This window comes from Xyrauchen texanus, chromosome 29 (assembly GCF_025860055.1).
Source record: "Xyrauchen texanus isolate HMW12.3.18 chromosome 29, RBS_HiC_50CHRs, whole genome shotgun sequence".
NCBI classification, from domain to species: Eukaryota; Metazoa; Chordata; class Actinopteri; order Cypriniformes; family Catostomidae; genus Xyrauchen; species Xyrauchen texanus.
In genome coordinates, this window is record NC_068304.1 from 31,246,759 (window position 1) to 31,318,847 (window position 72,089).

At 39.2% G+C, this 72,089-nt stretch overlaps 2 protein-coding genes and 1 pseudogene across 2 annotated transcripts; 1 reads left to right on the top strand and 2 right to left on the bottom strand.

Moving 5' to 3' along the window:
- Window positions 1-1,514: 1,514 nt before the first annotated feature.
- Window positions 1,515-15,547, bottom strand: LOC127623051 (HHIP-like protein 1). The gene is made up of 10 exons (XM_052097256.1): window positions 15,483-15,547; window positions 14,897-15,191; window positions 9,537-10,183; window positions 8,540-8,683; window positions 6,328-6,656; window positions 5,606-5,732; window positions 4,452-4,597; window positions 4,202-4,283; window positions 2,518-2,600; window positions 1,515-2,381 (listed from the first exon to the last, which is right to left on the bottom strand). The coding sequence occupies exons 1-10, from the start codon at window positions 15,545-15,547 to the stop codon at window positions 1,696-1,698; spliced, it is 2,604 nt and encodes an 867-aa protein (XP_051953216.1). The 3' UTR covers window positions 1,515-1,695.
- A 9,967-nt stretch (window positions 15,548-25,514) lies between these two features.
- On the top strand, window positions 25,515-28,103 carry LOC127623052 (uncharacterized; annotated as a pseudogene).
- A 1,248-nt stretch (window positions 28,104-29,351) lies between these two features.
- On the bottom strand, window positions 29,352-59,271 carry LOC127622916 (uncharacterized protein C14orf132-like). The gene is made up of 2 exons (XM_052097080.1): window positions 59,205-59,271; window positions 29,352-29,702 (listed from the first exon to the last, which is right to left on the bottom strand). Exons 1-2 carry the CDS (start codon window positions 59,229-59,231, stop codon window positions 29,484-29,486), a joined length of 246 nt encoding a protein of 81 aa, XP_051953040.1. The 5' UTR covers window positions 59,232-59,271; the 3' UTR covers window positions 29,352-29,483.
- Window positions 59,272-72,089: the final 12,818 nt, after the last annotated feature.

The window sequence follows — 72,089 nt, forward strand, 5'->3', positions numbered from 1 at the left end:
GCCTAAACAAGTGTGTGATGCGGCAGGTTGTCCTCTCTGCACACATTCATTGGACTTTTTTAGTTTGGTGTTCTGCACTCCGGGCTCTTATGCCCTTGAGTCGACATCTCAGCTCATACCTGAACAAGTTTGTGATGCGGCAGGCTGGTCCTCTCCGCTCACATTCATCAGTTTTTATGACAAGTTTGTGGTGCAATAGGGTTCTCTTCGCACACATTCATCAAACTTTATGGGTTAGATGCTTTGCTACTCTGGGCTCTTATGCCCTTGAGTCGACATCTCAGCTCATGCCTGAACAAGTTTGTGATGCGGCAGGCTGGTCCTCTCCGCTCACATTCATCAGTTTTTATGGCAAGTTTGTGTTGCGACAGGGTTCTCTTCGCACACATTCATCGAACTTTATGGGTTAGATGCTTTGCTACTCCGGGCTCTTATGCCCTTGAGTCGACATCTCAGCTCATGCCTGAACAAGTTTGTGATGCGGCAGGCTGGTCCTCTCCGCACACATTCATCAAAATTGAATGGTTTAGATGTTTATGCTACTCCGGGCTCTTATGCCCTTGAGTCGAAATCTGAAGCTCATGTCTGAGACCTCTCGCGTTTTTGTGAGTACACTGCACAACCGTAGGGGTCCGGACAGCCCCAAGTGCGGCGGCGTGGGTATTGCGTTCCCCGTACTGCTTAGCAGCGCAACATCATAGTGAAGCCTTTTGTAAAGGGAACGTCTCGGGTTACATGTGTAACCCTTGTTCCCTGAAAAAGGCGGAACGAGATGTTGCGCTGCTTTGCCGCACTGGGACGTCCCAGGACTGCTCTTCAAAAGAAGTATCTGACGACACCTGGTGACGTATCCATTTATAGCCTGGCCTCAGGTACATCTAATGATTACATCAGCCGAGGCTATAAATTCCGATCAATGTTCATTGACGTGTTCCACACATTATTCAGCTCGGCTCACAGCTAAAGCTGTTCCCCGTAGCGCTTAGCAGCGCAACATCTCGTTCCGCCTTTTTCAGGGAACAAGGGTTACACATGTAACCCGAGACGTTTTTAATTAGTATATATATATATATATATATATATATATATATATATATATATATATATATATATGTTGTTTTTTTGGTACTGGAGCTGTACAGTAAGTCTATACATGTACATCTATATATCTTAGCTTGAAATTCAATTTTTGTTCTCCACATTTCACAAAGAGAAAAGCCTCTGATTCTCTCCAGCTTGTTAGGATAGAGATGTCATTACTGGATAGGGCATAGTCAAGTTTTTCATAATCTTATAAAAGGGATAGTTCACCTCAAAATGAAAATCTGTAATCCTTTACTCACCCTCATGTTGTTTCAATCCCATATGAGTTTCTTTCCTCCATGAAACCCTAAAGGAGATTTTAGGCAAAATGTTAGTCTCAGTCACCATTCACTTTCATTGCATCTTTATTCTATACAATGAAAGTAAATGGTGACTGAGGCTGACATTCTGCCTAACATCTCCTTCTTTCTTCCACCAAAGAAATTAAGTCATATGGGTTTGGAACCACATTAGAGTGAATTATGATGACATAATTTCCCATTTTATTTAGCATGAACTAACCTTTTAAATGAGAATAAATTATTTTGCTTTCCTTTAAACAACAGTTGTAAGATGGAATGGGCTGTATAATAATAACCAGCAATAATAACATCAAATCATTCTCTTTAACACCATAGTGTTTTCATAATGGCCGCAAAACACCCCAACATCCTCTTCATGAGAACAGTTATTTTTCCCAATTTTGGCATGTTTGCAGTGTAGCAGAGTCCGTTCTGTCCCTTCACACTCCACATCGTCCAGTAAGATGCTAATCCCAATGCCTCCTGCACCAAGCTCTGATCTCTTAGCCACCCGGATGGCCAAAGGATATCCGAGCTGCTTGCAGACTACAGCTGCAGCCTTCATATTAAACAAGTCATCACACACTGTGCCCCATTCGCCACGCACAAAGATCTCCACTCGGCCACGGTCTTTTCGGCCATCAGCACTGACCAGCCTCACCGTTCCGGCACGAGACTTACCTTTCCGGTTTCCTTTCCCCCTGGGCTTGCCTCGGCCTCGTTTACCAGGCCTGCCTCTTTGGGTCTTTGCAGTGGGCTTGGGTGTAAGCATCCAGTATTCAGGCCTTGGAGTAGTCAAAGAGGGAGGCCTGGGCCTCGGGGTACTGTGAAGGGTACGTCGCTGTGGTGTAGATGCTCGGACTGTGGTCGCAGGAGGCACTCTGCAAGTTGTTTGTGGAACTCGAGGTCGGGGAGTCATGGTTGTACTGGATTTGGTTGGTTTTGACTTGGGCAGGGCAGTTGTTGGGGGTGCTGTTTTTTTGTTAATCACAAACTCTGTGAAAGGATGTCAAACAGATAAATTAGTATCCTAAAATTGAAGCAGAATATAAACACATTGACAAAGTAATTCTCAACAAAAGTAATAACTCATGCATTCAATAGGAATAAGGTGTATTCACTGTGTCTTTACCTTCCTTAGGGTTAAAATGAATCAGTTTGCCCTTTATGTTGATTGGAGTGGGCTTGTAGCTGCACTTGCCTGGAGGGGCCCTCCTAATTAGAAAATAAAATGATCAGCTCTTATTTCACAGGTGTTGAAATCATAAGTAAAAACACACCTTACACCCTACAGCATAACAGTAAACCATGTAAATTGCATTAAAAATGTCAGGCACATTCTCAAACCATTTTTAGCAACTCAACATTTGAAACCATCTAGACTTAAAGCAACACTTCTGTCATTATATCCTCACTCTCAGGTTGCTCCAAACTTGTAAGTTGTTATTTTGTCCATGAAATACAAAGAATCATTTTTTAGGAGGTTTTCTTAAAATGTCCCCGCATCTGTCAAACTCCAAAAAGGACACCAAAAATGTACCATTAAAACAGTCCATACAACTCAATGCTATATTCATTTTTATTTGTATTTATCTGAATGCAGCAGCAAACGATTTGATTTAACTTCAGTCACTTCCTCTCTCAAAGCTATTGTGTTATTTCAAAAGATTTGGAATATAAAGTTGTTTGGACTTTTATAGTGCTTTTATGCTGTTTTTGGCCTATCTTGGAGCTTGATGGATGTGGTCACTATGAACTCCTGTTGTATGAAAAAGTGCTGTGTGAAGCTTCTACAAAAATTCTCCTTTTGTATTTCATAGAACTTGACTGTTTTAAGAGACTGTGATGATGCATTTCCACCTCATTTAGCAGTGTAAATATAGCTTTATAACTTTATAGTCTAAATTTGCTCATGTAAATTTATAACGTTATATATTTTGTGTTATATTACACTAGCATAAAATAAAAAGTAGTTAACACTGTTGCTATGGGGTTTCTGCTACATCTGGTAAGGAAGTCACAGTAAATGTGGTTACTTTCTCTCTTTTGACTGCCATAATCCCCCATTCTCTATTTTTTCTCCACTTTTGGAAAGTTGTGGACACCAAATAGCAGAGTTTTTCTTTCGCTATTAGAGCAAATGGATTCGCAAATATAATATTTGCTGTGGTCTCACATCCATCGCTGAGGTTAAACATGCTACACTTCCACATTTTAAAACAAATAAAAAGCCATTTTACATTAGCACACTGCAATCTGCATTCCTGTCATATTTCAGACTGAAACTTTTCCTTTACCATCATACTGTATGTCAGTATACAAATCATAATGATTTATGATTTGTATACTGACTGTAATTACAGTGTTTTTTAAAGGGATACTTCACCCAAAAATGAAAATGTACTCACCCTCATGATATCCCTGGTGTGTGACTGGAAGCATGATGTAGCTATAAAATTACTTAAATATTTATATTTTTTTGCACCAAAAGTCTGTCACTTTAAAAGGCATACATTTTACAGCTGGAGTCGTATGAACGACGTTAATGCTGACTGTCTGTTCTTTTTGGAGCTTCAAATGTCGAATCACCATCTGCTTGCATTTTAAGGATCTACTAAGCGAAAATATTTTTAGAATTTTCTTCAAATGTGTTCTGGTGAAGAAAGAAAGTCACACACACCTGGGATATCATGAGGGTGAGTAAATGATGAGAGAATTTTCATTTTTGGGTGTAAAAAATGTGAGGCCCCACAGACCTGAATCATCTCTCTAGACTAAAGCCTGTAGCATTATAGTGTGTGATGTTGTATGTGTACCTTGATGGATCCACTATTTTATATATCACTCCAGCTCTGGCTGTTGCGCTGGCTGCTCCTGTTGCAAGGAAGTAGAGCTCTCCTATAACACAGGGTACAGTGATGATAGTGATCTCTGTAAGAATGTCACATTGAAGTATGTAGAGATATTTTGTTTTGATATATAGATGCGTCTAAAAATGTTTGAATATGAATGAAACACTGAAGAAAAAAAAGCATTCAAACACACTGAGCTATTCCTCAAAGTTACCTGCCTCATCTTCACCAAAAGATATTATATATTTATAGTAGCTGTTTATAAGTTTAGGGAAACTGCAAGTTTTGTCACTGCCCATACAAATCTCCTTATAGGTCCATTTTCCTGTGTCAGGGTTCTCCCTTAGTGACATCAGTCGCCTAGGATGCATAGGAAGGAAAGGTTATGTGATTGAATCGGTTCATAATATAAAGCTACTACAATAAATCACTAATTATGTGAAAGTAATTGTGTATTGATATTCTTGTTTATCATTTATTATATTCAGGGTTGGGTGGTTACTTTTGAAATGCATTCCACTACAGATTACAGAATACATGCTGTAAAATGTAATTTGTAACATATTTTGTTAGATTACTCAAGGCCAGTAACATATTCTAAATACTTTGGATTACTTCTTCAGCACTGGTAGATTTTATCACTTGTTTTGACTATAAATAAACTTATGAGAATTATATAAACTATAAAAACTATATAAACTCTTAAAAATATCTTTTGCATTGTTGTTTCTAAAACAAGATAAATCTAATTAATCTTGTATTAAAGATTTTTAGATATTTTTACTGGAAAACAATAAAAAAATTGTTATCAAGAATATGATTTTTGTCCTAATATCAAAGATCTTACTAGACAAAAGAAATTCTGATCCAACGAGAACTTTCTTTATAAAAAAATATGACCGTGCCTGGTAACGTGTGTATGTAAAATGGCTAGAAATTGCATTTTAACTTAACATAAATCTGACAATTTACACTTTAAATTCTGCTCCAAACTTACTTCAAACTTTTCTGTCTGATCGTATGAATGTAACACATCATAAGAAAGTGTTTCACCGCTGTTCAAATGCACTTTGGATCACATTTATATGTTTAAATGTTTTCCATCTGAAATGACTATATATTAAATGAAATAAATGAAAATAAAATGCAAAGTAATCTTTTCAGTAATGTATTCTAATGACCAATTATTGGTCCAATATAGGTAATTATTGTAAGTGTAGTGGAATACAGTTACTAATATTTTGTATTTTAAAACATGTAATCCTGTTACATGTATTCCATTACTCCCCAACCCTGATTATATTCCACTATAATGTGTGAGGTAAGAGTCTTTAATTTTTTTTAGCATAAAATAGAAAACAAACATACCCACTCATAAAATCCCCAAATATGTACAGACCATTAAGATTGGGCATCTGGCAGCCTCTGTAGATATAGCCGCCAGTTACAGACTTGCCAATTTTATGCGGATAAGCAAAAATTGGAGGAATATCATCTAAATAAAAAAGGAAAACAAGTCTGTTCAGGGAAAAGTTTGGATAAATGGATGAAGATACATTGGCCCCAAAAAGTATACCAAGTGTCAAGTGTAAAAAAAAAAATTTAAAAGTTTGTTAGGTTCCAAAGTATATGGTATATATATTCTTCTAAAAGTCTTTGTTCAGCAGATGAAAGAAAGGCATACACATCTGGGATGGCATAGGGGTGAGTAAATAATGAGATCATTTAAATTTTTGGGTTAACTATTGCTTTAATGTGATGAACTACACCTGTGGTAACTCTGCTTGGACAGAGCTTCAGCAGAAATGAAAATGACCTTTGGTCAGTTTGTTTAAAAGTAACTGCAAGCATTGATAAGAAAAGTGAAATACATTTTGTGAAAAGGTCATCATTTATCTATTTATTAGATATTTAGTTATTTCATTAAATGAAATCACCCAAATACTCCAAATACTTTTTTGAGCCACTGTATTTACCCTCAAATACCTCTCAAAAACCCAGCTAGAAACAAACCTAACAACAGTTGGGAGAGGAAGCAGTATAAAATAGTGGTTATCTCCAAAAAGGTCCAAATTGACAAGCATGCTTACTGAGTGAAGAGTTGGAGCATAGTTTGTTGTCGTAACAAGAGAACCCCTCTTTTGCCCTCCATCCAAAGTTCCCTCCTTTTTCGATGAGGTCCACTTCCTCATATTTATTCTGTCCAACATCCCCACAGAACATTCTCCCCTGTCCCTGGCCACTGATTGGGTCGCCTCTGTCGATGGAACATCTCCACATGTTCCTCACACCATAGGCATAGATTTCTGGCTTTGTGTCCTTCTCTCCTACAAAAGGATTGTCTGGTGGGATACTGTAGGGGGCACCATAGTCATTGTTGTCAACGTCAATTCGCAAAACCTTGCCAAGGAGAGTGGATCTGTTAAAATATAACAGTGTTTGTTTTGGCATTAAAGCTTTTTTAAACTTTTAAAAAAAGTTTTTTTTTAGCAAGAAACACATTTGATTTGAAAACCATGTAGAAGATATAAATAGCATTGGAATGGCATTAGAACATTTTGAATCATTTGACACTGAGACCATCGAGATAGGCTTCAGGAGACTATAGTTTGTGTCTTTCTTTCTTTCTTTCTTTCTTTCTTTCTCCACATGCTTTCTAGAGTCACGCTAGCCTTCTCATAGCCCACAATGCCCTATGTCAATATTTACATTGGCATGGGCTTGAACTATCTGTGAAGAGGCCCCATGCTCATTTTCACCCGTAAAAAGAATGGATGCTTAGTTCGATCTGTCCTTATAAAAAGAACCTCTACAAACAAATAACCAAACAAAACTTATTTCATTGTCTTTAATTATAAAAACTTCAGAAATAGTGTAGACCTAATATGTGCAAATAAATATTTCAACTATAAGCTATGAAATATAAAATATACTTAAACATACTTAATTCAATTAAATATATGATTAGTACAATGACTTTCTTCCCCATACATTACTGTCTATTATAATTAAAAACATACGATTCATTACATTTGTCAGTGTGAAGAAAAAGTGTAAATTCTGTCATCATTTACTCACCCCCATAATGTTCAAAACACTATGAATTTCTTTCTTCAGTGGAACACACAAAAGAATGTTAGGCAAAAAGTATGTTGGTGACTTATGCCAATATTCTGCTTAACATCCTTTTTTGTGTTCCACTGAAGAAATCAAGGCCTATGGGTTTGCAACATGAGAGTGAATAAACGATGGAACATTTTCGTTTTTGGGGGAACTCTCCCTCTAAAACTGAGCTTTCCAATCATGTCGGGGTAGAAAGCCATCAGTAACATCTTAATACTGTGATGAGTCTGGACCTCCGCATTCAACAAGGAGTCTCCATATTACAGCCGAGGGACAATCCAGCTAATTCTCTGTTAGTCACTGACTTCCAAGCCCACAGTCTGACTCCTGTGGGTACGACATGTCTCACTATAAAAATGAAAGGCTTGCTGTGCTGTTTGAGTGGCATTGTGCCATTTTTTAGGTTCACCAGGCACTGCAAAATCTGGGGAATAGAGGGTGGCAGAGCCAAGGCTAATATTTTGAGGCTGTGTCTGTCTGGCAGAATATACATTACTCCACTGGGGCAAATGTTTGCCAAACTGCCAGAGTCTAAATGCCAAAGTCACATTAGGCTATTATGCTTATGAAAATAAAAAGATATTTTACACTTTGGCATGCACCAGCGATCAACTGCCATTGAAACGAATGGGAATGCTCTCTCCTGGTATAATAGACCTCCTTGGCACCAGCTTCTACTAGATCTTAGTAGATCTTCATCTACAAGGCTAAACCTAATGTAAACACTAAATGGCTATTGTTATGATATGCTTAATACTTTTCAAAAAGCATATGCTCACTCTTTAAGGACAATATGAGTTGATGGTATCATTTTCTACCACTCAAAACATTGCCCTTTTCACACCATTTGCCTAAGGTATTTGACTAATGAGCTAAAGAGCCTAAATTTTTTAGCATCAGATCTTTTAACATGAGCATATTATGTTTATCCACAGACCATTGTCTTGAACAAAAACCAATTTTTTTGCCAGTCTCATGATTATTTTGTTCTCTGTGATTATGTTTCGATCTCTGGGTATGACCCTATCACTGAACCTTGTACTCATGCCACGATTCTGAAATTACACATAAATATTAGAAATGCCACATTGTATTCTGAGTACATTCATGTTCTCAGCAGCAACATGCTAATGCAAGTGTGTAATATAAAGGTTGATAAAAAGTTTAAGGATTATTTACTTGTTTTGGGAATTTCCAAACTTTCCAAAAGGGTCTCCTGCTTTGCCACCATCTCCTATGAATATGTACAGATAGTCATCTAACCCAAACAGTAGCTGACCTCCATTGTGGTTTGATGCAGGCTCGTGAACTTCTAAAAGTGTCCTGTGAACCAAAATTGGCAAAGATAGTATCTCTACATGTCAGAATCATTAATCTATAGAGAAAGTTCAATCTTACAAACAACTATTTGCAAATACATTTCTGAACAATTTTACATAAAGTTTGAAAATTCTAAATTCTCACTGTTAACATTTGAAAATGTTAGTTCTTAATATAATAAAGTTCATCCAGAAATGAAAATGATCTCATCATTTACCCTTATGACATCCCAAAAGTGTTTAACTTTCTTTCTTCTGTAGAACACAAATTATGATTTTTATAAAAATATTTCAGCTCTGTAATAGGTGTGGGTGAGAAACAGGTCATTTTTTGCTAGAAATATGTCACTAGAATGTTCTTGTTGCTAGAAATTCTACTCCTTGCCCAGGGGTGATATGTGTGAAGAATGTAAATCACCAAAAACACAAGTAAAAGAACGTGAAAGGAATTTAGAATAAAAAGTACTTAAATATTGATCTTATTCTCACCCACACCTATCATATCACTTCAGAAGATATCGATTTAACCACTGGAGTATTATGGATTACTTTTATTCTAACTTATCTGATTTTTGGAGCTTCAAATATTTGGCACCCATTCACTTGCATTGCATGGACCAAAAGACCAAAAAATAACTTTCATTTGATTTCAGTAATACACATCTGGAATGGCATACAAGTGTGTAAATGATGAGACAATTTTCATTTTTGGGTGAACTATTCCTTTAACTAGGATTACCAGCTGTCTCTAATTAGCATCCCATATTTTATTGGGACATATTGTCCACTATTTTATGGGCAACCCTCACATCACCCTAACCTACCCATTTTTATGACTAGCTGTCCTCTCTCCTCACCTTTCTGAGGAGTGATCTAGCATGTTCATATCTGCATCAGATAGGGTGAACTCACTGATCCGAATCTTCTCCTGCTTCTTCACAGACACAGAGTAGTAGACATAGGCCTTTTTTACCTCTGTGAAACGAGGGTGCAGGGCAATGCAGAGGAACCCTCGCTCATCCCCTGCCCAAGGTGATGTTAGAACAGCCTTGGTCAGATTCAGGAAAGGCCTGTCGATTCTAGAGCCATTCGGCAGGTAGGTCCACACATAACCCAGCTGCTCTGCGACAAAGAAACGGTGAGTGCCATCATTCGCATGAACCATCGCGACAGGATTGCGAAGACTATTCGCGACTTCTTCCAGGCATAAATGTATGCAGCCTTGTGGATCTGCCTGAACATCGCCCAGGTTTGCGTTGAGCTCATCGTTGGAGAGGACATTTGGGTAACAATACTCTGGATCCTTCAGCTCTAGATATTTGCAGAACTTAGTTTGGTCTTTCTCAATAGCATGCATTTCATTGATATTGGTCAGAAGACTGAGAGTATAACGGCAATGGAACCAATAATCACTACAGTAGTTGCCACAAAGACCTGGAAGCTCCCGCATTGGAGTGTTGGCATCTTCGGCATCATACAGGTGAGCTGAATATGGTGAGCATTCCTGAAACATGGAGAACAGAATGGAGATTTACTCAATATTGCCTTCAAGATAAGCAAAGAAAAAAAAAAGAAGTACAATGTGGTGGGACACCAGAAAGGAGACAAGTTGCCATTCTTTTTGAATGGATGTCAATGGAGGAAATTCTTCAGTACGGCTGCATAAGAAAGACAGTCATATGGGTATGGATGACATGAGAGTGTGCAAATGATAACAGAATTTTCATTTTTGGGTGAACTATTCCTGTACCTCAACTGTTGAGTTCCTGTAGCTCAATTGGTATAACATACCTCAAGCAATGCCATGGTCATGGGTTTGATGCCCAGGGTACACACACACACACATATTGATACAATGTACACTTTGAATGCAGTGTTGCAGTAGTTGCTTAGGAAAAAAGTTTACTTTTTTTAACAAAATTCCATTATTGATTAAGGCCATAAAAATACTACATCGATTCACTCGATTCACTACAGAAAGCCTACACAAATTATTTGTATTTTGAGCTGTCTGGTCAGATTTGACATGAGATCGCAGGCTTATGTCGTTAACACAGAAAAAAGCACCGGCTGTCACATGTTCCGGCTGGAAAAAATACAGTGCTCAGTTCAGTTATTATGTTATTATGTTATAATGCTGAACTGTTGCCCTCTGGCCGGCGCTACAGAGCACTACAGAGAAATACAGAGAAACATGAAAATAGAATGAATGACCTCAGCTCTGAATATCTCCCAGTCATGATCTCACACAGGCAATGTACGTGTAAGCTCAAATCATGAGATTCATCCAGGCAGATGTGTTCTTCCACAAATTGTTTGTAGTTTTACAATGTAGTTTTTTCATCCACAGATGTTGCTAGTCAGCACACAGTTCCATAGTGCAGCTTGTCATTGGAACAGTTTCTCAGACAGATCAAGATTATTTCAGGACTTTAAGTAAAAAATTAAGCTTTGTGAAGTAAAAGTAAAGTTACCCTTTAATATGAACACTGACTTGTTACTATAATCAATAAACCTCCACTTCACTTTCAAGTTAATACTATAATTGCTCAACTAGTCAATTCAGCTAAAGCATAATTCAGTTTGCTGTGTAAGCCTTTTTGTTTGTCTCCTCCCCATAGTCTGGCAAACGTGGCACTCTGCACGTCCTCTCAGTCGGGATCCCACGATTTAATTCAGCAGCGGGTGATGATTCGTTTGAGCTATAAATACAGTAGCTCGTGGATATATTGGACCAACCAAACCCTCAATAAGTCTTAGCCACAACACCCCACCCATTAGAGGACTGGGCTAACCTTGGCAAAATCTCTGCCAACTATGGATTTTAAATCATCTGAGATTACTATAATCGACCTAAAGTGATTTGGATCTAACATCTGGGGTGTCTGCTTGTAAAACATCACAGTTTTGGTAATATAGTCAAGACGTGAATGAATAATGTTTTCTAAGTCTTTCTAATTATGTTTAATTGTGATTCAAGCTAAATATGAACTGACTGGAGGGGATATGTGGTATAAATGAGTCCAGCATTTTCTAAACAACTTACAGGGTTATGTAATATCCTGATAGATCAGAGTCTTGGTGTGCCTAGGGTGAATGACCAAGGGCTTTTGACACTTGCAAACGTTTATTGTAGTTCTCAGGCTCAATTAAAAAAAAAAACATTCATAGGTCTATGAGTTGGTCAGGGTATCATAGAGAGTATGTCCTGTTATTTTAGATCAACACAATCACATGATAAGTTGACATGTTGCTACCGAATGTACCGGTTGCGGGTTGTGCCTACTCCAAAAGGGGCATTTCCACTCACAGTTAAGGTTAGGGAAAGGGTTAGGTAAGGGGCTCCCTATTATCTTTTATGGCAGTTCAGAGCTCCCAGCCCTTTTTGAAGCAATGCTTGCAGCTATATCCTTCTCCCAATTTCAGTTAGAACTTTAAAGGTGCACTCAGTAAATTTTGTCTTTGTCATTTTGGACTTACACTGACACCTAGCCGCTTGGATGCAGCATAATTTAAAATCAATAATTTTCAGTTTCAGATGCAATTGTAGAAATGTAGTATTCACAGTCAGCCCTGATTACTTTAATCAATCAGTGAAAGTGTCAAATAACAGGACAGTTACTGAGATTAAGCGAGTAGTATTCGACTGGTTATGTGATTCTAACTTGGCAGCCGCCATGTGCAAACCTTCTCCATGTTGAAACAGCTTTTATTTGGTACTGATAAGCCTGGAGTCTTCATTTTATTGTGAGTGGTCATGATTTCCTACATATATTGCAAAATTACAATACATGTCTTTAGAAGTTAAACGTTTTTAATGAGGAAAAAGTAACTGCACTTTTAAATCTACTGTCGCTGAATTCACAGTGTGATTAGTCTGTTCAGATAAAGGGGTGCTGTTCAGGCTCCTCAGAAGTCTAATAGAAGCTGTCAATGTACTTTTCCTTTTCTTTTATTATTCTTGGGTTTCACATAAGAAGAGTTGAGGTTTCACAATGACAATCTAAACATATTTAATCTGCCCTTCACTTCAACACTTCAGAGTACACTTCACAAACGCCAAAAGTCTAGAAAAAGTACCAATTGCTGCACTCTTTTCTTCAGATGCACCGTATATTTTTGCCCTATACCCATGACCCTATTGTTCTTCAGTATGTTTTATTGGAGCACCTGCCCAATCATTGTCTTCTCATTCATTTTTCACTTTTATATGGTTAATGACTCCACAGGACATCAGAATCTCTGATCTCATCAAACTCAACATAGATTTCATTCTGAAACAGATGGTCCCAGTGTTTGATCACTCATCAACACAATTTGTTCCTCTTGACTGTACCTCAAATTCCATTAGCTTGCATGTTTGTGAGCGTTACTCATTAGGCAATTACAAGGTTACAGCTTTGCCTTTAAGCTATTTTGTGTTGCAATGATATACAAGAAACAGGAGCTGGAAAGAGACATTATTTGAACCCTCTTTAGCAGGAAAGGCCTAGTGAAACACAAACATTTATAAATACTGTTTCTGGTTTGTTCTGTAATAACATTGTAATCTGACAAAACCTCAAGAATGGTCTTTCCAAACACAACAATTTGCACCAAGGACAAGCCATATCTGATCATTTGTGATCACTCATTGCTGCATTATCTTTTGACTTTTTGATACAAAATTCCAGTATTCACAAATACTAGTTTAGTACTCTGGATAAATCAGACTGATCACAATGCAAATTCAATGATAGAAGGTCAAAAGTTCTGCAGCTGAAAACGGTCTGTATTTACCGAAATTCCAAACTCTGTCCACTTGTGGCCAAAGCTGGAAGTGTTGTTGAACCTATGGGCATGTGTAAGGTCCAGTTTTCTGGGTATAAATGTCTACAGAGTGATTCCTGCATTGTTTTTAGTGAATAGTTATAAATTATGTATCATAGGCAACAGGGATACTTATTTGATTAACTGTACCCCCAAACCCTAAACCCAACTATCAGTGGAGTATGCAATGTTTTGCAAATATGCAAGCTCTGAATCGCATTCACCAATGTTTCTGTGAACGTGATGACTTCCTGGCTTCCATGGGACCAGAACCTGTGTCAGAATGTGAATCAGTAGCACCAGAAGGAATTGTGTTTATGTTTGAAATGGGAGATGGCCCTTGTCAGTAATTCGTCTGAATGAGGTTGACTTCAGGGTATGTGAACTTTCGAAGGCAACATGTCGATTTGTGAACATGTTGTGAAAAATATGCATCTTGTCTATTCTTCTCTGTCTCTCTTTCATTATCAAATATCTTTACTGGCACCATCTTTACACAGGAATATGATATATCCTCTGACTAGTTAGAGGGGAAGTGTATATTTTGCTTCTCTGCTGGTTGGAGATAGAACACAAGCAGCTCCCTGCGTCTGGGATAAAAGTCCCAACAAAGGCATTCATTGAGCTCAACTTTCCCACTAAGCAGCCACATGAATCAGGTGTTACCTTTGCTAATCACAGGCCTAGTGCAATCTCAACACTGTATGGTAACATATTACAATTTTATCCCAACAACCCAAAGTATAGTAATGTGAGGGGTTTTATTTTTCCTCAGAGGAAATTACTGTACATCATTTAGTCATTTGTTTTAGTTGGTCCAAAAATGGAACAGTAGGCAAAAGTCTGAGATTACTCAAAGTTAACTGACATTTCATGGTCTGACATAATGTTTTATGTGTCCCAAAACTCTCTTTATAGACAGTCTGCATATATTTTTGTGTTTGTTTTTATACAAGAGAAATTAATACAGCACAAATATCATTATAAACACATAATAACTGTGTGTTTTACACTATTTGTGATAACTTTGCGATTATCATGTGTTGGTGTTCACACTAAAATAACATAGGTAGTAACATTTAAACTGGGGTCACCATGCCCAGAAATAACTTTCTGCTAATTTAGAAATCATGTAGACTTCCAAAACAAAAAAACAAAACAAAAATGAAGTAACTGACTCAATTATGGAGCCTCCTCCCTACTGTAAACTCTGACGTATTAAGTGTTTACAAGCCGTGTGAATTATATAATACAACCATTTCAGTGATTACATCATGCAATTAAACCAATCCACATATTTAATGCAAATTACTATTAAACTAAATTAATTTGTTCATTTCTGGACTTAGTCAATATAAATAGATATTTGCTGCTATTTATTGACAGAAAAAACTGACCTGCGACTCACCTGGCAAAGAATGCTGCGGATATACTTCCCACAGGCCATGTATCCAGAATGATCAAAGTAATCCATTATCTGATAAAAGCGCCGGGATATTTGGTTATCCCTGTCTAAGTCACAGCAACCGAATTTGGCATACTCCTTGCAGAAGACCAGGGGCGCTGGGGGCTGGAAGGGAGGCTTGTAGTCCAGGCACTGTGGGTGGGCATTTCCCTGCAGAGCTATCAGGGATACCAGTAGAAGCAAGCAATAAGCTCTCCACAGTGTCATTCCACTCATTGCACAGGAAAAAACTATCTTTCTAAGATTTAGAATTACCAATGATGTGTGTTATTTCTCCAGCAGTTAGTTGCGAGTAGTGGCTGGTGGTCAGCTGTCTCCCGCAAACACATGCAGAGAGAGACACACGCACACACACACACACACACATTCTATTCTGACATGTGGATCTAGGGGAGAGAAGGCAGCCGGAATACTGCTATACAAGGCCCACTCATTCAACAGACTGAACCAAAGCCATGTAACAGACACACATTCGTACACACAAGTACACATCATTACACACAGGCTTCTATTCCCTCCCCCTTTCCACCCTGTCTCCTCCTCTGCCTTTTCCTCTTTTCCCCTCTCTTTTCTCTCATTCTTTGGCAGAAGCATTCCTCCCTGTGGCTGCCCTACATCACAGGCTTGAAGCCTCCCTCCCCCGAATTAACCCATGCTTCTGTCTTTGCTCTCTTTATAGTTTTCCTGCATTATCATTATTTTCATATATATATATATATATATATATATATATATATATATATATATATATATATATATATATATATCATAGGTGTTGTTACAGTTTTTCGCAATCGCTTTGGCTCAATTCTCGAATGAGAATAATTTTTAAATCTCTGAACAATTAGTTTCTTTTTCACACTAGATTTGAAGTTCTTATTCATTTAAGCAAATTGTGTTCATGTGTGCAAAAAGAGTAATTGCAATTGTCTACAATTTGCATAATAACTAATTGCACATGGCTTGCTGATCAAAACTGATGAGTTGATTCTCAGAAAAATTGTCATTCTCTTCACAACTTCAAAACATTCTTTCATTGTATGAGCCATCACATGCAGAATTATCAAATACATTTTCAGAATCTTTCAGACATACATGTATCTTCCACTATATATGACTTTACATGTAAGAAATGTGTAAAAATGGATATGCAAATGTAAATTTTCTGTTTAAATGTAACACATTGCTACAAAAAATATATGTACTGTATACATACAAATGTGCATTTCCTTTCTCTGTGTACTACAGTATTGTACAGTATTGACTATTCCCAATAAACTTTTACCTACGGTTGAAATCGGTATCTAAAAAGCTCATTGTGATACACAGCAGCATTCAGCTAGACAAAACTGACATTCTTGTATAGTACAGTAAGCAGTCAGTGTCAACAAAAAAGTAGAACGAAAATGAAATTTGTATATAACAAACATTCTCCATGGAAGAAAGAAAGTCATATGGGTTTGGAACAACAACTTTAAGGTGAATTAATGATAACAGATTTGTCATTTTTGGAAATGAAAAGATCCATTTAAAATGCTCCCTATGTAGATACCTCACTTGTTTTGGAATAAACTCTACACTTTTTTATTTTTTGCTTGAGCTTAGAGAGAAAAAACCCAAATGTGTCTCTCATCTGGTTTTAATTCACATGTCAGACAGCCAAAAGGAGCACCAGTTCCCCCACGTGAGCAATGCTCAAGCCTTTCACTGCATCAACACTGGTTACATTAATCATTAAATGATACAGACAACTGAAGAAATAGTCTCTAGGTCACCTAAAGTGGTTGAGGGCTGCATTATGTTGCAGGCTTTAATGCTGAACAAGCTTCATTCAGAATAGGCCATTTGTTTTGGAAGGTTTTTATTGATCTTGATCTGATCACTGTAAATCAGTGTGAAACACTAGCCCGTATCTGAACCATAACCTTGAATGGACCGCAATCTATGTGAGAAAATGTTTTACCTCCCTAAATTAAGAGTAATTTCAGATAGATGGATGGATTGATAGCTGGTGCCTGAGAAAGGCAATAGAGGCCTTTTGTTTTTTGTTTTTTTATGGTGAGCGTGGAAGGAAGTCCAGTAAACTGAACCTGGTGATTCAGCACCATACCATGTGGAGACCTTCTGGGAAACTACATCTTATGGGTAACTTAACGACTCCTGTCAACATGACTCCTAAACACAGCAGATAGAGAAGATGAATGTGTCAGTGATATGTTTAGGCCACTAATCAAAGAGGAGCATTTCTATAAAGAACATCCAGAATAATAAAAGACTTTTGGAACTGCTTGGATTCTTCTTAATGCCCTTATAACTGTAATGAAAAGCTCTTTTGTATCCATTTCAATCAGTTTTTAATGATATGGGTTTTTATAACCTCTTTTTGAACTCACTCTTGTCATTTTATGCCAGCATTCACTTGAAAAATTGGCTGATCTCTAATACTACTACAGAAAATACTTCAGAAACACTCAGGAATATATATGTACATATACGCACACAAACAAACATAAATGAAAAAAAAAAAAAAGATGTAACTTTTGATGCAATGAAACTCCCACTGAAACAACTTTAGAAAGGCTTCAGTTTGTTGGTTTCAGTCTCGAGAATGGCATGAACTTGGACTCTTTATCGTGGAGATTAAGAGGCCCTGTTCAAAGACCTTTTAGGCATGTTTTTAAAATTGTATGAGGTCACTGTCCATGCTTTGGCTAAAAGTTCCTTAGATTGATGAGGGTGGTGAATAAACATAATTTTGATTTAAAGGTTGTTGATAAAAGATCTGTTTTGAGAGGGGGTAATGACACAATGGCAATGAGTGTACAATGCTGGATGGCAAAGTAATTCTGCTGTTTACAAATGAAAATTCTGTCATATTTTACTCATCATCATGTTGTTCCAAAACCGCAAGATTTCCTTTTTTCCATCAAACTCAGAAATGCTGTACTGTAAGGCAGAATGTTTAGGAAATGACAGCCTCAGTCCCAGTTCACTTTCATTGGATGGAAAAAGGTTCTTAAAGAATGTCGCAATCACTGAATTCCATACAGTAGCAGTTGATAGTGACTCACTTTGAAGGTTAAAAAGCACCCAAGAGTGTCATAAAAATGGAATGGTCCCAAAAATATCCTTTTGTGGTCAGGAGATGAAAGAAAGTCATACAGGTTTGGAGCAACATGAGCGTGAGTAAAAATGAGACAATTAAAATTTTTGGATGAACTACTACTTTAATCTGGTCACACACTTTATGGCAGTGTGGAGCAATTAATTAGGTAAAACTCCCTCTTTGAGAAGTTCTGTGCAGTTCAAGAGCAGAAATTACAGTAGTTTAACTGAACTGCATAGAATCAGAGCAGATTGCATCCTACCACTCCATTACCAGATGTTCGGCCACTTTGAAACTCAGTCCAGCATTTTAATGAAACTGTGTTCGGTAAATTAGAGGACAAAATAGGGAGGCTAATTTGTCTTCTAATGCAGGGTAGTGAATATTTGTATAGATCTGAGGGAGACAAAGACACACACACACACACACACACACACACACACACACACACACACACACACACACACACACACACACTGAGTTACATCATTTAATTGTACTTTATCAGTCATCTCTGGCTTACTTGTGGTGTGAAATTACTTCTATTAAGTTGCCATTAAATGCAGAGATAGCAATTTCACATTTAATTTCCTAGATAGTCAAGCCTCCCAGAACAACCAGACAGAGGACACAGGTCATTCTATGTCAATGGTATTAGAGTAAAGACAACATTAAATATTATTGCGTTTGGTGTTTTAAGCTATAACACAAACTTTTTCCCACATGGACTATCTTAACATTATACTAAACTTATGCTAGCATTTTGATTAATGTATTTTTGACAAGGGACTAAAATGGTTCATGGAAAGAAAAACAAAAACAAACACATTTTTTTGCAGAACGTAACCGAAAACCATAACAAAGGGATTGATTTTTGTTCTGGAGTGAAAACATAATTTTTTTAATGCTGGTAATCGGTTATAACCGGTTAATTTCTGATAATTCTGTAAATGCAAAGGCATAAAGGTTTATCACAGTAAACTTTTGGAACTACACTTTGTGTTGCCTGAAAAAATTAAACATGTGCTTTGTCCATCCCACCCCCACCCATCACCCAGGGCCTTTGCAAGTCATAATCCATCCCTGCTTCTACTGACCAGTTCACACTCAAACAAATAGTCCTAACTAAATAAACTGTTCTTGCTCATTTATTTGAACAAACATTATTATTCTTGGTCTAATTTCTTTGTTTAGCTGGAACTTCTGCCTTCAATGTTTGCCACAGTATGATTCTTCAAAAATATATACTATTATTGCATTAAACTGTTCTCAATGTCCATTTCAGTCATAATAAATATATTTACAGCACAACTTTTTTTATAATAGCTGTGGCACATCATTATGTTACATATATTAAATCTATTTAGTTATAATATGCAATTAGTTTACAATAAAGTATAAAAATGGCTTACACTAAAGACAGGTAATGCTAAAACATGTATTTTAATTTTTTTTAAACTGCATGTTGTAGAATACTTCTTACATGTATAAAGGTTGTGCTCCATTACATAATAGTGGAATAAAGTGCAATTCAGCCGTTTGTATGGAAATTATCCTCTTTTTTTCACCTGTATGTATCTTGTCTACCATAACAACACAAAAAGAACACAAAAGAGCAAGAATCATTAAAATCCTTGCATTTAATCCTAAAAAGCAGGACATGTAAATATGTTTTCCACTTTAGCTCTCTTCCATTTCCCCATAGCAATACACAAGACAATAAATCAAAACAACATGTTTTGTATGCCATTGCTCATTGCTAAAATCCTCCACTTCTGAGTAACATGCTTTAAACAAAGTTCCCATTGTGTTCTGGCAGCAACTAAAGCACTCAGTGTCTCAAAGCTGTTTCTTCCTTAAAGAACCTGCATTAATACAAACATCCTTTAGGCTGCAACATGTTCCTTTCAATCTGAAAGACAAGAAGAGACGTGTTTTATGGTGGTTTATGTGGTTTATGTGGTCAGGACATGCCACATAAACCACCTTGCCTGAGTGACATTCTCAGATCACAAACAGCAAACAGACCCTCAACTGTGATGCAAGGCCTAATGTCAAAATGCTTAAAAGTCACAGGTATAATTAGACACATCAAGAAAAAATAAGAGGCCTTGGATATCTTTTCTTTATACAGAAATAGTAGGAATCAAGGACTGATTGCAGCACATATGGCTGGATATCTGTATTGTATTTATTGGAAATAAGGGACATTGTGTAAAAGGTAAAAAAGACACCAAACAATGCACCAGTATAAAAAAATTACCTCAGAAATCAGACGAATGTCATTTCCACTGTGACCTCATCGGAGCGTTCGGATTGGAAGCATTACATTTTCTTTAAGGCACATTGTAGAATAGGTGAGTGGGTGATGGAACCCTGTCTCTATTGACCCAAGAGCCAAGCACACAACCTGTTATAATTCAGGCACTGGGCTGTGCCAGATTTCTGAGATCAAACTCTGGCCAGAAAAATACCACAGCCCTGTTGCCAAACTCCTGAATGAAATGGGGGGATAAAAGATGCACATACTAATCCTTCAGTCAGCTTCCCCCCAGAGCAAAGTTGAGTGATGGATACTTTGATAAACATCAGCACTAAAGAACTAAAGACTGGAAACTCCTTTTGAGCAGTACCAAAACAGACTTTCACCTGCTTATACCAAATAATTTTAAGTTTAGCTTTGTAATATAACTACAGTAATACCTCTGTTCTAAATTATTTTCCCCTAAAAAAGACTGAATTGCCATTCTTTTCAGTGCAAACTTGACCAATTTTGCAATTAAATTTTTTTCGCAAGTAGCATTGTGCTATTAAGCAATAAGCTAAAATATTGTTTAAAAGTGATGGTTATACATTTTCTATTGATAATGGCAGCAGTAATTAATCAAATGATTATCAAACAATCGAAAAGAGTGTTATAGTTGAGTATACTTTTGCATTTTTAAGAGCCAGTTCATTGCAATGGTGGAGCAATAAATTCCTAGTCAAGTATTCCAGATTGTGGTAGTCTGCTTCATCTTCCACAATCGAGCACCCAAAACCGGCCTGCAAGATTGATAATTGCGCCATGCAGCTTGCATTCAGCACTGGGGTCTTTTGGGGGCCTTTTTCCTTCACGATTTACATAATTGCTTTAATGCATCAAATGCAAAAACAATGCAGAAGGCTCAGGGTTGCATTTCATTCTTAGTAAATTCCCCCCTCAGTGTACAATCTACTGTACATCATCCCTGATCCCAAAGAAGAAGAAAAAACACACACACAAAATGAGTTCACCCACTGCTCTGACTAATAACACAGAATGATCACATGCTAAATGCTTCTAATCTGCTTGGATGTTTTAACCTCTGCCCATCCCCAACCACATTTTGATTAATCATAGTGGAACACTACATAATGTTTTGTTCAATGATCTAGTGGAGCATTAGTAACTGCTTGGGTCATCAAGGCAATCCAGAAAAAATAATGATTTTGGATGTTGAAAATAGAGCTGTGATTGAATTAACGAGGTGACATATCTGTAACTCACTGAAGATGAGATTTAGGATCATTCAAGCACTAATATTAATATCTTGCACATGCATACAAAAAACTATGAACTAAAAATGAAACTGGCAGGACTATGACTGCAAAAATTAGACTGACTAAGTTACAAACACCCAATTAAATGGGAGAGAAGTACACTGTAACAAATTGCTGTAGTTTCTACAGCAAAATTATACAGAAACTTACTGTTTTAACATTTTACATGTTTTTGCTGTAGTTTGCAATGCATTGTGGGTCAAACAAAGTATTACAGTGGTTTACAGTATATTTCCATGTCAGCTGTAAATAAATTTGCAGGTAGGTGATGTTGTCACTGTAGCTCATCCGATTCCACAGTAATTTATTGTGATGTGGCATTAAGGGATTGCGCGGGTTGCATTTAGGTTTTAAATCTGGTGGACTGGAGCAGAAGAGGAATTACTCACAATTTTTGGTAAGTTCACTTAAATGATGTCCATAAATATTAAATTACACTACTCTATTATATTTATTTCATTTAATGTGGTATAAGCGATTGATATTTCGAAGAGAAACAATTCATAACATTAGCCCATAATGTCCGTTGTAATTAATTTTATCGAATTGTATTCTTGCAATACATGAAATGTATGTATTAATACATAAAAGCGTGTCATCGCGACATTTAGTGGGATGTAAAAGTCTTTGATTCCAATGTTTTTCGAAACGTTACGTTTGGTAGGAATGTGTCGTTAACTTTAAGTTTCTTGTTTCAGGCGCGAGACAGCTTGAGAGCGAAAGGGACGCTATAACGGCTGAACTGCAGGTGGTGAGACGACCCTGAACTAAAAGGTGAAAACATCGACAAAAAAAGTTGTTCCTGTAATTTTAACATGGATGAATGCTGCAATTCGCCTTTGCTGTAGAGAAAGTATTTTAGAGCTGTTTGACGAACTCGACATTTCGACTGAAGTGCTTGTGAGACAAAACTACATGGTAAATACGTACTTGCAGTCAGTCTGTGTGACGAAATTTTTTGAAAATAAGATGTTAACATGGTTGGATGCTGCGATTTTCTCGTTTATTTTGCCAGTTTAAATTTCTTGCTGAGGGCATGTAAAAGGGGTGTTTAACAGAGGCCTGGGTCATAACTACGTTGGACGTGAACCAATTTGATGCGATTGATGAATGTATCTTTCGAAATAACTGGCAGTCAAAATATTTGCGATAAAAAAAATTGTACTGCTCAAAGTTCCCATATGTTAATTATCGTTCTCTTACTATAATTATAACCTAAATAGAAATGAGAAATGTATCACTGTAAATTGTGTCAGCATGAGTTTCTAGGTTTTACTCAGCATATGAAAGTACACAGTAATGTTCCAAACTGTTCCTTCACCTGTGGTGTACCTGACTGTTCCCGTGCTTTTACAAAAAATTTCCGCATTCAAGTCTCATCTATATAGAGATCATAAGGGGTATCATAGATCTCATAGAGGTTTCCGATTTGACCAAACAGACACAACATTGATGTGCCAGACTGAATATTGTAATTTCACATGTACAAGTCTGAAGGACTTAATTAGGCATTTAAAGGGCCATATAGATGAGGGCAGGGAAATACAATGCCCTTTTAAGAGCTGTGAGAGGACATTTAGTGTTAAATCCACATTTGCATCTCATATCTCAAGAACACACAAAAACAGTCCACCTGAGTGTCTACATGAAGCAGTTTTTGCAAACCTATCTCAACATGAGTGTCAACCCTGTACATCTCTAGATGAGAGTGAGGGGCCTGAGCCAGATGAGGTCCTTGAAAGTGTAGATGAAGATCTTTTTCTGAAGAATTTGACTTTGTTTTATTTAAAACTGCAAGCAAAGATTCTTTTACCTTCATCTGTAATTCAGACCATCATTGAGGAAGTCCAAGGAATTCATGATCTGGCCCAGTCATATGTCTTCTTAAAACTCAAGGGCAGATTGTCTGAACTTGGGATGTCTAGTGACACAATAATACATATAATTGAGGAACTCAAAAAGAACGATATACTTAAGGCAGGCAATTCTGTCTTGCGTACAGATCAGTGTCGCAAGACAGTCTTTAAAAACTGCTTTAATTATGTCGAACCAGTGCCAATGTATTTAGGTTCTAATGACACAGGAAAAGAATGCTTTGCACAGTACGTGCCTATAAAGGAATATCTTAATGCCCTTTTTGAATCAGAGGCTTTCAAAAAGCAATATGAATTATCACATTCTCGCCTACCAACCAATGATGTGTTTGAGGACATTTGGGATGGACATAATATTGCTAATAGTGCCTTATTTAAAACAGACAAATCATCTATAGCCTTAATTCTCTATCAAGATGCATTTGAGGTTGTAAATCCTTTAGGATCTGGGCGAAAGAAACGCAAGATTTTGGCAGTATATTTAACACTTGGTGATATTTTGCCATACAACAGGTCCAATATTGATCACATGCAGCTTGTTCTTCTCTGCAAGGAACACGATTTTAAGCATTTTGGACAGGAAATAGTATTTAATCAATTGATTAATGACCTTAAAGACCTAGAGGAGAGTGGCATTGCACTGAAGGATGGTAAAGTTATTAAAGGGGCTCTGTGCGCAATAGCAGGAGACAATCTGGGGTCACACAGTATTGGTGGCTTCCTGGAAAACTTCAGCAGGAGTACTTTTTTTTGTAGATTTTGTGACATAGATAGACAAACATTCGAGTCTAGTCCATTGTCAGCTGGATCGAAAAGAACACAGCTGTCATATCAGCAGCATCTTGAAAACCTAAGAGAAAGCAACACAGAATCAGTGTGTGGAATAAAATCTGACTCGGTATTCAACCAACTGCTTTACTTTCATGTCTGCCAACCTGGTCTCCCACCATGTCTAGGTCATGACCTTTTTGAGGGCATTGTTTCCTGTGACTTAGCATTATGCATCAACCACTTGGTAAACACAGAGAAACATTTCACGTTTGAAGAACTGAATAGAAGCATAAGTCAGTTTACTTATCTAGGAAATGATGCAAATGACAAACCTCCTGAGTTTTGTCCAAATAGTGGGAAGTTGAGTGGACATGCAGTCCAAAATTGGTGCCTGTTGAGGGTCCTCCCTTTATTGGTTGGAGACAGGATAAAAAACCCAAGCGAAAGTAGTGCATGGAAGTTGATTTTGCTCCTGAGAGAAATAGTTGTGCATGTGTGTTCACCAGCTATTACTGTTGATCAGGTTGCTTATTTGGGTGTCCTCATTGAAGAATACATCCAGTCTAGAGTGGAGTTGTTCCCAGAGTTTTCCCTTAAACCAAAACACCACTACCTCTGTCACTATCCAGAGCTTATAATTCAATTTGGACCTCTGATCCGTCTTTGGACTCTAAGATTTGAAAGTAAGCACACATACTTCAAACAGTGTGCAAGAAAATTGCACAACTTTAAAAACCTGTGTGCTACTTTAGCAGAGAGACATCAGCTCTTACAATCATACTTAAGTGCTGGGACTCTTTTTCCACCTGTAGTTCAGGTGGAAAGAGGAAATGCATTTTATATTGGTGACTACAATGAAAGCATTAAGATAGCAACTGCAGCATTTAATTTCACTCATAACTCTACTGTAGCTGCAAATTAAGTCATTTACAAAGGTACGAAGTACAAAAAAAACATGTATGTTGTACTAAAACAAGATGAAGATGGTCTACACATGGGTGAGATTAAGCTGATTTTAATTCACTTTAATGATTCTGTCTACTTTGTTGTGAGGAGGCAGCTGGCTGTGGAGCTATGGGCATCCATTGTCTAACAGAGACAGTTCAAGAGTCAAACTTTGTGTGTGTAAAGCAAGAGAATCTCCTTGATTATTATCCATTAGTGCAGTACAAGATGAATGGCTTACCAGTGCTTATTTTTCATCACTCTCTCCCAGATTTGTAGAGTCATGTCAGCATTAGGGGAGGATGTACGAGATGCTGTGTTGGCAGTCCTACCTGGGCTACCAGAGGAGAAACTACTTTCTCTCCTGAACAAGTTGGCGAGCATTGGAGTTGAGTCCAAATCTGACCTGCAGTTCATTAAAGAAGAGGATCTCCCTGATCACATCACGCCAATACAGTGCCGTCGACTCCTCAATGAGTGGAATGTAGAAGGTATGTCATGGTCAGTCTTCTGATCACTACTGTATAAAAAGCACTTCTCACCAAAAAATAAAAATTTTCTCTCCTTTAATACTGTCTCAAACTCAAACAACTTTTGTTTTTTTTTGTGGAACACTAACAAAGAAATTTTGATGGAGATGTGTTTTTTGTTCATACAACGCATGTCAATGTGGCCAAACACTTCCAAGCTCCTAAAAGGATTTGCAGGCAATATAAAGATAATCCATACAACTGGAGGAGTTTAATCCCTGTTTTCAGAAGTAATATAATCAGTTTTGAGTGAAGACAGATTAAAATGTAATTTTTTTTTTCACTATAAATCTCAACATTAGTAGTTTCCTTGGCATAATTATATATGCAGTTTGATTACACTTCCTTGTCCACTGGAGTCATATGAATTACCTTGATGCTGCCTTTATGTCCTTTGGAGAAAGTAAGTTTCATTTGAGACAATATATGGGCAAGTAATGAGAAAATAATTTTTGGTTGAACTAATTCAATGTTCATTGTTTGTGGATGTTGAGCTGTATCAGGCTATAACAATATTTTTTTTTCTCTTTCAGACCAAACAAGTTATGTCAAAGTAACACCTTTAGAATCCACAAACATACTCTTTGATGATGGAGAATCCTCTGTTGTGGTATCAAAGTCTAGTTCCTCAAGCACACCAAATATGTCCAGCACAGACAGTTCCAGTACAACTGTGGATTTAACTGTATGGCCTGAAAATTTTGAAGTTCCCTGGAATAGGATGCCTTCTGGTATTAAAACAGCCATTGCACTGGGAAAACGCCCTACAGCTAAAGATCGCAGAGAAATGGTAAGAATCATTGTTGATGAAATGAGACTGACAGAATTAAATCCATCAAAATCACAGTGCATGATTGTCGCCAAGAAGATCATTAGACAGTTTCACAAAGCTTTGCTGATGTCCTGAGAGATGGCAGAAGGATTGGCACTGGATATGGATCTCTTTTGACTCAACTAAAAACAAGAGTAGAGCATGTAATCGTGGCTGCTCATTTTCAAGACGCAGGAAACAGAAAAATACCTCAAATTCACCAGTGGAAGACATTGGTCCAGGAGCTGCTGACCAGTACGGTTGTGTGAGATGGCAGCCTGAGTGTCCTCTTGAAGAAACTGAGGAGAGTCTTAAAGATAAACAAAAAGAAATGAAGGACCTCTATAGTACTGAGGGGCCAGCTGGAGTAGAGAGAGGATATCTCAGTCAGTTAATGAAAGAAACATACTATCTCCAACGGAAGTCCATCAATGCCTGTCCACCACCATCCATTGCTGAGTTGAAAAATGACTGGCCGTATCTTTTCACACCAAAAGAACTGTATAACCACTTTAAATCACTTACAAACATCAGCATTCTGGAAAAACTTGAGAACTCCATGGAAGAAAAGGGAAAGATGATCCTTCAGTTCTTCCGACAAAAGCCAGCAGGCACTAATTCAGATGAGATACAGCGCATAATTATGAAGTTTGATGATAGTGGAGCATCTTCTTTCATTCCATGCGTAGTCCTTCTGCTTCTATCACACTTCAAAGAGAAACCTGAAGCACTCATTCTTCAGACCAATGTAAGTCATATGTAGTGTAAACAAATTGTGTTATGTGGGGGTGTATTTTGATCTCATATATGTAAATCCATTTTAAGTATCTAAATTTTTTCCATTTATTATTTCTTGTAGGTATCTGCAACAGCAGCTGATGTGGAGAAACTTTTGACGCTTCCAGACTCTCCCAGACTGATTGTCTTAGGTAGTGTACAATGTTCTGAAATCTGTTGTAAAATATTTAATAAACTTTGACTGTTGTATTTTAGTTTATATATTTTTTTAATAAAGAAATTCTAATATTTATTAACAGGTGAAATTCTCTCTGCGACCCATTGGATGCTGAGTATTGAGGGTGGGGTGGTTGTGAATTCACACTCCAACTTTGTGACTGGATTTGCGGCTTTGTTTTCATCTTATTACAACTTCAACCTGGTGTATCAGGAAGAGGCATCCTGCACTCTTGAATTTGTTCAAAGGTAACAACATTTATTTAAATATAAGTGTATATGTTAACTACTTAATATATTATTTGTGCAGTAGTGCTTATTGTAAAGAGGTACTTAAATTATTTTTTGTTTAATTCAATTTTGCACACTATCCTAAAGCTTCTGCTTGTTTTTTTGTGACTGATTTTTGTGCAGATGTTTTGTTGGAATCAACCCAGCCACTGGCACCAAGACAGCCACAACAAAGGTTGGAGGCAAAAAAAGCGGAAAGGTCTCAGAGAAGAGGAACAACACAGTCAACCCTCATGTGTGTACTCTTCTCAGAAAATTAATGGACTTTGAGTGGTTAAGCATGTAAGTTGACATATGTATCAAAACCACGACTTGCTGTATACAGAAGGAGACTTCTGTTTAAAGACACTTGTTTTATTAGACAGTTACATTCTAACATTTTTGATTTTCACTAAGATCTTGTTCACTGCCAAAAGGTGGTCAACTTACAAACAAAATTAAAAAAAAAACCATTGTTTAATGTTTGAAGACGGTCTATATTCTATATTTTTTTTTTTAAAAGCTGAAGTTACAGTGAGTTTTAACAAGATTTAAACTGTGATTTTGATAAGATTTTCTATTAAGTGGTTTAAATAAACAGTAAAAGTATTACAATGCTTTCTGTCAGCTTTAATAAATATTTTTCTCACAACAGTTTTGACTATTTGATTTTATTAATTTGTAAATGCATTTAAATATTTTTCATTCTAATATGTTTCAATTAAGATATTGGTAAATAATAGATTACAGTTTACTGTAGAAATTATTCTTTACAGCATTTTCGATGTAAAAAAACTTACAACAAAATCTTGTCTTTTGGGGTATTTACAGGATTTTATTGGCAACTGTAGTTGCCAGCTAAATACTGTAATTTGGTGGAATTACAAAAAATTACTGTAACATATAATACAAGTTTAATTTTATATTACTGTAAAAACAACAACAAAGCACTGTATTCCACATACAACAATTAACTGTAAATTGCTTTGCAGTATTATACTGTAATCCATTTTACAGCAATTAACAACATTTTTACAGGACTTTATTGGCAACTTTTTTGCCAGCTAATTTGATGAGGTAGTGGATGCCCTAAAATTATTAAAATCACAAAAACTGGTTTTGACCCTATAAGTAGATGTGGAGGGGTGGGTAGAATAATAAGTTGCAGTATGAGCTCTTTCCAGATTACTTGTTGTTAATGTGTAGACCCATTGGACAACCACCATATGTCACTTCTTCAGCAGACACCCACAAGTATGCACACTTAGTTATGCTACATCCAGAGACACAAGTTCCACGTTTCCCATATAAAAAAACTTCATAATTGTCAGGGATTTGGTTTATCAACACAAGGCTCGGCAAGATCGCATCTGTAATCCATGGCCATCAACTGTCCAGTTGGACATTCACATAATACTGGCTTATACCAATCAAACACATTGACGACCATCTCATAAGAATAAATTGACACATTTTTTTTTTTTAATGATCAGATTTAAAGAATAAAAGCTAATTAATTTATTTAAAATACTACAATAAACCTGCACCACTCTATAATTCAACTTCATTCACTCGACATGACTGTCAGGGATATCTCAGGAGAAAGAAGAGATCAAGGTTGCTGCATACTAATGAGTGCTAAGGGTAAAGAGTCAGGAGCAGGCTGTGTTCTTACAGACTACGGGGTCTAAAAGGCACAGGCACACACCACCGCTACCACCACTATGTTGCCAATGGTTGCAATGACAGCCACCCACAGCCAGATTGCATCGCTGGAGAACTTGCCCTCCTCTTCCTGCTCAGCTGGTTGGGAGAAGCTCATGTTGAGGTTAGAGGTGGAAGTCTGAAGGGATGTGCTGCCATTATATGGAGAATCCATGAAGGTCCCGCTGATTGCTTGAAAATGCTGTAAGAAGGGAACAACTCTTTGTAAGCCAGCTCATTTGATACACAATGCCAACCCTAATTCAAAGTGCTTTACATAGACATAGGTTAAGGTCTCAGTTAGGATATCTTAAAGTTAAGAAGAAATTAAAATAAGTTTCTTTGTGATTAAAAATGTAATACTTTACTAAAATTAATTCTTAAAGTAATATTCCGGTTCAATACAAGGTTAGCTCAATCGACAACATTTGTGGCATAATATTGATTGAATGACGAATATGCAACTGGTCGAAACATTGTTTTTGTCTTTTCTATTAAATTATACAGGAGCATTTATAGAAGTGTGCCATTCTCTTCTTGCTATTTGAACAATGTTGATTACCACAAAAAAAATTTAACTCAACCCTCCTATTCTAGAAAAATAAGCAAATATGGTATCAGTAAGATATTTCCCCCCTTCCTGATTTCTTCTGTATTTGTGTATTTTTATACAAAATTTTAGATTTTCAAACGAGATATAACATAATAAAGGCAACCTGAGTAAACACAAACTACAGTTTTCAAAAATATATACACTGGTGGCCAAAAGTTTGGAATAATGTACAGATTTTGCTGTTTCGAAAGGAAATTGGTACTTTACAAAGTAAAGTCACAAGTATAGTCACAAAGTATACATTACTGATATAAAAAATCAGCACCATCACTATTTGAAGTGGCATTTATGTTATCAAATCTAGACAGGCACCATTTCCTGCAGCCATCACGCTAAATTGCTAATTTGGTACTAGATAATCACTTTCCATTATATAAAGCACAGTTGAAAGCTATTTGGTTCATTAAATGAAGCTTAAAATTGTCTTTGTGATTGTTTTTGAGTTGCCACAGTATGCAATAGACTGGTATGTCTTAAGGTCTCCATTAGGTCAAAAATGGCAAAAAAAGAAACAGTTTCCCTAGAAACTTGTCAGTTAATCATTGTTTTGAGGAATGAAGGCTATACAGTGCTTGAAATTGCCAAAAAAGACAAGACAGACACATCTATGGCAAGTGCTACAGGAAGTGTGGGGTGAAATGTCACCTGGAGTATCTGGAAAAACTGACAGCTAGAATGCCAAGGATCTGCAAAGCTGTCAGTGCTGCACATGTAGGATATTTTGATGAGAACACTTTGAAGTAGTTTAAGTAATAAATACTTAATAATAAAAATTAATAATAAATAATCTCTTCAAATTGTAATAGTAATTTTTGTCAGCCTTTCACAACGCTATGGTGAAATTATGTCTTACTGCATAATCCGGTTGCACTTGAGCTTCAACTGACGGACTGATGACCGGACGTTCTCCTTTTTCTGGTTTTTCTGGTAGAGAACAGAATTCATGTTTCCCTCAATTATTGCAAGTTGCCCTGGCCCTGAAGCAGCAAATCATCCCTACACCATCACACTACCACCACCATGCTTGACCGTAGGTATGATGTTCTGTTTGTGGAAGTCTCTGTTTGATTTACGCCAGACGTAAACATATAGCAAGGTAGATGGAAAAAGGGGGTGGGTCTAAATCAGTGGTTCTCAATCTTTTTTGAACAAACGCCCCCCTGACCTCTTCATGATCCTCTTAACGCCCCCCCTAAAAAAAAAAACACTTCAGAAATACTATTACAGCCAAACAATTGCAACACTGATATCTGAAGCCTGAGTTTTTGGTAAAAAAAACTGAAACAGAAGTTTCTTATTGTATTTAAACTACATGTAAAAGCCTCAAGTTGAGTAATATTGTGTTTGGAAAAAAATGCAAAAACACATGGATTGTTTGAAAGGTATTGCAAATGTATTTAGAAATTCAAACAAATTCAGGCTCACACACAAATTTTTTAAGATGAACCAATCACGTGAACAATAACGTAACTAACCTAAATGGCCAATGAAAAAGCAGCGGTCGTTCGCGCACTCAATTAGGCAATATATACTAGGCTTCAAATTTGAATAGCCTACAAACGGTCATTTGATTTCAAATGACGAACAAAGACGACAACAGCTCGGCCACCTGAACTGAACCGAAGAAAAAACGACGTCAAAAACAGCCACTTTTTTAAATTAATTACGGTCATTAGTGTGAGCCCTGAGCACTAATTATGCGCCTAATTATGTAATCCGCGTTATGTACAGAAAAAGCCGGTGAAAGCGCGCCTCTATTTTGCGCTGAAAATTCTCCGTCTCTTAAAAGCATGTGTAACTTAGGAAGCGGCTCTCCTGGCATATCCTCCTGGTGAAGTGGCAGCAGTAATCCGAGCAAGACGAAGACATAGGCTAAGGAGAAGAGCTGAAAAGATTTTTGCGCAGGCCGCCTGTTGAGTACCTCTGAGTAACGCCCCCCATTTGTGCCTGAGCGCCCCCCTCTCTGCTGCCTCGTTCACACCGCCCCCCAACACTGTCCAAACGCCCCCTAGGGGGCGGTACCGCCCCCGTTGAGAAACGCTGGTCTAAATAATAGGCTAGAAATTCAGCCTGATCATGGTTATTAGTTGGACTGATTTATTGATCAGGCAAGGTGAAAAGATAGCTGGGATCCTCATAGCATCGTTTAGCGGTTTGGCTTGCAGTTGTTAAGGCATGCACCTCTCAACTTTGTTTTAAGGCTCCATTCAATGTAGTGATTTCATGAAAATCCCATCCAGGTGGAATGCGTGAAGGGTGTGCATGTGTCTCTGTGGGTTCTAGGTAGGCTTATGTTTCAGCCGTATTTGTATTTGTGTGTTCCCGACAAGGAAAGCCAGCATGTTTATGTACAGAATTTGATTTCCTTGTCATAGTTTTTTTATTGGTGTTGAAACGATTAGTCGAGCCATGTTTCCAAGCACACCGCGACTTTGTTGGCGGGTGTACAACTTGAGTTTTCTTTTTGAATACTCTAGGCCAGAGGTCTTCAACTCTATCCCTGGGGACCCACCACACTGCACATTTTGTAAGTCTCCCATAGCTGACAAACCTAGTTTAGGTCATGGAGCCTCTGCTGAGGGCAACATCCAACATAGGCTTTGGGTCCCCAGGAACAGAGTTGAAGACCTCTGCTCTAGGCATTGTGAAATGTATAATGCTGCTGTTAATGTTTTTGTTCTTACTTTTTTCTACTTTATATATTTACATAAATTGGGGACCACATGTATATTTTAAAATGTATGGAAAGGTTGCAAATTTATTCTAGTTTGTAGATGGGTTGTGGGTTATGCATTACATCCTTATGTATTTTAACATTAAATTAACATTTGTATTGTTACATGGTGTTGTGTAGAAAATTGCCTGATTGACTGAGCCGGTGGATATTTATTTGTTTGTCAGGCTGGTGCTGTATAAGATATGTGCCTACAATGCATGGAATATTGACTTGTTACTTTACTGTAACCAATGTGACCATGATGTTGTTTATAAAAGATCATTATAAATTATATATATATATATATATATATATATATATATATATATATATATTAGGAGTTGGATACTTTTGTTGCCAGTCGCTGTTCTTTTTTCCTTTCCTTTTCAGTTTGTTAGATTTTGGTTTGTGTAGAACTATTGCTGCTCCTAGTTTTGAATGTATTATTTGTTTTATGTTTTTCTTCCTAGCCTGTGTAGAGTTTTGTAGAAGACTACTGGGTAATTGCTGTTTTTTTTCTGTTCTACTGCTGAACGAAGAAGAACTTCTACGTATGTGTACTGGGGCCTTAACCCTTGTGTTGTGTTAAAAATTGTTTACCCAATTTGATGTTTCCGGTCAAAAATGACGGCCTTTAAAAATTATTTATAAATCTTTCATTATGCTATATTATCAACAAATATTGGTTTGATGTTTTTGACAACTTGTTTTAACACAGGTTTTGTATTTCTTTTTGGGAATTATTGATCATAGGCCTCATTGACCTGAGCTAATGCACATCCTTTTTTGAGAGAAAAAAGCATTATTTGTGGATCATTTTAGCAATATAAAATAAAATATGTAAACATTCTGTACTATTTATCACACTAGTGTGCTTTAATTTTTAACCAGTAAGTTTGTTTTGAAATGCTTTTATTTTGAATAAAATGTCACACTGGTGGTGTTCCTGGTAAAAAATGACTGGCCATTGGAAATGAATGAGGGAAATAAAAAATAAGATATATAAAACATAAAGGCCTCAGACCTGTGCACGTGCACACATGCACATACACACAAACTCAGTATAACGTGGTTTCTTTTTCACAGAGATTAACTTTATCCTACCCTGAACTGCATCTATCATCCATCCATACCACAACTGTCTGATATTCATCAAGCATTGTGTTTCAAATGCAGAGCACACATTTGCAAGGCACATGCAAAAAGCTATAGTCATTCATGGGCATGAGGACACAAAACCACCAGGTGTTTGTTGATTTGGTTTGTTGTTGATTAGAAATAATAACAGCAATATGAACCGTGTTGGTATTTTTGGTCCATGAAATGTTCTTTATATGGAAGTATAAATAGGCTTAGGTCAGTTTTCTTTGTCACAATTGTTAGATTTGACAGGGAACACCACAAGTGTTATTTTCAGAAAATAAAAGCATGATCTTCCCTATTCATTTTCAATGGCCGGTCATCTTTGGCAGGGAACACCACATTTCTATCGATTTTATTCGAGAGGGGTCACTGTGGGGCAAAGACAGTTCTTGTGCGTTCATGTATTTGTGTGTTTGTGTGTTTGTGCATGTGTGCGTGTGCACAGGTCTGAGGCCTTTATGTTTGCAAGCACACATGACCATTTGTGAACATGAACATGATGAACATGCTCCTGATCACTCAGTACTTCTCTTATTTTTGATCTCCCCCATTCATTTTTAATGGCCAGTTATTCTGGTCATTCAAGTGTGACATTGTTGTTATGATAGTGTGAAGGTAGGAGAAGGCAGACGTGAGGTTCGGGTCTAAATGCGGTTCTTTATTAGCAAGGAAATAATAATGACACAAACACAGGAACAAATGAAAGGTCCACGATGGGAAAAGAAACTAAACTGGAACACTGGGTAATAGACAGAAGGGGTGCAGGAGTGAACAGACAGCAAATATCCACGGAGGGCTGAAGAACGGCAGGGTTAACCTCGGACGAACAGGGTACTCTAGGGAACAAGAACAAGGAGCATACAGGAACATAGGCACGAGGAGCACGAACATGAAACGTCAACGAACGACAACGGAGAGAGGAAACGACAGGGTTTAAATAGATCGACACGGTGATAACAAAATAGGCGACAGGTGCAGACAATAAGCGGTGATGAGGAGTGAGGACGAAGGGAAGTGTAGTTCTAACAGAGACAGTGAAACACAGGCGGGCAACAAGGAAGACATGACAGGGAGCATGTTCGGTGAAACGTAAAACACGGGACGGACAACAAGGAAGAGTGACATGGGATGCGACTGGCGAGAGTGAAACGGAAAACGCGGGGCGGACCACAATGAAAGGTGACATAAACGTGACATAAACGTGACTAGTGAAAAACAGAGAACATAGGGATCGTAACATTAGCCCCCCTCAAAAGGACCGGATTCCAGACGGTCCTAACGAATGAAATAATAACAAAAATGATAAAACAACAACAAAAATGTTCACAGAGAGAGGGGCTAGAACGGGGGGAGAACCGACAGACAAAGGGGGGCACAAGGGACACAAAGACAGTCCACGGAGGCACCAGGGGCAACTAGGCAGTCCACGCAGGCATAAGGGGCAGTTAGGCAGTCCACGGGGGCACCAAGGGCAGACCAGGGAGCCCGGGGGGGGCAGACTGGCAGACCAGGGGGGCCGAGAGGACAGGCAAGCAGTCACTGGGGTGTGTGAAGGGAACCGGGTCAGGTGGCCTGGGGGGCGTCCACCGGGTAGGGACAGGTTTAGGTGGCCAGGGGAGCCTCCAGTGGGTAGGAACTGGTTTGGGTGGCCTGGGAGCTGGCTTCTGGGCAGGGGCCGGTACAGGAGACTTGGGAGGTGGCCGCAGGACAGAGGCTGGCGGAGCCGTGTGAGGTGGAGCCAAGGAGGACTTCGGAGGCGGAGCCGAAGGAGGCGTAGGCAGGGCCGTGGGAGGCTCAGGAGGCGGAGCCGAGGGAGGCGACGGCGTAGAAGGCCTGGGAGGCAGAGCCGAAGGAGGCTCAGGAGGCGTAGCGGGCCCAGGAAGTGGAGCCGAGGGGGGCTCAGGAGGCGGAGCCGTGGTAGGCGGGGCCAAGGAGGACTTCGAAGGCGGAGCCGTAGAAGACTTGTGAGGCGGCGCCAAGGATTGCTCAGGGGGCGACACCGAGGATGGCTCAGGAGGCTGAGCTGGGGAAGGCGCCGGAGGCGGAGCCGAGGGAGGCTTCGGAGGCGGAGCCGGGAGAGGCGGAGCCGGAAGGACCTTGGAGGCATCGGAGGCGAGGCTGAGGGAGGCTTCGGAGGCGGAGCCAAGGGTGGCTCTAGCGGCGGAGCCGAGGGAGGTGGCGCCGTAGGAGGCTCTTCAGGCGGTGAACTGGAAGGCTTCGAAGGCGGAGCCGAGGAAGGGCGCGCCGTAGGGACCTCTAGTGGCAAGGCCCTAGGAGGCTCTGGAGGCGGTGCCGTGGAAGGCTCGGGAGGCGGAGCCGCGGGAGGCTGAGCCGTAGGAGGCGGAACCGTGGGAGGCTCGGGAGGCGGAGCCGTGGGAGGCTGAGCCGTAGGAGGCGGGGCCGCAGGAGGCTCGGGAGGCGGAGCCGTGGGAGGCTGAGCCGTAGGAAGCGGAGCCGTAGGAGGCTCGAGAGGCGGAGCCCCGGGAGGCTCGAGAGGCTTGAGAGGTGGAGCCCTGGAAGGCTCAAGAGGCTTGAGAGGCGGAGCCCTGGAAGGCTCGAGAGGCTTGAGTGGCGGAGCCCTGGAAGGCTCGAGAGGCTTGAGAGGCGGAGCCCTGGAAGGCTCGAGAGGCTTGAGACGCGGAGCCATAGAAGACTCGAGAGACTGGAGAGGCGGAGCCCTAGGAGGCTCAAGAGCAGGAGCCCTGGAAGGCTCGAGAGACTTGAGACGGTCGAGTCGACGGTCAAGGCTACAGGCGCTGGCTCAGGGACGGTCGAGGCTACAGGCACTGGCTCAAGGACGGTCGAGGCTACAGGCACTGGCTCAGGGACGACCGAGGCGACAGGCACTGGCTCACTGACCTCTGAGGCGACAGGCACTGGCTCACTGACTTCTGAGGCGACAGGCACTGGCTCACTGACCTCTGAGGCGACAGGCACTGGCTGGTTGACCGTGGTATGCGCTGGTACACTGTTCCTAGTCGGCGTGGCTTCAGGCTCGCTGGCCGTGGCTGGGAAGGGCTCAGGCTCGCTGACCGTGGCTGACGAGGGCTCAGGCTCGCTGACCGTGGCTGACGAGGGCTCTGGCTCGCTGACTGTGGCTGACGAGGGCTCAGGCTCACAGACCGGGGCAGGCGTGGGCCCTGGCTCGCAGACCGGGGCAGGCGTGGGCCGGGAGGCGGAAGCCCGTCTTCTCTTCCTCCTCCGGGCGGAGGAAGTTGACCGTGCAAGTTCAAGGGAAGCAACTGGCGTGGGGGGTTGCTCGCTGACAGGTGGGGCTGGTGTGACAGGGAGCTCCAGGGATGGCTGAGGGGTCTCCACTGTGGGTGGTGAGGTAGGAACCTCCTCAGCGACGGCCACAGTGAGCGGTGAGCCGCACACTAGTAGGGTCGCCTCCAGGATGTCGCAGAGAGTCCAGCTGTGCATTGCCTGTGGCAACCGCTCCCTCAGCGAGGGGTTCAAGTTTTCCCTAAAGAAAACCACCAGGGCAGAGTCCGGGAAGTCAGAGACGTTAGCCAGCTCGAGAAAGTCGCCGATGTGGTCCTCCACCGGTCGGTCCCCTTGCTTCAGGCAGAGTAGTTGGAAGTTGGCTTGCTGAACCGCTAGATCCGTAGTGGGTCGTTCGTTCTGTTATGATAGTTTGAAGGTAGGAGAAGGCAGACGTGGGGTTCGGGTCTAAATGCGGTTCTTTATTAGCAAGGAAATAATAATGACACAAACACAGGAACAAATGAAAGGTCCACGATGGGAAAAGAAACTAAACTGGAACACTGGGTAATAGACAGAAGGGGTGCAGGAGTGAACAGACAGCAAACATCCACGGAGGGCTGAAGAACGGCAGGGTTAACCTCGGACGAACAGGGTACTCTAGGGAACAAGAACAAGGAGCGTACAGGAACATAGGCACGAGGAGCACGAACATGAAACGTCAACGAACGACAACGGAGAGAGGAAACGACAGGGTTTAAATAGATCGACACGGTGATAGCAAAATAGGCGACAGGTGCGGACAATAAGCGGTGATGAGGAGTGAGGACGAAGGGAAGTGTAGTTCTAACAGAGACAGTGAAACACAGGCGGGCAACAAGGAAGACATGACAGGGAGCATGTTCGGTGAAACGGAAAACGCGGGGCGGACCACAATGAAAAGTGACATAAACGTGACATAAACGTGACTAGTGAAAAACAGAGAACACAGGGATCGTAACAATTGTGCTGTTTTGTACAAAATAAAAGCATTTAAAAATAAACTTTCTTGTTAAACATTAAAGCACACTAGTGTATTAAATAGTACAAAATTATTCAACAAATAATGCTTTTTTCATTTCAAAATGAAGGTGCATTAGCTCAGGTCTACGATCAATAAGTTCCTAGAAGAAATACAAAACCTGTGCTGATTGAAAGAAAACAAGAAAAAGATCTAATCCAATATTTGGTGATAATATAGCATTATGAGTGATTTAAGCAATTTTTGAAGGCTGGTCATTTCTGACTGGGAATGCTGAAAGTGTAACAAGGTGAAAAATAAATTATCACATTTTTTGGTGGGAAATTTTGATACAATGTGTGAGCAAAGTCAGTAAGTTTTAGTCCAAGAGGATAACATTAACTAGCATTTCAGGCAAAAGAAAATCCTTTTTGGGTCAAAATGACCAGAACACAACATGAGGGTTAATAGGATTAATTCTCCCCCAAAAAGGAAAATTCTGTCATCATTTACTCTCATTAATCAATTTAATGATGTGTCACTATGAACCTAATTTCAAGTGATGTGTAGTTTTCTCTCATTATCTTTAAGATTACAGAATACGGCTCATTAACTCCATACTGCAACATAATATTCAAAGATATGGGTCCTAATTTGATTAAATTAAGAACTTGAAACAAAATAAATATGAAAAGTGTATCAAAGTTAAAATCAGGTAAACAGATTTTGCAATCAAACTATAAAGTTCTTGACTGAGGGGCAGCAACAAATACTCCTTTAAAATCAGTAAAGATACCACAAGAGGGTGAGCGTGACTCATTTTTCCAAGGTGCACACACAGAGAAAGTTAATTTGCCAACTGGGAGACCGTGACTTGTGCTGCTTGTCACAACTAAAAGCTGTTAGTGGTAAGTGGAAATGCTCTCTAATGAGGCATCATCATCTCCGTGTAAACATGCATTTGTTCAACATATAGTGTAGCTGACAGATTTCTAAATGCACTTTTAGAAATTTAGAACAGTCATGCATGAGCCCCTGTCATCCAAACCTGAATCCTTACATGCCTCAGAAACATATCTGCTGACCTCCGAGTTAACCAGAGGAAATATACATGTCATTACCCTACAGGTATTTACAGTACTACCATAAAGAAAATGTCTGTTTTTAACCAAATAGACATGTTATCCTTATGGTGATTGAGCTTATAGTGGCAGGCAGCTGTAGTCTTAATGATAACTCCCAATCCACTTCAACTATATCATCAAGTTCATATGATAGAAAGGAAACATCTTCCATACATTAAATGGTCAGACATAAAACAAATACATAAAAAAAATGAAATCTTCCATTATCCTATAAAGCGCCAATGCTCTATTCACCTAATACTGTCCCTTTCTTTTAAAGCATTATTTTGCTGTCAACAGAAATTTAAACAAAGCAACCAACTTTTGCCGACAGTGCAAATATTGTGAATACAGTGTGGTCAAAAAGTCTAAGATCACTTTACTTGAAAATGCTTTTTTTTCTTTCTTTTTTTTTTACTTTATTAAAAAGGACTGGAATATTAACAATTAACTTTTCAGAATGTCTTTATGCAACCTGGTCTCATAGTGAAATCTTGAAACTATATCCATTTTTGCCAAACTTAAACGTGTTCCAGGTACAACTCCCTGCAGATTCCATTAAAATGAACACTAGGCAGTACATCAACTGTGTTTTGTATTCACTTTCACTCAAATTATGACTTTAATGGCTGATTATGACTTTATAAATACATATTTTCCTTTCTATTACTCAGACTCTGCTAATTTGCTGTATATCGGCACACTCTTAACACATCTTTTGAAAAACAATACATTTTAAAGCTTGTATTCAAAATGTATAATTTTCAAAAGATGTGTTAGAGTATATATATATATATATATATATATATATATATATATATATATATATATATATATTCACTTATTGTGATTATGATTAGTTTGTGCGGTAGATCACCAGATAGGATGTTGAGTCAGATGACCATGGTCAAGCCATGAACTCAAGCTAAAATGTGACATTACAGATATGAAATAAAAGCAGCAAGAAATGATGTGGTTGGTTCAGAAAATTTGATTTTTCATTTTGCTTCTGCATTTTAAAACACTATTGGTTAGGTTCAGGCAAAAGTTTTACATCAAGGATTTATGTTTTATAATCATCCATGTAAAATTCACCTTAAAACCTTGTCTGAACACGACACCATTTTACTTGCTTTTGGCGCCCCCAGCTGGACATTTCATTGGAAACCTACAGCTAAACGTGTTACACAACATGTATATTTACATATACAAAATGTATGTCATGTTCACATTAATTTCTGTCTTTATTTGACATGCACCCTATATAAAATTTCCTTGTTTTATTTATTTATTTACTCAAAATCCTAAAACTTTTTGATTATTCCTAGGTAAATCCCAGATTTCCCACATTCTCACAGTTACAGAACTGCAGAAACACATCAACTAGTAGAAGCTGCTTTTGTTCTTTTTTCAGCCAACAGTTTAGAGTACAGAAAATAACTGATGAGGATTTTATATGATTTAGCACAGTATGCTTAAGAATCATCATGAGCCTCGTAATATGTATATTTCATAGGCAAACTGAAGCATTATTAATGGCAGGTTTCCAGTGAAATAGCACTTCAATACATCCAAAATGTTGCAAACCAAATCGAAAGTAAACAAAGCAAAACATATAAAGTAAAATAGCCAACATTTGAGTTTAGCATTACGTAAATACAATATGGTGAAATCAACTGTAACTGTTTGCACCTGAAGTCGTGCATAATCAGGCATCCCGCTGTCACATATCACAGCATTTGCTTGAAAGATGAAAAGATCAACTCATATGCAGTAACTAATTTTAACTAATGCATACTGTCATGTTGAGCAATGCTGACTGCATTTACAAGTTTTTTTTAACCAATACATCTTGTATTTAACTATTTGTTATAATAAAACTTAAATAAATTACTTTAAATAAAGGTGGTTTCATAATTTCTTTATTTTCTTACTGCATGATAACAATGGTCTCATTGATACACATCAGGAAACAAAGTTTATACTTCAATAGATACAGTATAATCGAGAACTCTATCTCCTGGGCTATGACAGAAAGAGCAACCTCTGAGCAATAAAGAGCAGCAATAGAAACTCAATTAAAACTTATATTGATGTTGAATTTATCCAGAGCATCTAAAATAAACAATTTATAGTGAAAATTATAATTTGACAGTAATATCACACTTAAAGTAATTTAATGGATAAAATGCTGATGGGTCATAGTGTCTGTAGGATGTATGGTGTATGAATATGCAAATATTCATTTGAAATATAGAAATCATAGCAAGTTTAGGCAGCATGCTATGGAGGTTTGTTTCAGAGTGAACAATGAACAACAGGTAAGAAAGAGAAAGAGACAGGAGAGACAACAGTGCTGTTAAGAGATGTTGAAGGAGAAAGGAGAGAGAAAGAAACAGAGAAAGTTAAAGGAGTACCTCTAATCAGTTTCAGATCCAGAGTTGACTGAAGGGTAGAGTGTCTACTTTATTAATGTCATGTCACTCATACGCTATACTTATTGTACCAGGATCAGAGTGTGTGTGTGTGTGAGAGAGTGAGAGAGATAGAGTAATCTTGCTGCAGGGGGATTGCTCCAAACAGATTAGAGTCTCATCTGATCTGCTGGCTTTTACTATCTCACAGCAAATCAGGCAAATCCTACATTATTCAGCTACTGGCACTCTTATTAGAAACAGCCAGTACAAATTTTTGTCTATCCAGTCCAGACTGACCTGGTAACTCATGTGACAAGTCAACATGATCAGAGTTTTAATATGAATCTTAGTTCCAAATGTTGTCCACTCAAGTTTGGACCAAATGTGCCAAATTCCAGACAAACGCTTCCGTGCAGCAAATGTTAATGCCCTGAAATTGCCTGCTTTGTGTTGTTGACACATTACTTTCCATTTCTGGTTAGCAAGATATCATATCAAGTGAAAGAATGCTGCTTTGGTCTCAGTACGGTTAGGATTAGGTTTCTGGTTTGGGTTAGGAATATATTAATGTGATAACTGCTCAAATGTTTCCAAAAATCAGATATGCTGTGACTTTCGTGTCACATCCATTCAAAGGATCACATAGAAGAACAGAGTTTTGGACTCAATACTGTTGCTCATGCACACAACTGTAGATACAGTTTTGGCCACTAGGGTGCAGTGCATAAAATTCAACCTCCTGTTGCCAATTTTCCCATGAGATTAGTCTGATAAATGTGTTTCCAATGGTGCCAGTCAGGGCCATCTTGATTAAGGGGGGGATTGGGTGAAGAGATTGTGCATGCGTTGTAGTCCCTGTTGATAGTGATCACATTCTGGGGTACCCCAAAATCGCGAATGTCTTCCTATTGAGTCCCCCTTGGTAGCAATCGCTGGGGGTGGTGGAATTGCCCAAGCGTGGGACATGGTGCGACCACACTGGTTGCACCGCCCTAAACAAGGCCCTGGTGCCAGTGTGTTCTTGTGTTTGTGATTGCTACTTTTTTGCACGTGTTTGTTATATTCTATACTAAGATTTTGAGTCCACTTACAGGATTGGCTCATTCCAGCATGCAATCTCTTCGTTTCCAGATAGAGATGGAAGAAGTAAAATCCATGAGGATCATGTATAATGGCAGAGATTATTTGGCCGTGGTCAGCAAGCAGTCAGCAATTACCTCCCTTATCCTGTCTAGCAACAGCTTTAAGGCCTGACACACCAAGCCAACAATCAGCCGTCGACAATGTTAGGCCGACAGGTGAGCATCTGTAGGGCTTGTTTTTGCAGTGTGTTCCACACCGTCGGCTGAAGTCGGATCCAGTCTGCTTTTTTTCAGCCAATTGAGCATGTTGAATCGGCAGCGGAGCTCATCTGATCATTCTGATTGCCTGTTCTGCTTAGCGAACCAGTGCACAAGAAGAAAAACGGAAATGACGAAACAAGCAAACGACTATGTTAAGCGGGAACACATAGAACGCTCTTTTTATTTCTTAACGACATGGCTGTCTAGAACGAGGAAAGTGAAGAGGAAATAAGCATGAGCATTATTCAGGAGAGGCCAGCTCTGTACGACATTACGGAAAAACATTATTTCAGCCGTGTAGTGAAAGCTGAACTCTAGCGTGAGGTCATATTAGGTAACATTTCCTTTTTGGCAACTGAGGTCTTAAGCAGAAACTTGTTTGTGTTATTTTTCAATAGTGCATGGTAAATACCATTGTTTGTGGGTTTATTGTATACAAAATAAGCCAGGCTTATTTCGGTTTATGGAACAGGCAGTTATTATTATGTGTTAGCATCTAGAATCCGTCCTGTTAAAAACAGTAGAGCAAAAATAAAATTATTTGGCATTACAAACAGACAAGAAATTGACATACTAACTAGGCATAATGCTTACAAAATGCGCTGTTATTATCCGAGGGAACTCGCACTGCGTCGTTGAAAACGACTCTTTGGGGAACGCTCCTTAGCGTGCGCCTCTGAATTATGAATGAAACTATTCCAATCTTGATTGGTGTTGCGTCATGACGTAACATGTGACGGCATAACCGGATGCATAAAAGTGACGCCGGTACACATACACATTAGCTTTCGCTCTTTAGCAAGCGCTCTATGTTGAAATTGTTTGTCTTATTTGGTGTTGTTTGTCTGATTTAAAAATATTATGGCCACCGAACAGTTCAAGAAGTGCGTGCACTCCTGCCCTCGTTTCATTACGGGTAGGGACACGCACGCTTTATGTGTGAACTGTTTGGGAGCACAGCTACGCACAGGCAGCTCTCGAGGGATCTGCCTGTGAAAGTTGTGAAGCACTACCCATGAGAGTGCTGCGCTCCGGTTGGCGTGCTTCGATGAGCACGGTCAGGCTCGCGTTCCCCACGGTTTTGGTCCGCGTCTGTTGAGGCAGCGCGCGATTGAAATCGCGGGGTTCGCAGCGGATTTTGCAGATGAGAATGAGACTGCTGGGCACGTTCTCATTCTTCGTTTGAGGATCCGAGCCTACTGTGAGTGGTGCAGAAGCCGCGTCGCGGCTTCTTCTGCCCATGATCAGGTCCCCTTGCTTGAGCTCACTGCTTCCGAGGAAGTGGATATGCTCAGCATCGATCGCGGATGACCGTGAGCCAAGCACGCCAGTTTTTGGCCAAGCTTATGAGGAGCTGATTGAGGTTGTGACGCGTGCGTGGCCAGACTGAATATCAGCTGGCCACAAAATAAGCAGGGAACGCAAGTTGAAAGCAATTAGGCGTGCGTTTCCTGCGGCTCAGATCACAAACTCAGCGCCGGGGTTTGCCGTTTTTCCCGATCTCCACAAAGATATCTAAAAGCGAGATCGTGGGGTAAACCGCATTCGTCCCGTATCTCCAGCCCCAGTGTTTGATTACAGATGATGTTTTGGGGCACGGTATATGGGCTAAAACCCGGCGCTGCCTAGTAAGCCCTGCAGAGATACATCTGCTTTAATAAGTAGGGCTTACATGGCCGCACACAATCGGTGTTGGTTTCCGCCGTCTCTGGCGCTTGGGCCATATCAATTTCCAGCGAGCGCATAGCGAGCGTTAGTGTCAAAAAAAAAAAATAAATAATAATAAAAATAAAATAAATAAATAAAAACAACAAGCATCAATTGTGGTCACAAGAACCGTGATCGACTAAATCCTGCGGTTTCCGCTTCAGGAAGTCGGGAACAGTGCTCGAAAAACACCGAGACCAGCCTCGAGAGGCTGGTTCCCTTAGTTGAAGCTTCAGGAAAGAGGTCCTACCGAGGTGGTAGAACCTCGGAGGGCTATCCCCAGCTGCAGAGCAACCGAGGTTGCTCTGCAGCGGAGTCCTCAGGAAATCGGTGTCGGTTCCGCCCGTCTCTGGCGCTCGGGCCACATCAATTTCCAGCGAGCACACCGTGCCGTTCAGTGTCAAAAAAAAAAAACAAGCATCAGTGGTGGTCACAGAAACCGTATCGACTAAATCCTGCGGTCTTTCGGCTTCAGGAAGTCGAGAACAGTGCTTGAAAAACACCGAGACCAGCCTCGAGAGGCTGGTTCCCTTAGTGGAAGCTTGGGAAGAGGTCCTACCAGGTGGTAGAACCTCGGAGGGCTGTCCCCCTCCGCTGCAGAGCAACCGAGGTTGCTCTGCTAGCGAGTCCTCAGGAAATCGGTGTTGGTTCCGCCCGTCTCTGGCGCTCGGGCCACATCAATTTCCAGCGAGCGCACACCGTGCCGTTAGCGTCAAAAAATAAAAAACACACATCAATTGTGGTCACAAGGACTGTATCGACTAAATCCTGCCGGTATCTCGCTTCAGGAAGTCGAGAACAGTGCTCGAAAAACACCGAGACCAGCCTGAGAGGCTGGTTCCGTAGTAGATTTTGTAGAGGCATGGAATCATCTTCCCAACATATCTGCATGGGTCCTGCATATAATAAAATCAGGGTACAAACTGCAGTTCGGGCACCGCCCCCAAATTCTCTGGGGTGGTGCAGACTACAGTGGTTCGGAGCAGGCTCAGGTGATGGAACAACAAGTGCAATCTCTGCTGCTGAAGGAGGCCATAGAATGTGTTCCTCATTCAGACAGGAGTCCGGTCTTTACAGCCGGTACTTTATAGTTCCAAAAAAAAAAAGGATGGGGGTTGAGGCCGATTTTAGATCTCAGAGTTTTGAACCGGCCTTTGAGGAGGTTCAGGTTCAAAATGCTTACCATTCCTGTCATCGTGAGTCAGATCAGATCCGAGGACTGGTTTGTCACGATAGATCTAAAAGACGCCTATTTTCATGTACCCATCCTTCCATGTCACAGGAGGTTCCTGAGGTTAGCTTTGGGTGAAGCTTACCAATATCGGGTTCTTCCGTTCGACCTAGCACTCTCTCCCGCACATTCACCAAATGTATGGATGCAGCTCCTGCTCCTCTGAGACTTCAGGGCATCCGCATACTGAATTTTATCGATGACTGGCTCATTCTGGCCCAGTCTCGAGAAATGGCGATTCGACATCGAGATGTAGATCCTTGGCCATATTCGAAGTTTGGGGTTGAGACTCAACACAAAAGAGTGTGTTACAACCATCCCAGTGCACAACGTTTCTGGGTGTTGTGTGGGACTCGGTTACGATGCAGGCACGCATGTCTCCTGCGCGTGTCGAGTCCGTTCTGGCGATGGTGTCGGGTTAAAACTAGGCCAGGCCATCACTGTAAAGCAGTTTCAAAGACTGCTGGGCCTCATGGCAGCGGCATCCAACTTGATACCTTTGGGCCTTCTACACATGAGGCCCCTCCAGTGGTGGCTGAAAGCCAAGGTGTTTTCCCCAAGGGGAATCCATTTCAGTATAATCAGAGTAGCGCGCAGATGCCTTCGTTCTCTGCTAATATGGAAGAAACCTTGGTTCCTGTCCCTAGGGCCAGTGTTGGGAGCGTCATGTGCGCGGAAAACCGTTTCGACAGGCGCCTCCCTCACTGGCTGAGGCGCTGATCATGGACGCCAGCTTTGCCAGGGGTCTGTGGCAGGACCATCATCATTCTTGGCACATAAACTGTCTAGAGATGTTGGCTGTGTTCAGGGCTCTGAGGAGCTTCCTTCCAGACATCAAAGGTTACCATGTCCTAATGCGTTCGGACAATACATCAGTGGTAGCTTATCTGAACTGACAAGGAGGACTCAGATCAGCCCTCTGTGCAGACTGGCGCATCAGATAATTCTTTGGTCCCAAGGGAAAATACTGTCTATCAGAGCATGTATATTCCGGGGTTCAGAATCAGGGAGCAGACATCCTGTCGAGGCAGGGGCTGAGGCCGGGGAATGGAGACTTCATCCAGAGGTGGTGAAGTTGATATGGGACAAATTTGGACCATCAGAAGTGGATCTATTAGCGTCTCGAGGCGTCCCACTGTCCACTTTGGTTCTCCCTCTCACATCCAGCCCCACTGGGGTTGGGCGCCATGGTACAGGCTTGGCGAGGCTTAGCCTGTGCGCATTTCCCCGATCGCTCTGCTCCGGGAGTCCTGGAAAGGGTCCGCCAAGAGGGCATCAGTCTACTTCTGGTTGCCCCCATGTGGCCGGCCAGTATGGTTCTCAGACATAATTTCACTCCTGATAGCTCCGCCATGGCAGATTCCTCTGAGGAGGGATCTGTTGTCTCAAGCGGGGGCACAGTCTTCCACCCTCGGTCCAGAGCTGTGGAAACTGTGGGTCTGGCCCCTGAGGGGGTTCAGTACCTAAATGCTGGTCTATCAGCGGGGGTGGTTGAAACCATACTTAGCTCTAGGGCTCCGTCTACTAGGAGATTATATGGCCTCAAGTGGAATGTGTTCTCCACTTGGTGTAGAGAACATGAATTAGATCCAGTTAACTGCCCGGTGGCTTCAGTTCTGGAGTTTCTTCAAGATCGTTTCTCTGCTGGTCTCTCCCTTCCACACTTAAGGTGTGCGTGGCTGCCATTTACGTTCCATGCACCACTGAGTGATGGGCCTCTGGGGAGGCACCAGCTGGTCATTCGTTTTCTCCGTGGTACATGGAGGATGAGACTGACAACCAGGTCCAGGGTTCCTGCCTGGGACCTGGCGGTGGTTCTCGAAGGGTTATCCCTGGCCCCCTTGAACCCCTTCAGTCGGCTTCAGCCCAAGGACCTGGCGTTCAAGATGGCTTTTCTCTTAGCTATTACCTCTCTAAAGGGTGGGTGATCTTCAAGCCTGGCAGTGGCCAGCTTGCTTGGAGTTTGCCCCTGGCGGAGTTAAAGCCATTTTACACCCGAGACCTGGCTATGTGCCTAAGGTGCCGTCTAACACGGCACGGTCTCTGATCCTGCAGGCTTTTTATCCTCCACCTCATGTGTCGGCAGAAGAAGAGAGGCTCCATTTGCTCTGCCCTGTCAGAGCTTTGAGTGTTTACCTCGAGAGGTCCTCTTCTTGGAGGAGGTCGGACCAACTGTTAGTGTGTTTTGGGTCACCTAAGAAGGGGCTCCCTGCCTCGAAACAAACCATTAGTAATTGGATTGTTCAGGCTATTATCTCGGCCTACAAGGTGCATAATTTGCCTTCACCTTTGGCCGTGAGGGCTCATTCAACTAGAGGCATGGCGTCCTCTAGGGCTCTCTTATCGGGAGTACCCCTCCAGGAGATCTGTGAGGCAGCCGGTTGGGCTACCCGCACACTTTCATCAGGTTTTACAGTCTGCACCTCCCTAGTGCGCCTGGCGCACGTGTGCTCTCGTCCTAGCTGAGTGCCTGAGTTCAGTTTCACCCTAGGGCAGGCCTTTTTTTCGGTCGCGTGGCCTAGTGGGCATTCGTTCCCCAAAGAGTGGTTTTCAACGGCGCAGTCGCGAGTTCCCTCGGAAGGAGCGTCTCGGGTTATGACTATAACCCTTGTTCCCTGAGAGGAGCGAGACACTGCGTCGTCCTGCCACGCCCCTCAAGGCCTGAGAGCGGCTTGCTTCATCGCTAGGCTAATGTGTATGTGTACCGGCGTCACTTTTATGCATCCGGTTATGCCGTCACATGTTACGTCATGACGCAACACCAATCAAGATTGGAATAGTTTCATTCATTATTCAGAGGCGCACGCTAAGGAGCGTTCCCCAAAGAGTCGTTTTCAACGACGCAGTGTCTCGTTCCCTTCTCAGGGAACAAGGGTTATAGTCATAACCCGAGACGTTATGACTGTTTGGTGAACAGTTGTAAGAATATATGGCATTAAATCCTTCTCATGGTGAATTTATTTTTTGTAAGGAACTTTGGCTGATATTGATTCCAATTCATCCTCAGATGGCAAGAACACTGACACCTGGACCAGCACCCATGAAGAGCCCAGTTTCTTTGAGGCTGAGCCATGGCCCAGTACTCCCCTAGCTGAATCCACCATCTGTGGAACAGAGTCCACAGCGCTGTGAGAGGAGCCTTTGCCAAGCACCTTGACAGTCAACTACTCCAAGGCAACAGGGGAAATGCAGTAGGAAGATGCTGGATGAATCCTCCAGAGAGGAGTCCACAAACTTGATGCACACCCTTGGTAAAAACCCTGGAAAAGTTAGCATCACAGGAAAACGCCAATGACGCCATCTCTGCCTATTGCAAAAACCATGAGCACAGAAAGCCGAAGTTGCCCCACATTTACTGCCACATATCCAGAATGAGGTTGACAACTGCATTTTCAAGTATTCAGTGGGCTAGAACCATACATTAGAAGCCTCTGACAGACAGTTTACACACCTGTAATATTTTATGGCAAAAAAAATGCAAACAGATGTGCATATTGTACATTTTATTGTAAATATTTCAGGTACACTTGTATTTCATATAATGTTTCATGCACAATTATATTTTGTATTTTAAGTATCTACTATTTTATATATATATATATATATATATATATAGCTTTGTCTTCTAAGAATTGTATTGCCCATTGTACTGCACATTGGAAAATAATACGCATTGACTTTGGGTAAAAGATACTTGCACTCACATTTATTTTTCAAAAAGGATCACAAAACAGTATGATGAAAAATGTTAAACTTTATTTTGCAATTTCAGATCATAGTCATAAAACTGAAACCAAGGCCAAGTACTGGAAACAAACAAGTTTGTCATGTACTATATTCACACTTTTCCTATATTTTGCATACATATACACATGCTATATTTTGCCCCACTGAAAAGGCACTGCACTAATGTCAAGTACAGGCATTGTTTATCCCTGAGCTGTTTGGCTTGTGTTGTACTGTTGTTTGTGTGTGGCGGGAAGGCCTGCTGTAGATAAGGGTCTTGTTTCCATGGGACAGTGTCATGATCTGGTCCTTCCTGGTCGATTCCCGCCATTTATAGTTCACAGCACACAGTAAGCAGAAAGTTGTGCAGAGCACAGCAAGCCAAAACAATGTCCTCCTCTTTGGCAGTGTTTTGAATATTAATGGTGGTTAGAAAGACTTGAAAACAGTTTGCTAGGATGCCAAATGCCTTTTCTACCACCCTCCGATCTCACGAAAGCCTGTAATTGAAGATGCATTGCCCTCCAGCTTGAATATGGCTTTATAAGGTACTCCAGGGAAATGCCTCATCAACAACAAGAAATAAGGAGCCAGTAGTTCAGATTCAGGAAGTGGTGCAGGGGCAGGGATGTTCGATGTTCTGTTCTCCAGGGCATCTTGCAGTGAGCATCCACCAAACACTCCACCATCTGAAATCCGGCCATTGCAACCAACATCAACATACAGGAATCTGTAATTGCTGTCAATCAGTGCCATTATAACTATGGAAAATGTATGCTTGTAGTTGTAGAATGTTGATCCAGTTCCTGGATGCGAATGTTGACGTGTTTCCCATCCAGAGCACCCAGGCAGTCTGGGAGGTTCCACTGAGCCTGGAACCCATTAGCTACTTGCTGCCACTCTTCCACTGTGCCTGGGCACTGAAAAACAAGAAAATAAAATTTTAAACCAAAACTAGTTTCATATGTCAGACTCTGAATGTCTGAATGTGTACAAACTGCACAGGTTTCAAGAGTGAATTGCCGAATTGTTGACATTCCCACTGAGAACTGGTAAGAAAGGCTCTTGAAGCTTTCTCCTGTAAATATTACAATCACAAAACTCCATTATCAATACTCCAGGGTTCCTAACTTCCTACACCTTTTCCAGAGTCAAATCAAACTGTTTTCATGCATTTTCAAGCATTTTACAACTATGGTAAATTACATATCGATATACATACAATATACAAACTTTACTGATTATTGCACTTCTCGATTACATTATATTAAATTAGATAATTGTTATTAATTATTAATGCTATTGTGATATAAACAACCAGAATTAAGTTTTATCTTTTTTTAAATAGACTTGCCATCCTAAATAACCGAAATTTCAAGCAAGTTCAAGCACTTTCTTCAAAATCCTAGCACTTATCAAAGCTTAAAAAGCCCAATATACACAACTGAAAAGGTGTTGTAAAGTTAAACAAAGAAAAAAATTTAGCTTGCCTACCTGTTGCCAAGAAATGTAGTGCAATCATCAGACGTTCCCCTATGGTGATACAATCCAGGAAGTTAATATTTTGCCTCTAGATGATTCGACTGATAAGTTCCTTCAACATGTGGAACTGAACAGGAAAAGCTAAATTTTTTATATTGGAGGTTTCAGATAACTCTATCTCTCGACACAGGAAAGCCCCTTGAACCTGTCTTTGGAGTAGCCACGATTTCACCCATTTAGTGCGGTTTCTCCGTATTTTTCGCATCCACTTCTTTCTTTTTTCTTCCACAAGCAAAAGACCAAGGGCTGACAATGCCAGTGCCATTTGCAACTTATCAGCCATATACACATATATCACAAATCTGTCTGTGATGAGTAACGAATACAGACTACTGCCATTATTATAGTTTGGATTTTTTTTTTTTCATTTAGATTTTATTTCTATTTTATTTTAAATTAGTAATTTTTATTCAGTATTCACTTCATTTATCTAGTTTAATTGTAGTTTTGTGTGTGTGTGTGTGTGTGTGTGTGTGTGTGTGTGTGTGTGTGTATGTGTGTGTGTGTGTGTGTGAGCTGTATTTATCACTTTGTGGGGACCAAATGTCCCCATAAGGATAGTAAAACCCGAAATTTTTGACCTTGTGGGGACATTTTGTCGGTCCCCATGAGGAAAACAGCTTATAAATCATACTAAATTATGTTTTTTACATTTTTTGAAAAATGTAAAAATGCAGAAAGTTTTCTGTGAGGGTTAGGTTTAGGGGTAGGGTTAGGTTTAGGGGATAGAATATAAAGTTTGTACAGTATAAAAACCATTATGTCTATGGAAAGTCCCCATAAAACATGGAAACACAACATGTGTGTGTGTGTGTGTGTGTGTGTGTGTGTGTGTGTGTGTGTGTGTGTGTGTGTGTGTGTGTGTGTGTGTGTTTTTTATTGTAGTTATTTTACATTTTTTTATTTTAGATTGAGTATTTGAGATTAAGTTAGAGTTAACCGATGTCATAAACATTTTCTCAAGGCTGTCTATTATTATAGCTTGTGGCATTTTCATCTTTAATTTAGGCATGTTGTAAATGGTCAAATGTTATAATATACTGTGTAAGTATAGTAAGATAATTTGAGGTCATTTTTATTATTATTTTTCCCCCAATTTCTCATTAACCACATATTTTATTTTCTGACAATTTGTCTTGAGTGGGATTTTCTCACCTCAACAGTACTGTTATTAGACAAGTTCCAACTAGTCAAAGCCTTAGAAAATCCTGATAGAATTCTGAAATCTGGCATGCTAAAACACCATTGTAAAGAAGAAACCTTTGTAACCGGCTAAAGATATTAAAGGAAAATAGTGGTTCTCATCTGGTTTTGAAGTTAACAACAAACAATAGGTAGGCGTTTTCTCTTCTTTTTTTAAATGTTGAACTGCACATTAACCAGGGGTGTAAAGTAACAAATTACAAATACTCGCGTTACTGTAATTAACACATTTTTACCAAGAATTGTACTTTTTAAAGTAGTTTAAAAATTATATACTTTTACTTTTACTTGAGTATATTTTAATTGCTGTAACTGTACTTTTACTGTGCTATTTTCCCACTGTCTGTGTTAGCTACTTCCATGCCCTGATTTAATTTATTTAGCTAGTGAGAGTCTCGTGACTCCCGTCAAATCAAATCACACATAAAAAACTTGAACGGCAGCTGCAAATCTGGCACCAACTGTTTTGGATGTGGGGAATGCCTCAAACATAGTTTACAGCTGAACATAACTGGCAGCACCTGAAAGGGCTTTTCGCAGTGAAAAAGGCCAATTGCTTGATCGTGTCATTTGAGTTGAACTTGCTTAAGCCATATATCAGCATTAATCCTGCCTCTAATTTGAAGAAACATATTTAGGTAAATTTCACATTTCTATTTATTAGATTCTGTGTGTCTGTAATGTAGCCTGTAATTGATCTATTACTGAGATTTTTGGGCTGCTTTGAGAGATTAATGCAATGTTATCAATAGGGCTGGGCAATAAAATGCTCTAGATGTTTATCGAAAAAAAGAGAGATGTCCTCGATCAAATTTTTGAGTAGCTTTCTATATTTAGCCTATGTTTTACATCTAGAACAGGTGTGTTCATTACATCGATCACGATAGCAAGAGCACCACTGGTTGGTTGATCTAAATGAAATATAAAAGATTGACTTTTTACGTCTGTAGCTGCATGTTGTTTGATTGACAGGCGGCTAATGTTTAAACGCTATTGCACCTAAATGATCAAATACACTTTATAATTCTGCTAATACCCGTCTTGATGAGGATTTAATGTAAACGGAGTCGTTTATGTCTAATGTGAATTGAAACAGTGAGACAAAAAGCGTATTTGCATCAAAATGCTGGACTTGAAGTGTACATGTAACCGAATTGAGCACTGTCTAGTAGGCTATGTCATATAAGGCTATTAATCAAACAACAATAACAAGAAAACCATTCATTACTTTTGGGTGAATAACAAGTAGCTTTCAAAGTATTAATAGAACAGAATAAAACAGTGACATTTTTGATATAATATCTTTTGAAAAAAAAAAAAGTTTAATAATACCGACCCCTGATGTAGAGAATGTGTTAATTGGTATAATAAATTACCAGGAAAGTAGAGATGATAAAATAATTTATAATTATGCTTAGCCTTTATAAAGATAGTAAAGTATGAACCTTTGTAGAGCAATAATTCAGCAGAATATTCCACCAGTCACAAACTTCTGAAAATGTTGCATCATGCATTAGAATGAGAACACAACTATTTCTGGGCTTAAAAGATACAAGAACGTAATCATTGTGGAACATTGCATATCAAAAGGAGGACAATGTGGCCCCCCATGTGCTACTTAAAAAATAATTCACACAAAAATGAAAATTCTCATAATTTACACACCCTCATGCCATCCCAGATGTGTATGGCTTTCTTTCTTCAGAACTCAAATTAAGATGGTCTGCACTTATATAGCACCTTTTTAAGCCTTAATGCTATTCAAAGTGCTTTACACTGCGTCTCATTCACGCACACATTCGTGCACCAATGGCAGCAGAGCTGCTATGTAAGGCGCTAGCCTGCCATTGGGAGCAACTTGGGGTTCAGTGCCTTGCCCAAGGACACTTTGGCATGTGGAGTCGTGTGGGCTGGGTTTCAAACCACCAACCCTGCGATTAGTGGCGACCCGCTCCACCAACTGAGCCACAGCAACATTTTGATTATTAATCAAAATAATCAAGAAGGGCAGGAACTAGTCAAATTATTGCCTTACAAATCCAACAGTAATATGGTTACAGTTGGCTTCGAACAACAACAAAATAACAATACACTTAAGTAATATGGGAGTTCTTGACGTGGCAGAGGCTGGCTTCAACACAATATTCAAACAAACAACTAGGAGTACTTCTTATTATATATAACATGATTTATTATAATCAAACAGCAATGAACACTGCCAATACTATATGAATATAACACAAAAATCTAAATACTGGAGCTATATGCTAATGTATGTACGTGTGTATGTGGGGGTGTGTCTAGATATGGTAACAAAGAAAACAAAATAGTGGATTAACTCCATATGGAGAACTAGGTTCAAAATGAAGGATCAGGTCCACATGGAGAACCAGGTTCAAAATGGAGGATCAGGTCCACATGGAGAACCAGGTTCAAAATGGAGGATCAGGTCCACATGGAGAACCAGGTTCAAAATGGAGGATCAGGTCCACATGGAGAACTAGGTTCAAAATGGCGAACGAGATTCAAAATGGAAAAGAAATTAGCTTTTTGGCCGTTTTTTGACCAATGGCATTTAACTCTTTCCCCGCCAAACACGGAATTTTCCGGGTTTTATGAAAAAACGCTTCCCCGCCAAACACGGAATTTTCCGGGTATCCGTGTTTTAGGTGTTATACGGTAAGGAAGACCCGCGCGACATGTTTTGAAAGAGTACGCAACTCTTTGATCAAAGAAACAGACTGCGATCGTCTCAAACGTGAAGAAGTGGAACACCATACTAATACTAAAGCACTTGTTTGATAATAATGCCTTTTCTCAGCTTTTTGTCCGAAATGTTGTTTTTGACAAAACCTACCTCTGTTCAAGTGGCAATAAAAAAAGAACAAATGAAGATAAAATAAAATAATTTTTTTTTGCCTAAAAGCAGAGGCTCAGATCTTTATTTTGATATATAGCATCTTCATATATTCATGGAAGAAAATATTCTGGGGGCCATTAAAGTTTAGCGAAAATCGTCAAAAACCCTGGCGGTGGCTGGCAACTTTTTTTAAAAACGCTGGCGGGGAAAGAGTTAAGACTGGGTCCATGGGCGGGACTTCACATCCAGGTGTGAAACTATGAAGGACCCTGGGAAACTGAGTTCAATGTCTCACCTTTGATCATAGAACAAAGGGCCATGCAGTCTCCGCTGCCATTTTGATTGGGGCAAGGCCCTACAACAGTAACACTCTGTTGGCATTAAGGGAAATTTAGAGCCTAAATATAAACTGATTTTAATATAATTGTTTCATATGTTACAAATTAAAATGGTGATCAGTATATTGAAAATAACTTTTTAATCTTTTCATTTCTGTATCATGTCTCCCTTTTATTTTTTGGAATCAGATTCATGTTGTGTTTATCATAGATAAGTGATGTATTTTAAAAGTTGGCATACAGTGTTCATTATAATGGGGTATAGGTTTTGAAACTCAGTACTCAATACACACTACTTATGAGTGCTTAAATGAGCTACTCTTTTACTCTTACTTGAGTAGTTTTTACTCTTTTACTCTACTTACACTACATTTTTGGGGAAGTAACAGTACTGCTACTTGAGTTAGATTTTTCAGTATTCTTTCCACCCCTGACATTAACATTGCTATATATATGTATAAATTAGAGTTTGGTACTTAAACTTTCACTACATAAAATCTTCCTCAGTGTCATGTATTATACTCATCCTATTTGAAGAAGCTGGTTGAAGGTTCCTACCTTACCCGTTTAGGATGAATCACCTGTCTGGCTGAGAAAAGACCTCAACCTCAGCTTTCACTCCCCTCCTACTGTTCTCCCTCATTTGTCTCTGAGTGATGTTATTGTGAATCTTTGTGGACTGCTGGGTTTTGATCAGTACGACATTGCTTGTTAATGTGCTTTCTTGACAGAGCTATTCGTGGAGATGCTAAAGAAACTCCGAGATGCCTTTAATGTAAACTTGAAGGAAAGAGACTTCCAATGTGATGTGAAAGGCCTTTGTACATTAAATAAAATATATAAATCACTGCTCTATAACTTCAGTCTTGATTCATAAATATAAAAGAAATGATTGCCTCTTCTGAAAGCCCACATGGTTGTCCATGGTCACGTCTTCACATTTCTTATGACTTTATGATTTAGGGAACAGATGCAAACCTGTGGCCCACTTTAAAATTCTAATTAGCAACGTGTCACTTAATAATTAAGTGCCCAATGAAAAAGCAGGTTGTTTAAATAGTGACCAACAGATGCTTTAATCGATGCAATCAGGTATGGAGCATTACATATAGGAGTACGTCAACTATGAAGTAAAAGTAACTGAAACGAATGTACTGTTTAAAGATAACATTTCCTAAAAGACTCACATATGATACCTTTGTATTTCCAAACCAGCTATAACAGATGAATTAGAATAATGACAGATAGAGATGTGATGCTATGAGATCAGGTTGGATGTCCAGTATTTGACTTTTGGGGGAGAAAAAAAGAAGTGTCTATTTTAAAATTAGCTGGTCAGTGTAATAATGTCCCAAGGATATGTAACTGCTCACAGTGTATTACATTGATTTGGCTCAGAGATGTGACCACATATACAGCCTTCAGTATTAGAATCGTCTGATTTACTGTAACCTAGATGGAGTTTTGCTGTGAGGCATGGAGTGTTTCTGGACAGGCAGTTAAGCTCACAGTGTTATTAGCACAATGATGTAATGCTTTCATGTGTCAATGACCCATCAAACTAAATTCTTGAATAAGAACTTTAACAGTTTTTTTCATTATAACCATTAATGGCACATCAAGTCTTCAAGTGAATTAATAGGAGATACATATACTTGTAACTGTCATGTAAAGTAAGTGCCTAGCAATTATTTGCCCTAGTTCAACAATGCTTATACACTACATGTTCTGACACCATACCATTTTGTTTAAATGATTGCTTTTCATACAGCACTGTCCTACTCTTAAGTACTGATTCAGTACTAAATAGGTGCTATATATAGGTGGTGTTTTTATACATTTAACGTATACTGCATACAAGCTACTATGCATTCACACAGCAAGTATAACCTGTATAAATTCTTGTACAACTCAACAACCACACTGTAAAAATGTCCGTAATTTGAACGGTAAAAGACTGTAAAAATGCTACAGTAAGAAAATTGGTTAACGAGTAGTTACCATAAAATATACTTTTATATAAAAAATTACATATTTATATATATATATATATATATATATATATATATATATATATATATATATATATATATATATATATATATGACAATACAAAAAGCTGACTTTAGAACACAATGTATTGTTTACTACCATATTATTCAACATAAGCCAATCATTGGCATACAGTTCACAGCAATCCAATTTGTAAGTGAATTTGTCAGTCAGTTTGAGATTTATTATGAGGGCTGGTTTAAGGACCCGTCAATGTATACCTGCGTCAGACATGCTTGTTTAGCGTCTCGGGGGCGTTGCATCATAAACATATAATTTTTAGGTCACTGTGTCAAGTTAAATATAGTTTAAAACTTAGAACACATCTTGAGATCCCTTAGATCAGATTTGCGTTCCATCAAGTGTTTTGACGCAAGAAGGTGCTCCTGTTGTGTTGTGTGTCAGCTGAAGAGTTGTTTTGTTCACTGTATAAACTGCACGTTGCCCATACAGCTGAAGTTTCACTTACTGCCCTCTTGAGTAAACAGGTGGTACAACAAGCTTGATTTCTCAGGAATCTTCGTTATTATGGTCCATGGGCATTGCGATTAATTGCTTGAATTTTTTAACACGTTATTTTTAATCAAATGAATCGCACTGAATTAACGCGTTAAATCGACAGCCCTTGTAAAAATGTGAGTAAAGTGAAAAGGCTTTTAACTTTCACTTTCTAAGAATATGGAATATTACAAATAAGCTACTCAGACAATGCAGTATGGCTACCAAAAGTTGTACGTTGCATTGAAAAACACACATATATAATTACACCAACCAAACATGAATCCTTTATTTACCTAGAGTTTTGCACCACATGTCTGCCACTCTTGCTTTTCAAAAGCTATTTCACCATGCATGCATGCAGGTAAAAATGTTATAAATTTCTGCAGAACTATGTTTCAGTAGGTATCCTGGCATGAATAAGCATCTGGCCTACCTATTTTCATAACTGTCTTTTTGTTAAAAGAAACACATGCACTAATAATAATAGTGCCATTAAAAATAATAAGATTGAGAGAGGGGATTAATCATAATATTTAATTTGATACAAGAAGTCAGAGTACTACATTCGCCCAGTCATGCAAAAGGGTATAGACATAATAACTTTTGACAAGAGTAAACAGAAGAAAAATTACTGGTTATCCAAGGGCCCTTTTTAAAGGGTAGCCTACCTAATTTGTTTAGTCAACATTAGTCAATTATTAGTTCATTGTAAATTTTTCTTACAAAGTAAAATGATTGGAGGAGGTCTTTTCTTTTTAGACAGAGAGAGTGAACATTACTATGCATATGCTGAGTTAGTGTCATCATCACTCTAGCTTGTTTGTTATTGACGAAATTTAGGGATTAACAACTGCCCCCGCCTCGACCCCTTTGTCTCTGTCGCTACTCAGTTACAGCATACAAAGTGCTTATTAAATATCTTACTCAATTAGCTCATTATGGCAAAAATAATAATAATAATAATAATAATGGTGGAAGTCATACCTGTGCTCCCATGAGTGATAACTCCATCCTTCTCTTCTCTAGCGTGTGCGGAATGTGTTGAGAGAAACTCTCTTCTGAGCGTGTGGCTGTATATCAGCGCAGCACAAGAGGATCTTTTGATTATGTGCGTGGCTGCCTGCTTGGCAAACGCTTGTAGTGCTGGATTCAGCTGCAGGCATGTACATGCTCACCATACTTGCAGAATTATTTATGCAACTTTTTTGACAGTCAACTCCTTTGACAGTTGTGCTGCCAACATCCTCTGCCCCATCCAAAACTATGGGCTGTGAACAATATTTATTTTATCTTCTGCATTGCCAAATGATTGTTTTAGTTTCATTAACACGCCTATAAGGAGTTGCTCTAACATGTGAATCCAGTATATGAATTATTATTATGCGACATTGTAAGTATTATGCAATGCTTTTATTTTATGAACTAAAGAGGGAATTAATAGTCTTTCAGGCCAATCTGTCTTTCACAGACTGTTAAATATTATTATTAACCTTCTGGCTAAAGCTATTTTTAAACATTTGCTTTATTAAGTGATAACAAAAGATGAGGAGCTGCTTCAGGCTAATGGAAGCAGATGCCTCATTCGGGCTACATACTGCACCACAAGTGCGTAGCAGCTTACATCCCCCGCACTCTTTAAAAAGGTGATTTTTGTCCCCTGCACTTTTCTAAGCTAGACCCATACCAATCCACCAAATGGTGGATTTGTATAACATATTATTTGCGTTTTGTTACTTTGGACTGATTTAGGGACCATCCAGCCAATCACAGGTGAGTTTCAACACCCTTACATAATAGGCTGTCAGTCAGACAGTCTAATCATTGCTGCTCCGTTCATTTCTACAAAGTTGCCTTATGTTTGTGAGGTAATAGTTTGATCGGTTATTTTTGCCAATTTAGGGAGATTACTAGATCTGTGTTAAATATGTAAAACTATTTTTAATATCAGCTCCTGATTTTAACCTCTGTGTTGGTGTCCTGTTGACAAACTGTTGGAAAAAGATAGATCTGCTGTGTTCTTGTGTGTGTGTATCATGCAGAGAAAGACGGATAAAGAGAAAGAAAGGGAGTATTTTTTATGACAGTGGTGACAGTATTCAAATTGCTTTCTCAGTCATGGCCTCCTAATAATCCCCATCCATTAATTGGCTATATAGCTCTCTTCTCCACCAATAGCTGGTGAGTGGTGAGCGTACTGGCATACTATGCCTGCGGTTGCATCATCCAGGTGGATGCTGTACACTGGTAATGGTTGAGGAGAGTCTCCTGTTCACTGTGTAAAGTGCTGTGAGTGTAGTGTCATTCATTCATTCATTAAAATCTGTGTATATGACAACAACATCTACAGTTTGTCAGTTAGAAATAGACATGACTGAGCTGGTTTCCTCAGTGGATTGACAGATGACAGATGTTTTCTCACACCAAAACTCTGAAACAACTTCTGCCACCATACCGCTTGCCAGATGTCTCCATCGATATTGCTGCCACAACAAAATATGCTATGTTCTATAATGAAGTTAATAATCATTTGTGAGTGAAGCAAAATTAATGCAATTGAAAATGATTGCATCTGCTTAATGTTTAGGATGCGAGCAGGAAATATCAGTGACTCTAAAATATCTTGGTTACGTACATAACCTTGGTTCCCTGATGGGAACGAGAAACTACATATGATCACTATGGGACACTGTCTGGGTTTCACGTGGTCTGAAGCTCTTATACAATCATGGCAATTTATTCGCTGATAAATTTACTTATTTAGCTAAACTACAATAACACATGAAATGAATGCTAGACTATGTTTAAGATGATGCAAAAAGACTCATTCATTAGTGTAACATTACTTGGTTATACAGAAAATATTTACAATCTATAATTAGAAAACAATTGCACATCGATATATCAAAATGACAGTTGTGATGTAATCACATCAATACTGAATTGTGTAAACATATTTATTATGTACAGTCTATTTTATAAACAGCCAATGTCATCGTCCACCAAATTTAGCTAACAGCTATTGATAAAGCTGGCTAGCTAGCTAATGCAGACATAGGCTACTCTATAAATGCAGTCAATGTATCAGAAAAGAAAAGTGATTACTTCAAACTACAGTCTCGCATAGTCAGACACATATCGACACTTTGTTTTAGCCCTGTTCCAGCACTGGAGAGTCAAATATATTATACAGTCTCAAAGTTTATAGTTAAACAATCATAACTGTATCATTTTAATTATACAACCTCATCTGTCAGCATAATGTAGGTGAATCACATTGTCTCTTTGTACATTACATCATTGTTTTGGTCGATGCTCGGATCCCTATGGAGTGTGAAGCACGAGCACAAGCAACAAATAGCTGGCTGCAGATATTTCACATAACACCAAGATTAATCAAGAACCTAATTTCATAATCAAATGGGCAAAGGACATTTACCAGCTCACTGATGTTGTTAAATTAGTCTGCTTTTTTATTCCAACCATTACTCCTAGTCGGAGGCTTCCATAAATATTTTGTTTATACGTAGGGTTATGTCCTGCCTAAGTTTAATAGAGCAATGCTCAAATATTTAATAAAGCGTAAGTTGTGAATTGGTGCCCATTTAGCTACAACTAGGCTAAGTTGTAACGTACGTATAGCCGGTGCAACTGGCCCCTGGGCTTGTGTGTGTGGCTGTGCGCGCTGCAGTGGCTTTGGCTATAGCAATTGCACAAGCATGCGCTGCACGGACATGGATTTCTGCGTGCATGCATCAGATTGTGTTTTTGGTTAAACTGCGTTGCTTTTACAATTGTTGATTGGTTGGGTTACTGTGTTGCATTAAGATAGATCCATTTATTTTTTCCGGGATTATCAATCTAAATGAATGCACTGAACTCAAACTCAAACTTGAGATTTTACTGGGGCACATGCCCCAGTAAAAGAGGTCTAGCGATGACCCTGAATGAGTGTAAATAATGTTTTGCCTGTATTATATACAGGCATGTACAAAAATTTTGCATGTTGAACGGGGAAAAATGCAGGGAGAATTGCCTTTTTTATATCTAGGCATGGGACAGACACAGCTTTGAGTGTTTGATGCGTGAAGAATGGCAAACTTGACTTGATAGTGAACTCCGCTTCATCAGTAAATACTTTAGGGGGCTTCGGCTGGTCAGAAGTCCTCTGAACGGTGCCGATACGTACCCCAAGCACCCATCTGTGAGACGCAATACACGTGGGCTAACCTCAAATTGTAGAAGGAGAGACAAAGTCCTTTGTCTTTCACTCACACAAATAAAAGCATCACCTTGACCAACTCATTCCCCATCTTGAGCCGCGGGGATCGAGGGAAAATCCAAACGTAGCCGTTAACTCAAAGGCATTACTTAATGCAATGCGCTTGGTTGGACTGCAAAACCATTGTGTGATCCAAAAGCTATCTGAAAAAAGGCACATCCATGCCACCATCGAAAAATCAAGCAGATATAACAGTCCACGTCTCTTCTCTCACCAGAATGCCTGCATGATCCACGAAACGGGCGAAAGAAAAAACAAGTTAAAATACCTTGAATCTGCTGATAGAATACCTAGAGAATAATGGCACAGACGAAGCACTCTGCACATTGGTTCGCGGTCACTCAGTTGGACAATATTCTCTTTTTCCAGCCCCCTCGTTCTGCGGCTGGGCTCAATGGTCCATGCATGATCCCCTCCACCACGGATAATGCCTCGGGAGAAACTGCGAGCCTCAACGAAGTGCCGGTGTCCTCGTCGGTCCCTTGCAATATTTAGAAAACAGCACATTGATATTGCTCTGAAATTTACACTGTGTCAACAACATCGTTATGTGTTTGCCACTCAAAATGGAGAAAAATAATCCTCACTTCGACATGAGTCATTAGAACAAACACAGGGCTAGACAATTCGTGCACTGAAGAAGAGAAAATCGGACTCAAAAGCATGAAAGAAAACGCCTTTTATGAAGCCCTTGTTGTAGCTCCCTACGGGGCATCACTTAAGGGTCATCTGCCAATAAATTGCCGTGATTTTATAAGAGCTTCAGAACACATTACACTCAGATGATGTCCCATAACAATCATATGCAGCTCGAGTTCCATGAAAGGGAACTATATTATTTGGTAAATGCTATCAGGTCACAAAACCGAATACTACCCACTACCTAAACAGCTACAATGTTGCACACTGAGTGTGTAAATATTGACATGGCCCTAAATAAGTTACTATTCTTCTGTACCATCTTTTGGGGTTTCTTATGAGCTTTTGTTATTCAAACTCCTGACTAATGAGGTAAAACCTTTTTGCATGCATTAGAAAGGGTGTACTAGATTGCTCTCAAAAAATAACTGCAATGAAAGCCTTGCAATTTCTTGGTAAATCCCAGTGAAGTGCAAATGATGCAAACAGTCTGGCAAAGTACTGGTGCATCATGGGTAAGCTGACTAGTCTCTATATGACCCAGATAAATGTTCATCACGTGACAAAGCTCTGAAATGGTACCCAAATTGCTGCAGTTGTCTGTTCAGCGAATGAGACATAGAATGTTCAGGAACAGATGGGACTCCTCATGACAGAGCATAGAGATCTCCCCTTTACATGTTATTACAAACCAATATGACTTTCTTCACAGACTGTAAGCTTTAGTTACCACTCACTTTCCTTGTATAGAATAAACATGCAATGAAAATGGAGGGTGACTGAGGCTATATTATGCCTAACATCTCCTTTTGAGTTTGAAAACAAAATACAGCCCAGTGGATTTACTAGCAGTTATTGTCAACAGGATAAGAAGGAATTAAAAAATGCATACTGTATGGTGTGAGTGGAAGTATAAGAGCATTTTTACCCTCAGGTCTTTAAAAGGACATTTCATTTATGAGGATGAATTTGTGAAGGCTGCTTAATCTAAGTGCCTCTTTATAAATCAGCACTCGCAAGGTCTAAATTCTCTATTGACTCTGGTGTGCCATCAGTGGCAGTGAGGAATATGTAAGTATAATCCAAGCCTTTTAACATTAAGGTTATTCAATTCTTTCAACAGCTCTTCCCCATAGCTTGTAATTCTTACCATTGGCCAAAGAAAAGCTCATGTTTGCACGCTTGTGGTTTAATGTTTAATGCTACATGCAATTATGTTGTAGTATGTTGAGAGCACAAAGTTGAAAAGAAAGCCAAAACATTGCAACTATATCAATAATGAAAAAGGTGGGATTGATCCTACTGGGTTGGTGAAATCAACCGTCTTAATTTTACAAACACATTATGCAATCTTCTGTCCTTGGAGAGTTTACAGTAAGACAACTTGGCTGGATCTGTCCTGTGGGACCTTTGAAGCATTAGAGCGAGCTTTGAACATGAGAGATTTACTCTTCCACAACAGGACTGTGTGATGTAACAGGAGCTGAGTGATGCTCACAGATGATGGATTCACCCACTGAATGGCTCATGAGGACGTTAATGTTCCAACCGGGAAACCACACCTGCACAGGCAAGTGTGGTCAGATAAAACAGAAGAATGCAATGATTCTTGTGCCTTTTTCATCCTCTTTTTCTCAGTCTCCAGTTATTTACAAAAAAGCTCTGTGCAGTGATATAATACACTAAGAGTGCTCAGTTGTTTTGCTTTGCTATATGTGTATAGTGCTACTCACTGAATAGTTGCAGTATAATGAACTGTATACTGCCTACTGATTAAAAAAATAAAATTTGAAACATAACGCAATGATAAATGTTTTAAACAGTATAATGTTATATTGTTATCACATGGCCTCATCAGAATTGATTCATCGAGTGGGATACGGGAAACAGAAAAGGTTATGTTGCATTTTGAATCCTATTTTCTGTATAAATGTCTTTGGCAGTCTGACCAAAACAATTATTAAAGAAATAAATGTAAAAAAAAAACCAAATACTTCTGGATTACTGTCAGGCTGGAAATTGTGGGATATCTGTATCTGTTCTGTGCATACAGAAAATTTGCTCAATACCAATGCTATTCTGAAATAGACTGTACACCCAAAAATGAAAATACTCTCATCATTTACTCTAATACCATCCCAGATATTTATCCTTTTCTTTCTTCAACTGAACACTAACAACTATTTTTAGAAGAACATCTCAGCTCTGTTGGCACACTCAGTGCATGTGAATGGTGGACAGAACTTTGAAGATCAAAAAGGCACAGCATAAAAAGTAATCCATATGGATCCAGTGGTTTAAACCAGGTCTTCTGAAGCTATATGATAGGTGTGGTGAGAAACAGATCAATATTTAAGTCATTTTTTACTATAAATTCTCCCTGCCCAGTAGGTGGCCATATGAACAAAGATTTTGTGTCGCAAAAAACAAAAGAAGAAGAATGTGAACATAGAGATTTAAAGTAAGAAAAGGACTTAAATATAGATCTGTTTCTCAAACACACCTATCGTATAGTTTCTGAAGTCATGGATTTAACCTCTGGAGACTTGTAGATTAATTTTATGCTCCCTTTAGTCTATATACTTTTTGAACCTTCAAAGTTCTGATACCATTCACTTGCATTGTGTAGACCTACAAAGCAGAGATAGTCTTAAAAATATAACATATATACATATATATATATATATATATATATATATATATATATATATATATATATATATATATATATATATATATATATATATATATATATATATATATATATAGAAATGTGGCCACATGGGCCTAACTACCAGCCACTGGCGACATGCAGCGACGAAGTAGCTGGCAGTGTGAACGCAGCTTTATGCAGAATGTGCCACAAAATTGCGCCGGGGACCTACACAATATTAGGCAGGTGGTTTTAATGATGTGGCTGATCGGTATGTTATGTATAAATAAAATACTGATGGTTACTTTAAGATTTAAGTGATGGGTGGAGTCATGTAGGATAACGAATTGTTGTGTGCAATGTGAGCATTAAAGTCGCAAGTTCTGTTGTTCCTGAATTGGTATTACCGACTCTTCTTTAGCGTACTCAGTCTTAATGAAAGATAAAAGAAAGACATGATAACATATACAAATCTTCCTTTGTTGATGTTGATATATTTCACTTGTTTTCTTTGTGCCTTCTCTTTTCTCATTTTCATGCATACAGTGTTATTTTATATATATATATAATTTAAGAACAACGCACACACATTGCCTGTAACGCTATTCATTGATTCATTCTGCCAGAAAACTCAGCTACAGTAGGCCTTCCTGATTTACACGCATACACACTGTTCACAACACATACAGCAGAGGGCGCAACACCACTGCTTAAATTTTATGTATTTTTTCACATGCAAGAAATGAAAACTTCTGAGTAATATTGTACGTTTTTTAGAAAGAACAGAACAACTGTATGTATAATAGGGACCTTCAGAATTTGATTCATTTTATTGTTGGCATTTGGCAGTGCAAGTCCAGTTAAATGGCACTTAAATTTGAACACTATAGATTATAAAATATACAGTATGTATGTTATACATATGTAGAGTATATTTATCCAATCTATTGTATATCCAGTTTAATGTCTTGATGTGCTATTTTCAGAGAAAAATATTAGTTATTTAAATGCCAGGATAAGTCTTCAATGTATATTTTTACATTTTAAATTGTTTATGCATTTGGCAGACACTTTTATCAAAAGCGACTTACAGTGCACTTATTACAGGGACAATCCCCCCAGAGCAACCTGGAGTTAAGTGCCTTGCTCAAGGACACAATGGTGGTGGCTGTGGGGATTGAACCAGCGACTTTCGGATTAACAGTTCTGTGCTTTAGACCACTACACCACCACCACTCTCATGTATGTACAGTAGGCTATGTATGTCTAGGTTGTTGCAATAACTGGATGTGCTCGCAGTCAATTATACAAGCCAATATAGTTGTGATATGCAGGTTTAATTTTGCATAAGGATTATGAGCTTGTCACTCTTGTGTGGATTGATATGGATTGTAGATTCTGTGTATGGGTGGGTGAGATGTTAAAGCTTCCCTTAATAGTCACAAATTATTCATGTGTCCAAGGAAATCAAGTAGTCAATGTCTATTGATTGCCTTACAGTATATTCATGATACCAGTCATTATAATCCTCCTCCAGTCACATTTGTAATGCATTTTCATTTATTGTTTTAGGCTGTGATGATTTCCTGGCAACCACAAGCATAGGTTGATATCAAAGGTCTCTGAAAATTTCAAACAGTCCAGTTTTAACCTGCTCTATAATGACATCTTATCAGATGTGTCAGCCAAAATATAATTCTAACAACTTTCAATGCTGATTTTTCAATTTATTGTCTCTGAAGTGTAGCACTGGTGTGATAGCTTTTAGTTCAGTTTCAGGACGTTTTTAGCTTGTTTGGAAAGCCTGGGGTAGAGCAAGCGATGCAACATGGCTAGAATGAAATGACAGCCAATTTATGTGGTTTACATGGTTTGTGAATCTCTCTGAGGGAGACACTGACACACACTTACACAAGTAGTCATTCACTATGAGGAGAATCTCATTCCGCAGGCTCAATACAGTCTGACATGTTTCCTCACTTTGTATCGCCTGCTCTCCGTTCACATTTCTCGTAGGGTGGCACCAAAGAGCTCATCAATTATAGACAGTATGGGGTCATGTACAATCAGCTTAAGAATTTGAACATCATCTCTCTAATGGCAAAAATGAGTGTCTCTCAGTGATCAGTCAGTACTTAAGTGAATGTTTCAGTAATGAATGATTTAATCAATAATGAATGATGACTTTAACTTTCTGAAATGTTCATGCAAGTGTCACCCATCTGATTCTGTCATATATCTCTCCTGACGATTTGAGTGTCCTGTTAAGTACCACTTAGTAATTATCAGAACCTACCTGATTAAAAATGTCATTGCATCATAAATATTGTCATTGCACATTAAAAGTGGCTTGATGTTTTATGACCCTGGGGCAAGAGCTACTGTAGCTATACAATGGGGTACACAAGTTGTAGACCACTAGTGAAAATGCTTCTTTTTTTGTATACAATTCTAATTTAATACTGAATTCTTTAATTACAAATGATATCAAGTCAAGTCAAAATTGTTTATAAATACAATAAAGTCAACCAATTAATTCCATAAATTTACTATTCATGAATTCAATTAGGATTTTTACACATTTGTACAAATTCTATAATGTTGTTAATACTGAAAATGATTTGTGTTTTAGATTCTGTTAAATTGTCAATATTATACATTTCAGTGTCTATGAAAATGTTAGGAAATGTACGTGTACTAGAACCACACTTTACATAAGAAAACTCGTGAGATCACATTGATAGCTAAAGTATTAGAATTAGGAGGCCAGGCTTCCGGTTGATCATGCGAGAGAGAAGACGTGCGTGAAGTGGGCTCCCGAGGATTTTGTCTTACAATTATATCTTTCAGGCTACCTGAAGCTTTTAATTACTCATTCTAAGATTGTAGCTTGGAAAGATTTATAGCTTCTGAAAGGCAACGTAAATCGCCAGAGACCGCGATAGAGGGTTATGGCGACAAGTTGCCGCTGGATCTGGAAAATCTCTGTGTCACTCAGATCTCCCAGCTATCGTCTACTATCGCAGAACAAGTAAAAGCAGCCATTGACTCCGCTCTTGCCCCAGTTGTTGCGTCTTTTGAGATTTTTAAATCGAGCATTGAGTCACAAGGAGGGCAGATTGACAAGCTTAATCGTGCTGTTCTCTCTTAGATTCCCCTCTCGCCTGCTGATTGACCTCGGCGATGAGAAGCTTCATTCCTACTGCCCCATAGAAGCACAGCGATGGTTTAACGAACGTTATTCAACATCCTAGGTATCCTGTAGAGTTAATTATGCAAAGGACACAATTTGATAAGTAATTGTACTCGGATAACTGATAACTATTAACCGAGGGTGTTTAAATGGTAAATGGTCTGCACTTATATAGCGCCTTTTTAACCGTAGCGGTATTTAAAACGCTTTACACTGCGTCTCATTCATCGTGTTTATACAAATATATGTTTTCATGTCGCTTGAATTGAATGTTCTCTATGTTATATGTTCGGGAATGTCTTAATTCGACATAGATGTGAATAGAAATGGTTTACAAGCATTGGATGTTCCAGAGTTTTGATCTTCTGCCTCCATTGTTTGGGAATGGAGATAAGAAATTGAGTGATGTTCAGGGTAGGGTGGGGGGAGGGATGTTGTTTTTTTTTTGTTTTTTTTTATTCTCCTTTCGCTTGTGGCCTCCTCTCTACATATACCTGTACATAAAACCAGAAGCTCAATTAGATTCCTGAGTTGGAATGTGAAAGGACTGAATGGTCCCATTAAAATATAAAAACGTTTTGACACATTTAAAACTACAAAAACCTGACATTGTATTCCTCCAGGAAACTCATCTACGCATCAAGGATCAATGCAGACTCCAAGCTCGCTGGACATCACATATTTTTCATTCCAACTTTGATTCCAGGTCTAAAGGAGTTGCCATTTTGATTAATAAGACTGTGCCTTTCTCTATTGACAATGTTATTTCGAATGTGAATGGTAGATATGTAATTGTGAAAGGGGAAATTTCACAAACACCAGTTTCTTTGGTAAATGTATATGCCCCAAATTTTTATAATACCCTTTTTGCTCAGAATTTGTTGTCAAAGATCCCAGCTCTAAACACACAACTTTTGATATTTGGGGGAGATTTAAACTGTGTTATTGATCCAGATTTTGATAAATCAAGTACCGTTATGAAAGTTCCCTCTGCCATGTCAAAGATATTTTCTGAGTTTATGGTTCAGAATGGTTACATTGACCCATGGAGACACTTTAGTCCCACAGTGAGAAAATATTAATTCTATTTGTATGTCCATCAATCTTTCTCTCATATAGATTATATTTTTTATCAATAATTCTCTAATTCCTCAGGTTGTAAACCATTGTTATTTCAGACCATGCCCCTTTAAGTCTTGACATTCTTATCACACTACTCGACCGCCCTGGAGGTTCAATTCCTTGCTTCTATCTGATTCAGCATTTTGTGAATATATTTCTAATTCAAAAGATGATTTTCTCTTTACTAATCAGACCAATTAAATCTCTTATTCCTTACTTTGGGAAACTTTGAAGGCTTTTTTAAGAGGACAGATAATATCTTACTCTGCTTATGTTAATAAAGAATGGAGGAATAGGATTCAAAAGTTATCTGATAATATTCAATATGCTCATAGCCAAACTCACGAACTACATAAACAAAGACTTAATTTGCTGGCAGAATTAAATCTGTGATCTACAGGTGAGGCAAAGTGACTTTTGTTACACATGTGTGGCATTTATTATGAATATGGGGATAAGGTCGGTCAACTCCTGGCCCACCAGCTGCGCAGCCAAGCGGCTTCGCATTTTAGTACTCAAATTGTGCAGCCCGGTGGTGCACTAACCTCAGATCCTGTGGAGATTAATTTGACTCTTGAAAACTTTTACTCCTCTCTGTACAAAACTGAGGCTTCTGACCATTCAGAGGAAATTAACCATTTTCTTGGGCGTATTAACTTCCCTAAGGTTGATTCTCTTTTAGCATATGTACTTTATAGATCGATTACCTTAGAGGAGATTATTAAGTCAATGAATTTGTTGCAATCTAAGAAATCACCTGGCCCAGACGGGCTGCCTTCCGAATTTTATAAGAAATGTAATGCTAAATTGGCCCCACTTCTTTTGTCTGTATTTGAGGAATCTTTAGAGCTAGGTATGTTGCCCCCAACATTGAGACAAGCATCTATAACTTTATTGCTTAAAGATGGGAAAGACCCAACTTTATGTAACTCATACAGACCTATTAGCCTCCTCAATGTTGATATAAAGATTTTAGCCAAACTTTTGGCCTCTCGTTTAGAGGCAATAATTCCTAGTGTTATCTCAGAGGAACAAACCATATTTATAAAAGGACTGTATTCATTTTCTAATATCCATACACTTTTTAATATTTTATACTCATGTGGTGAAATGTAGTTATTTGCCTCTATCTTTAAGGCTGTTTGGTGCCCATGCCCCTTTGGCATTTACCTATTATTGAGCCGCATTTAGGGGGGGGGAAAGGCATCACCAGGTCAGCTAGACGGTGCGTCACTTGTTCAGCTGATCGCTGTTTTTTGGATTTCTGCTGCTCTGTGTTAGAGCTGGTGTCTGCTCAGGTGTGTTTGCTGTGCCGCATGGTGTGGCTGATCGCTGTTTCTGCTGCTCCGTGTTAGAGCTGGTGTCCGCTCGGGAATGTTTGCTGTGCTGCATGGTGCGGCTGATCGCTGCTTCGGCTGCTCTGCGTCAGAGCTGGGAAAGCTGGTGCCTGCTTGGGTGTGCTCGCTGTGCCGTATAGTGCAGCTGATCGCTGCTAAATGGAGTCGGATCGTTCCGCAATAATGAATGCTCTTATGCTGTGTTGTTTGGTGACTGCTGCTCTCCTGCTCGTGAACATTGAGTATGGTGAGTATGGTCTCCACATGCTGGTGAATAAATCAGTACATTAGCACATCTCTTCTTGCTCTGTCGCTGCATGGCTTGAAGCTTCGACAGTGCTGTTTTGTTTAACTGTTGTTGTTTCAATGCTTTGATTTGGTGTTTTGGGTTTCAGTGTTTTGTTCCAGTGTTTTGGTGTTGTGGTTGCTTTAAATGTTTTTTTTGTTTTGTTTCTGCTTGCTTTTGAGCTTAATTTATGTTTTTATTTTTGTCTTTCCAGGAGCTGGGGGTCTGGAGTGTGAAGGCTAGTCGTCCACATGTGGTGGTGTTTCTCCTTTCACAGAGTGCTGTGTGCATATCTTTGCAGTGAATCTCACTGGAGTGTGCGAGTGTGTGATCTGGTGCACATGTGGGTATTTATTATTG

What these genes read in the sequence shown, in the direction of transcription:
- LOC127622916 (XM_052097080.1), bottom strand. Translation starts at nt 59,231, where the DNA reads ATGGAGTTATCACTCATGGGAGCACAG. An exon ending in TATCACTCATGGGAGCACAG is followed by an intron (nt 29,703 to 59,204) that starts GTATGACTTCCA and finishes CCCTTCTTACAG; the next exon opens with CATTTTCAAGCAATCAGCGG.
- LOC127623051 (XM_052097256.1), bottom strand. Translation starts at nt 15,547, where the DNA reads ATGCTTCTGCCAAAGAATGAGAGAAAAGAGAGGGGAAAAGAGGAAAAG. An exon ending in TCCGCAGCATTCTTTGCCAG is followed by an intron (nt 10,184 to 14,896) that starts GTGAGTCGCAGG and finishes TCCATGTTTCAG; the next exon opens with GAATGCTCACCATATTCAGC. An exon ending in AAAATAGTGGATCCATCAAG is followed by an intron (nt 2,601 to 4,201) that starts GTACACATACAA and finishes TTTTCTAATTAG; the next exon opens with GAGGGCCCCTCCAGGCAAGT.